Genomic DNA, 72089 nt, shown 5'->3' on the forward strand with positions numbered 1-72089 from the left:
AGTTGTTGATAGCTTGGATTTCATCCTTTGAGATTTACCTGTTCATATCCTTTATGTATTGAGGAATATCTTTTGTTCATACATATTTGAATCAACTCCTTATATATCTCGAATAAGAAACTTTTATTAAAGATATTAGCTGCAAAGATTTCCCCTCAGTTAACAGTTTCCCTTACTATTTTAGTTGCTTTGGTTTTGTTTCCAAAAATGTTTAAATGTTACATAATCAAAGTTGCCTATTCAATTTTTTGTAATCTTCTCTATCCCTTTTTTGGTCACTAACTCTTCCCCTATCCAGAGTTTTGGAAGATGATTTCCTTTCTTGTTCCTCTAATTTATTTGTGATGTGACTTTTTTGTACCTAAGTCATGTATCTCTTTGGAGCTTATTTAGTGGAGCTTATTTGTCTAAACCAGTGCTTTTTAAACTGTAGGTCACAATCCCATATGGGGCTGTGAAAAATTTGGCAACAGTAAAAGGTTTCTGAAAGCCCCACGACCAAAAATTAACTCGAAATCAAATGTATAATGAATCCAAGGTGTTTCTGGCAGCGCTTGCTGAAGTTGCCTTGCGCAACTTCGCTATAGTCTTGGTTTTGAACAGAAAGCATGAACACTTTGCACTGTGCATGCCCTCAGGCCACACAACTCCAACATGAGTCATGAGTGGAAAAAGTTTAAGAAGCTCTGATTTAAACCTAATTTCTGTCAGACTACTTTCCAGTTATTCCAACAGTTTTTGTTAAATAATAAGCCTCAGAAAGGCGAGTCTTTGAGTTTGTTGAGTGCTACTACGTTTATTTGCTTCTGCAGGTTGTGTACTTCATCTGATTTACTGATTAACTTCTATTTTTTTAACCACTACCACATCATTTTGATGATTACTGCTATGCAGTATAGTTTGAGACGTGATATTTCTAGGCCTGCTTCCTTTTCAGTTTTTCCAATCATTTCCCCTTGATATTCTTGGCCTTATGTTCCTTTGTATTATTTTTTAAAAAATTATTTCATTTTTTGACTGAACAGAATCTATTCCTCCCTTCTCCCATTTTTAAAAAAGGAAAACAAAATGGCATCATTTTTAATGCACAGTCAAGCAAAACAAATCTTTCCATTGGCCACATAAAAAAAATATGTATGTTTCATTCTGTACCCTGATGCCGTGATCTTTCTGGCAGGTGGTATGGCATGCTTTATCATCAGTCCTATGGTTCATTGTGTTGATCAGAGTGAAAGTGCTCACAGTTGTTTATCTTTACACAGTTGTTTATAGAAGTTGTTGTCCTGGTTCTGCTCATTTGATTCAGCATCAATTTATGCAAGTTTTCTCAAGTTTCTCTGAAATCATCTATCTCTGTTAATTTATTATAACGCAATAATATTCCATTATATTCACATGCTATAATTTGTTCAGCCTTTTCTCAATTGATAGGCATCACTTAGATTCATGTTCTTTGGCATCACAAAATGAGCTGCTATAAATATTTTTGTGCATTTCCCTCTTTCTTTATCCTCTTTGGGGAATATGCCTAGTATTAGTATCTCTGGGTTAAAGAGAATTCACAGTTTAGTAAATTTTGGCAATAGTTTCAAATTGCTTTCCAGAAAGACTAGGCCAATTCACAGTTCCACCAACAATACAGTATGGTACCTCTTTTCCTTCAGCCCATTTTCCTTTTCCTTTTTTTTTTTTAAATTTTGCCAGTTTGATGTGTATGAGATAGAATTTAAATTGTTTTAATTTGTACTTCTTTAACAGTGATTAGGAGCATTTAAGAAAATATGGCTATTGATAGCTTGTATTTCTTCCTTTGAAAACTGCCTGTTTGAATTCTTTGATCATTTATCAGTTGGAGGAATGGTTTTTATTCTTATTAGTTTGAATTAGTTCCTTATGCATCTGGGAGTTGAGATCTTTATTAGAGAACCTTACTGTGAAGATTTTTTCCCCCAAGCTACTTGTTTTCCTTTTAATTTTAGTTGGAGGGGTTTTGGTTGTACATAGCCTTTTGAATGTTATGTAATTAAAGTTGTTCATTTAATTTGCTGTGATTCTTTCTCTGTCTTGCATAGTCATAAACTATTCTACTAGCCATAGATATGAAAGGCAATATCTCCCTTGCTCTTCTATTATTTATGATTTCACCATCTGTGACCAAGTTATACATCCATTTGGAGTTCATTTTGTTGAGCTGTTAGTCCATACCTAATTTCTACCAGATTGCTTTTCAGTTTTCCTAGCAGTTTTTGCTAAATACTCTTTATCCCAGCAGTAATTTGTGTTTATGAAACACTAAGCTATCATATCCTTTTTCTTCTGCGTGTTATATAGATCATCTATTCCACTGAATTGCTTTTCTACTTCTCAGCTAGTACCAAATTATTTCAATGATAAATGCTTTGTAGTATAATTAGATATTTGGTGCTGCTAGACCCCCTTCCTTCCCACTTTTTTCAATTTTTCTTTGAAATTCTTGACCTTTATTCCTCTACATGAATTACTTTATTATTTTTTTCTAGCTCTATAACATAATTCTTTGGGAGCTTAAATTTTTTTTATTATTATTATGGTTTTTATTATGTTGGCTCAGCCAATCCATGATCAATGATCATTTTGCTAATTATTTAGTTCTGTCTTTACTTGTATAAAGAGTGTTTTAATTCTTATAATTTCAGTGAGTGTTTTGGTAGGTGGACTCTCGGTGTTTCATACATTTTATAGTTAATTTAAACAGAATTTCTCTCTTTCTGCTATGTTTTGTTGGTAATATAGAGAACTATGATGATTTATCTGAATTTATTTTAGATACTGCAAATTTGGTGATGTAATTGTTTTAATTTTTTAATAGACTCTCTAAGATTCTCTAGATAGGCTATCATGTCATATGCAAACAGTAAAAGTTTTATTTCCACTTTGTGTGTATTCCCTCAATTTCTTTTTTTTTTCTTTTTGTTATGGCTATCATTGTTAGAACTATATCAATAATAGTAGTGATAATGTAAGTCCATGTTTTACCTTTGATCTTAATGGCAAGGCCTTTGACCTTTCTTCATGATATATAATGTTGGGCTTTTGAGTTTAGATAGATGCTATTTACTATATTAAGGAAAGATGTATTTAGTCCTATACTTTTCAGTGATCTTAAAAGAATAAGGTATAAACTTTTTCTAAAAGCTTTTTTTCAGAATTAATTTATGTAACCATATGATTTTATTGTTTAGTTATCAACATGATCAATTATATTTATAATTTCCTTATATTAAACCAACTTTGCATTCCTGGTATAAATCCAACTTGGTCATAGTGTATTTTTTAATAAATTGTTATAATCTTTTTGCTAATATTTTATTCAATATTTTTGCATCTACATTAGGGATATTGATCTATATTTTTCTTTCTCTTTTTTTCTTCATTCCCTGGTTTAGGTATCAATGACCATATTCTTATTTTTATAAATAGTTTATATAATAATAGAATTAATTATTTTTGAATGTTTGATGCAATTCACTTGTAAATACTTTTGGTCCTTTCACTTCCCTCCTCCCTCTCTTTGGGAATTAATTTTATCTTGCTCAATTTCTTTTTCTTGATGGTGAGTTATTTAAACAGTCTATTTCTTCCTCCATTAATCTATGTATTTTAAAATTTTTACAAGTATCCATTCATGTAATCTATCATTTTTATTGGCCTAGTTAAGGATCTTGAGTTTTGTATTTGCTTTTGTTGTTTTTTTTTTTTTGGTAGTAAGTGCTACACTGTTATCTATCTCATTATGAGTAATATTATGCCCACAGTTTGCATAGTATTTTATACTTGTCTAGGCCACTCTATACATTATTTTATTTGATTTCAACAATAACTCTGAGAGTTTCCTGAAATAAGTATTATGGTGTTGTCCCCATTGGAAGATGAAGAAACTGAGGATTAATAAAGTTAAATAATTGGCCCAAGATTATTATTATTAACAATAACTAATAAAGTTAAATAATAAGATCATACAATGTGGTAAATGGGAGAGTGGGATCTAGAATTTATATCTTTTCTTTCCTAGTCAATTACTTGTTATATCAGTTTAAAGGCTATGATTTGGTTCTGCTTGAGGTGTTAGTTCTTGTTAATAATTCTCATATTTCTATATTTTCACAGCTTACAAATCCCTCTCCTCATAACTGCCCTAAAGCATACAATTCATGTGTTTTCATCCCCATTTTATAGATGGAGAAACTGAGGCTCAGGAAAGTTAAGTGACTTGCTCATGCTTAAACAGTTAGTATATGATGGAGCTAGGACTAGAATACAGGTCTCCTGATTTCAAGGCCTTTGTTCTTTCCACTGCATACTTGTTCAGTCATTTTTTTGTTGTGTCCAACTCTTTGTGACCCCATTTGGGGTTTTCTTGGCAAAGATACCAGAATGGTTTGTCATTTCCTTCTTCAGCTCATTTGTCAGAAGAGAAAACTGGGGCAAACAGGGTTAAGTGACTTGCCCAGGGTTACATAGCTAGTATGTGTCTGAGGCTAGATTTGAACTCAGGAATAAGAGTCTTCCTGACTCCAACCTGGGCCCTCTATCCACCACGCTAGCTTGCTGCCCTTATCCTACTGTCTTAATGATTTCTATAAATACACACATATTTAACTAATCAGGGCAGAGGGGAATAAGCATTTATTAAGTACCTAGTATGTATCACGCATTATGCCAAGCACTTCACAGATATTATCTCCTTTGAACTACTGACTGATAATAATTTGTGGCTGCTCTCTTGCTTGGGACACCCCCAACACAATTTTGTCAGGCTCATTACCATCCTTATGGATTCCCTGTCACAAATAACATCAGGACAGTTTTAAAGTTAGTGGAGGAATCTTCCATTGTGTTTTCCAGACTATGCCCTGCAATGGATATATAACTGCTGTAATATTGTAGTGGCCTCTTGGAATATTTCTGTCACCACTTCTATGAGTTACTATGGATTACAGATTTGTAACTCCTAAAAGCATGGAGAGGACCATATTTCACTGAAAAAAAAATCATTGGTCTTACAAATGCAGATGCAAACACCCACACACCCTAGAGAGGAAATGATTGTTCTGATTTATTGGGAAGTTGGGATGTTAGATCTGTCTCCCACAAGTGACCTGCAGACAGTTTCCAACCAGAAATCATTTTCTTTGAAAAGGTGCTAGATTCTTGCTAAGCAGAACTGGAACTTTAAATGCACCTTTTGTCTAAGATGTTCAGGAACTGATTTAAAATAAGAGACAAGGAGAAGGAATTTACCTTCTTTTTCCAGGAGAATAGGCCCTGTGATTGACTGTTTAGCATTAGGGATTTAGAGAAGGAGTAGATCTTCAAGGTCCTCTAATCCAGCTCCCTTATTTTACAGTTGAGCAAACTGAGGCCCAGAGAAATTAAGTGACCTCCCCAAAATCACACAGGAAGTGACAGAAGCAGGATCCAAACCACGGTCCTTTGACTCCAAATGCAGTGATCTTATCATGAAGCACAGTATCTCCCAAGTAGAATTGTTTTTGGAAAGACAAGTCAAAGAGGGGTGGCATTGCCCTCCATCTGGTTACATCCATTTAAAAAAAGTCTAATCAAGTCAAGAAACACATGTTCAGTATTAATGTGTGCCAGGCACTATGCTAAATGCTTTATAATATTATCTTATTTGATCCTCTCAACAAATTTGGGAGGTAGGTACTCTTTTTAATCCCCATTTTATCCTGGGAGATAGGTACTCATATTGTCCGCCTTTGACAGTTTAGGAAACTGAATTAGACAGAGGTTAAGTAACTTGCCCAGGATCACAAAACTATAACGTACCTGAAGCTGGATTTGAACTCAGGTCTTCCTGACTCCAAGTCTAGTACTCTATCTGATGTACCACCTGTTGTTGTTCAGTTATTTTAGTCCTATCTGAGTCTTCATGACCCCATTTGGAGTTTTCTTGGCAAAGATACTGGAATGGTTTGCCATTTCCTTCTCTAGCTCATTTGACAGATGAGGAACTGAGACAAACAAGGTAAAGTGACTTATCCAGGGTCACACAGCTAGTAAGTGTCTGAGGCTGGATTTGAACTCATGAACATGAGCTTTCCTAATTCTAAACCTAGTGTTCTATCCACTGCACCACCTAGCTGCCTCACTGTGCCATCTAGCTGACTCTAGTAGCTAGCATTTATGTAGCATTTTAAGGTTTGCAAAATGCTTTACAAGTGTTAACTCATTTGATTCTCATGATAATCCTGTGTGGTAGTTGCTATTAATGGCTCCATTTTAAAAATGGAGAAACTAAGGCTGAGAAAAGTGCCTTGCCTGTGGTCACACAGTTAGTGTCTTTGGCAAGATACCAATTTGGCTCTTTCTGACTCGAAGTCCTGTGCTTTTTCACTCAGTCCACTGAATCACCTACCTGGGAGAAAGGAGCATGTTATGGGCCTTAAGGAAGGAACAAGTGGATATGCAGTGATTGAAGTTTAGAGAAAGAGGGAGGACATGATAGTGGGAGCAATGCTCTGGCATTTAGACAATGCAGTAGAATCATTATTTCAGATGTAATGGAGTGGCCTGGGCTATAGTGGGGACTTGGGGGAGGGTGGTGGTGGCAGGGAGGAGACATGTTAAAAGCATGCTTAGGTGTCCCCTGTTTAGTTTCAGTCTTTTTGAAAACTTGAGGGGACTTATTTTTGGCCTTGTGTGCTAAAGGCCTGGCACTATATGAATATGGAATGTCTTAATTGGCTGTAGAGATGGAAGTGATGATATGGGAGTTGTTGTCTCTAAACTAACTGCATACACAAAAAAAGGATGAATCCTCCCTTTTTTGCTCTCTGTTTAGCATCTTCAACTAAGGAGAATGACTCTGAACTGTCCGGTTAGTCATGTGGAGGGGGAGGGTAGAGGATTCCCTTCCCCATTCCCAAGCTGCAAGCATGAGCACATAACTGCCTCTGTTTCTTTTCTAGTCCTTTTTAAATTTAATGCCTTTCTGCTGAGATTACCCCAAATTTATCTATTATATATCTTGTTTGTACATTTTTTTTGAATATTGTCTCTCACATTAGACTGTAAGCCCCTTGAGAGTAGGGATTATTATTATTATTTTGGCACATATTAGGTACTGTTAAGGACTAAGTCTGTTGAGGACAGACTCAGATAGACAGTCATTTGAAGAAAGAATTCTTATTGTGGAGACATATGTCGGCTGTAGACTCAACAGGTCATAATCCCTCAGGGCCCATCTGGGCTTCCCACCCAGCAGGGAGCTATACCAAAGGGAAACTTCATGAATACTCTATGACAGGAGGACATATCAAAACTTGTTTAACTATTCTCCAGTAGATGGGCACCTCCTTTACAACCAGTTCTTTGTGACAAAGTGATGCAGTAAATGTTTTAGTGTATATAGGGTCTTTCTTTTTATAATTAACTCCTTTGGGTATTGGCTTATCAGTAGAATCTCTGGGTCAAAAGGCAAGGTCCTTTTAATCACCTTGCATATAGAATTACAAATTGCTTTCCAGAATGGTTGGACTAGTTCATAGCTCCACCAAGAGTATGTTAATGTGCCTTTCTTCCTACAACCATTCCAGCATTGATGAGTCACATTTTGGGGTCAGTTTTTGCCAGTTTTGCAGGTATGAAGTGTCCTGTTTTGATTTATGTTTTATTTATTATTATCAATTTGTATCTGGACTCTCTACTTCTCTTAATTCAGCTTATGATCATGTTGTCTAGATTGGTTGCCACATCATTGTGTTGACTTATGTTGAGCTTGTGGACACTAAAATCTCCAGTTCACACAATTTTTGGATATCCTTCTCACCCTTATTCTATGCTTATGCAACTGATTAAAAAAACCAACCTCAACTGTAGGATTTTACATTCATTTTTGTTATATTTCACTTTTATTAGATTTAGCCTATTTAAAATTTTTAGATCCTGACTCTCATCTAATGTATTAACTCTTCCTTTTTACTTTGTGTTATCTACAAATTTGATGAATGTATCATGATGTACAATAATTATCATTTAAATTTATGTAGCATTTGGGGCTTTCACAAATAATATCTTATTTGATCTTCCCATATTATCAAACCATTGTCATTTGATAGATGAAAAAGCTAAGACCTAGAGAGGTTACTTGTCCAAGCTCTCACAGTGTTGCAACCCACTTCAGGAGATAAAAATTAATAACCAACAAAAGATCCTGTGGCTTAGTACGTTTTTAGATCAAAATGTGCTCACTTTGGGAGCTTAGAGAGCTTGGGTAGTGGGGCAGGGCTTAGGGTAGGGGAACAGGATGCCAGAAGTATGGGCACAGCTGTAGGACCAGTTCATGGTGCATAGACTGAGTCAAAGCCAGGCCAGAAGGTAGCTAGCAATGTAGTTGGGATTAAACAGAGAACCAGGATGAAGGCCAATATTCAGCAATTGGAGAATCAGTTGGGTGTGCATGAAACTCAGGAAGATACTGATAAAAGAAATAGGATGTCGCCAACAGTCGACCTAATGTTTAAAAAAATGGTTATTTGTGGCATTTAGGGCACACATTTTCCTTTGCTTTAAAGGAACCAGACAGATTTCTATTTAGTGGCAGAACTGAGTTTAGACAAGTCATTCATGCATTGATTTACCATTCTTTCCACTATATCCTGCTATGTCACAGTGTCTCAGAACATAAGTTGGTAAATTGTCCTTGAGCTGACAATTTTTTTTTCCTTCTTACCTCTATGGTCTATATATTTAACTTATGGTCTCTTAAGCCTATGAACAATTGAGATAATGTTTTTTAAATGTGGCTTAATGAAATTTGGGTTAACTGCTTTGTTCTCATGTCTGTTTTGAGGGGGCTGGAGTTTGAAAATCTGGTTTGATAAGCTAACAATCTTTAATGGGGAAAGATGCCAAATAAGTAAAAGGTGGTTGAGAAATATTAGTACAAATAAAAAATAATTGGGTAACAATAAACATAAATTATATTCTATCACAATAGTAAAGCTAATGAGAGAATAGTAGACAAAGAGGACAGACAAAACCCTGTACACCCCTCCCTCTTCCAACTCACAAGTTACAACATATGGAAGTAGACATGAGATTTCAGATGACAACTAGTTCCACTCTTTGCCTAAATAAAAGGTTTACATAGGTCATTCAAGACCACAAATTGTCATTCCTACTCTTAAAGTCACGAGGGAATAAGATTCCAAACATCCTTCAGTCAACTATTCTAATATTTAACAACTCTCAATGTCAGGAAATTGTTCCTGACACCTAACCTGAATCCTCCTTATTGTCTTCTTCCTCTTTGACAGAGCACAGCTGCTAACCATGCTTCATCTGATCACATTGAACTGCAGGTGAAAACTACCTCTTATCCTTTCTTCCACGTCCAGCAATCCAATCCTTATAACCTCTGTTTGTAGACGTTTTTGCCTTTTTTAAATTGAGAATTTAAAAATCACCAACAAAGCACACAGAGAGCAAAAAGAGGATTTTATATAAAACCGTGAATTTCTCTTATATGTAGTTTGTTTAAAAGTGTGTATTAAATTTATCAAGTTATTAACAATTGCACAATTTTATTCTTGCTCCCAAATGGCCTCTTCCTTCCTTCCTTCCTTCCTTCCTTCCTTCCTTCCTTCCTTCCTTCCTCCTTCCTTCCTTCCTTCCTTCCTTCCTTCCTTCCTTCTTCCTTCTTCCTTCCTTCTGCCATTTTCCAATAACTTTCATTCCACAGCCCCTAAGAGTCAATCTTTGTATAGTTATAAAAAAATCCCAAATCAACATATTGGCCATTTCTGAAAGTGTGTATTCCATTCTATACTTCTAGTTTTCTTTTGTAACTGCTCAGAATCTTTTCTACCCATATCACTTTTGAGTTGTAAGGGCTCAAATGGAATCCTACTATAGTGAGGGAATTATCTCCCAGTTTACATGCCATATGTAATAATATACTTATGCAGCATTTTCCATATATTATTTCTGATGACCTTCACATAGATACTGTGAGGTCAGTATTCTTATCCTCACTTTACAGATGAGGATATTGAGTCTCAGAATACATAAGTGACTTACTAAAAATTATACAGCTAGTAAACAGAAGATCTGGGATTTGAACCCAGGTGTTTTCAGGGTACCAAGGTATAGAAATGTTACTATTATTTACTTTAAATATAAATTTTAAATCTCTCCACAGTCAAGAAATTAAACATTTGTGTTTCAAGTATTTTAAGGTTCTTTTTTTTTTTTTTACTAGTGGGGCTACTCCCTCCATGGAAGTAGAATGAAATACCTCTACATCTTAGAAGATAGTTTTTAAGAGTTCCTGTGACCAAAAATGCTTTGTGGCCAATCTGGTAATAAGTTCCAATCATAAGGGAAAAAAAGAAAAAATAAATAAAAACAGAGTTGGAGCAGAAGAGAAAGCTCTGAAAGAGGAAATTAGTGGTGTTTCCTCACCATTTTATCCAAGGACTGGTGATGCCTTAATCTGTTTAATGAGAACCATTAGGGAAGCCAAAGCAAAGAAGAGAGTGATCAAGGGCAGAAGCTGATTCCTTTAATGCCTACTGAATTGTCAGCTCCTTCTGCTCAGTCATCAAGCATTTTCCATACAACACTCAGTGATGGTGACCATGGGGACCAATCAGGACCTTCTGGTTGAGAATTTACTTTAGCTTTAAGTATAACGAAAGAGGACAGGGGGCAGGCTTATCTCTTAAGGCTGGCCTCTACAAGACCTAGTCCAACAGATCAGGACTTCTTGGCAGCTATGATTCTTGGGAGCAACCCCTGCAGAGAAGGACCCAGTCATATAGACTTACTGCAGATCAAAAACCATTTTTAGGTAAGGCAAGCCAGTCTAAATGAAGCAACAAGGCACAATGAAGAGACAAGAGGAAGAGTATGCCTGACAAGTCAAATATCTTCTGCCACTTCTACTGCCATCTCCCCTCAGACACTGAGCTCATGATCAGCAGTGCCTTCCAGATAATTGGCCCTGTTTCCATATAGCCATTATCTAGGGCAGTAGTGACAGTTGAGTGGTTGGTGGGCCACATGCAGACTGTAATACTCCTGAGTTCAACCTAAACCAGTGTAAAATATAATTGGCAAATATTTAACAAAATACATAAAAATACAATAAAGCATAGAGAACACATTTAAAAACTGTCAATATGCAGTCAGTAGGGATCCTTGTGTGTGGATTAGTGGCCACTTTTCTATTTGAGTTTGTCATCACTGATCTAGAGAATCAATTCTTGTGGAAATACAAAACAGTACCTGCTTTTTGCAGCTACTATGTCTTGTATGCCCCCAGCAGCCACAGCTACTGAAGACCCAGAAAAGAAAGCTGTCACCACCAAAACCCTTGACACTGTCAAATGGTTCAATGGCAGAAATGGATATGTTTTCATCAATGGAAAAAATTTAAAGAAGATGCATTGTCATCTTTTTGTCACCTGTTGCCTAAGGATCATGGGGCCTTTCTCTCTGACATATATCTAAAACTTTCTATATGTGTTGTGTCACTTTATCAGAACATGAGATCCTTGAGATCACACTCTTGCTTTTCTAGTTGTGTCTTCTCAGTGCTTATTACATTGTTTTGAACATAGTGTTTAATAAATGTTTTTTCCATCCATCCATCCATCATCCATCCATCCATCCATCCATCCATCCATGTCTTTCCATAAATTCACCATGGGTAGTCTATCCAATGTGTTGGGAATCATTCTTGAGTTCTTTTCACATTTCAATGATAACAGTACGTATTGTTCCTCAACTTTGCTTTGTAACTTATTCCTATTCTTTCTTCCATGTGCTGTATAAAATAGCTATACTGGCTTCCATGTTGAACACAACAACCCATCTTCTGCCTCTATGACTTTTCATGTACTGTTTCCCATGTGGGAAGTTCTTGATTCTCACTTCTGCTTCTTAAAAATCCCTGGTTCTGTTTTCTTTCAAGTTTAGTTCAAATCTTACCTTCTGCTGAAAAGCCTTTCATGTTATCTTCCTCTTCTAGTGGCTTCCCCCCAAAAGGTTACCTTCCGTCTACTTCTTTGTATACCTCGTTATTTACACACTGTCTCCTCCATTAGAACGCAAGATTTTTAAGGGCAGGGACTGTTTTTGTCTTTATACCCCTAGTGCCTAAGTTTCTGGCACATGGTAAATGCTTAATTAATGCTTATTGATGCGTCTACTGCCTCATCAATCATTTTCTAATAACATATTTCTTGATTGATATTCTTTACATCATTTGCCCCATGAATTTATTTGCAACCTGCTGCAGCCTGCTTACTGTATATCCACCAAGAAGTCTCTCCATTATGTTTTATGTGATCCTTACTTTCCGTTCTTTAGTGACACATAGCCAGATACCATTGAAACATAATTGTGTTAAAAAGATAAGCCTTTGTTTCAGTGAGAAGTTTGGGATTTATTAAAGGAACTGTGTGATATCCCAAAGGTAATCCAATCTACTTCTCTTCCTAATCTACAACTCCAGGCTTGGATCGTAGTCCATTTGCAGTGTCCATCCTAGAGAGATGTCCTGGTGGACGAGCTCTGCAAGTTGTTGATCCAACTTCATTCCATAGTCTGGACAAAAGGCAGTCTTCATTTAAATGGTTTTTTTTTTTAATGTGGAGAGTTAAACCAAACTCCTGAATGACAATGGATCTCATTTAGCAGGCTCTAATGTGTTCTAGGACTTGATCAAATCAGCACAATGTCATCCATGGAGATCTTGTCTCTTTTTGACTTGGACCTCTGCTATAACAGTGATGAGCACCTTTGTAAAGCATGTATCTCTCTGTTTTATGCTTCACTTTATATTAATAATCATAGTGTCATTCAGCAAAGCTATTTCTGCTGCTCTTTCAAGATTTCTTGGATGATTTTGACATATTCATGGGAGGCACCTTGTTAAAAGAAAGCCTTTAAGGTAGCATTTTGCTCTACCAAATAAAATGTTTTTTTTAATTGTCACCAAAAACAAACCCTGTACAATGTTAAAGGTTCTGTACATTCCAATCAGTTGTGTTATTTTTAAGATATTGCTTCCAAAAGCCTACCTGTTGCTTTCTGATACCTTTATGAAGGATGACCTTGATATATGAACATAATATTTTCATAAAATTTTTGTATAGATGGAAAAGTATGTGTATGATTAGTATTTTCTTGGTTGGCTATTTTGGTAATTATAAGTTCTGAAATTTTATCATGATTTGACATCCTCTCTTTTTTAGACATACCTCTAGAAATAATTCTTCAATGCTCTTAAATATTGTATCAAGAACAGACCTCCTGAGAGTATATTTGTTCTAGTCCAGCTGCTTTGTTCATCTTTGTTTTCTTAAATATTGTTTTCACTTTCTCTAGCAGTACACACTGAAATTTTTATTAAGGAATTCTAAGAAATTACTAGCTGCTCTGCTTTGGAGAGAGAGAGAGAGAGAGAGAGAGAGAGAGACAGACAGACAGACAGACAGAGGGAGCTAAAGCAGATGTCAAGAAAATTGAAGTACCTCATTAGATAACTTACATTATCCATTACTACAATAGCACGCCTCTGTACTAGGTGGGTTGTCTTTCCCAAATTCTTTCTTACTCCTCTTTGTATCCAAGTGGTCTCATGATGTAGTCTTTATTTCTGTCTCCATTGACCTCTTAAAAGACCTTAATACATAGATGGAAGTGCCATATTGAAAACAGAAACTTTAAGGTAGTATTTTGCTCTACCAAGTCAAATACTTTTTCATAATTTTTTAAAAAAATAGTATTTTTTCAAATTACATGTAAAGACAAATTTTAATATTCATTTAAAAAGATTTTTGAATTCTAAATTTTCTCCTTCCTTTCCTTACCTCCTCCCTCCCCTAAGATGGTAAGCAATTTGATATAGATTATATATTGCAATCACGTAAAACATATTTCCTTATTTGTCATGTTGTGAAAGAAGAAACAGGCTAAAAGAAAGAAAACACATAAAAAATATGAAAATAGTATGCTTTGATTTGCATTCAGACTCCATCAGTTCTTTCTCTGGATGTGGATAGTGTTTTTCATCGTAAGTCCTTTGGGATTGTCTTGGATCATTGTATTGCTGAGAAGAGCTAAGTCATTCATAGTTGGTCATTGTACAATGTTACTGTTATTGTGTACAATGTTCTCTTGGTTCTGCTCACTTCTCTTTGTATCAGTTCATGTGAGGCTTTCCAGGTTTTTCTGAAATCATCCCACTTGTCATTTCTTATATGCCTTTTCATAATTAAAAAACCATAAGCACAGTAGGGACTCATATTCTTTACATGTCTCAGTTAATTGTCAGATAATAAAGATGTGGTCATTGTAGAATATTGCTTACAGATGTCTTCAATTGGTATGTAGATGAGTCATAGAAAGGTTTTGTATAGATGGGAAAGTAGGCTTATAGATTGGTAGTTTTTGCTGTTCTCCTGACCTCCTTTTTTAGTTATTAATAAGTTCTGAGATTTTTTTTTATACCTGTATTGTTTCCCCTTCTATTGGATACCTTGTGAACAAATCCTTCAATGCCCTTATAACTGTGTCATCTTTAGCAAGGATCTTCTCTATGTACACTTTGTTTCAATCCAGCTGCCTTTCCCATTTTTGTCCTTTTTAGTGACATTTCTATGTCCCTTACAAGCACATCCAGAACTTTGATGTTAGAGTCTAAATGAGGCTATTCTATTGCTCTTGAGGGTGAAAATAATTTTTACTAGAAGTCTTTGGAGATCTTTTCCATTTTCCTTTTGCTAGTTGTCCTTCCATTTTCATCCTCTAAATGTCCTTGGGATGATTACACTTAGTTAGCTAACTTGACAACCTTTCTTTAAACTGGTTTTCTCCTCCACTGGTGCTATGTGCTTTATGAGACTGTATTGCTTATTATCATCCTTCATCCTTCATAAGTTTTTTACAAATTCAGTTTACATTCTAAAACCAGTGTTTTTTCTCCATCATCCAGGCATGCGCTATAGCCAGTTTGAACCAGTTTGACAGCCAATTGTTAAATTTTTGCTGTGAGGATTTACACCTCAGAAATTGGCAAATGCTATAAATCAGGACTTGTTTTTATCATTTTGTCAACTTTGTCTAGACTTAAGAAAGTGAGGAAAAACTGCTAATAACACAGATTAAACTTGGAAGTGTATCTTGCATACTTTTTTTTGGGGGGGGGAGCTGGTTATATTGGTATACCTTTGACGACATCTCTTTCTCTATGCTTGACGACTAAGTAATGTTTGCTGACCAAGCTACTTTTTAGGCTCTTTTGGTATTATTATGACAATTTATTTATAATAGTTAAACTTCTGTATAAATTATCTTAATTGTTATTAATATTATTTTTGCTGCCCATTACTTATTTAAGTAGATTAGGACTGAGCCATGTCAATTGTATGCCCCAACATTGTCTCCTTATTCTTTCTTTTTGCTTTGTACTAATTCTGATCATGGCTCTGACAAGTTTATGGTTTGTCTCTTTTCTTTTCTATTAAGATATAATCAATCATCTTTGTCATATTATTTGGCATTTGCCATGTCCAGCATCTACTTATTTTTTTCTTGAAGAAAGTTTTCATCACATAAAGTCATGAGGCTTCTATGTAATCTACATATCTTTGACTTACTCATTCCTTCTTCCTGAGTTGTTCTTTTTACTATATTTCTCTCCATCCTTACCCATTCTCATCTTTGCTTTGAAATCAATGGGTATTAAGATATGTGTGGAGATTTAATTTTGAGGGTGTTATCAAATCATTCATAGACTTTTTGTATTGCCTCATCCTCTACATCTGATGTTTCAATTGTTTTCATGGTGGTCTTTATAAAAAAAATATGTGTCATAAATGCTGCAAGATGAGATGAACAGGAATTAGACGTTCCACCTCCCATTTCTGTGCTTTTCCCACAGGCGGTTTCACCCATATCTGGAAAGAACTCCCTCCTCATCTCTGCCTCTTAGAATTCTTTTCTTCTTTCAAGGCTCTGCTTAGGTTCTGTTTCCTTTATGAAGCCTTCCCTGGTTCCTGGAGTTATTAGTACTCTCTCCTTCCTGAAATTATCATGCATTCACAGTGTCATCTCTGTAGATTTGGTCTTCATATTCCCAGTGCTTAGCATTGCACCTTGTACAAAGTAGATGTTTAATAAATGTTTGTTGAGTTGCCAAATTGAACTGAATTTTCTTTATAGGACTGCTCTTTCCCTATAAAATGAAAGGCTTGTCCTCTGATTAAGGAATTTTAGGCTTCAATGAGGATGGGGTTGATTTGTGGACTCTTGGAATCCTACTATGTAGGAGGAATACTATTCTGTCTACACATAAGGCCGAATCTACATGGAGTCTATTCTCTGATTCTGCTTGGTGGATGTGGTAGCCATTAGGGCTTTCCAACTACTTGACTGTTATGCCGTATGGCTCTATGTTGTGATTTTTCATTTATCTAGCAACAAAAGTATAAAAAAGTTTCTTTCCCTTTGACAGCTCCACAAAAGAGAATAAACCATGAAACATGCATGAGCACATGTATATACACACTCACACACAACAATAAGAGATGTTGTTTAACAGGCTTGTAGCACATTCCCATTAAGTTATAAACATATCTTTCGGTGGTTGCTTAAGATAAACAGAAATCTCAAATCACATATCTTTTGGTACAAGAAGCAACTTGTTTGGAAACTAAGGAAAGATTCCGAATGTGAGATGCACCTGAAAAAGATTAGGAGATCATATAAAAGTTATTAACATTTTGATTAGATTTAACATGCTATTCTTAGGATTGAGTATGTTTCAACAGAAAAGTGCCATTATTTGGAGTGTTTTCATCAACATAGACCCTCTAAAACATGAAAATCTCTTTTCCTCCACTCTCAGTTGTGCGCTGTCTGAGCAGCTGGGTTATGACACCAACAGTTTTCAATTACTTTGAATTACTGTCATATAGAGAGGGGTTAGGGCAGCTAGGTGGTGCAGTGGATTGAGTGCCCAGCCTGGAGTCAGTAAGATGTGTTTTCCTGAATTTGAATCTGACCAGATACTTACTAGATTGGGAAATGTTCCAGGTTTCAAAAAGGGAAAGAAAGTAGATTTTTCAAACTATAGGCTATTGACCTTGACTTCAATTTTTGGCAAGATTTTGGAATCCATTACTGGCTTGTGAGAACTTAGGGATAGGTTGATCACTGACAACCAACATAAGTTCATCTGAAATAATGTCAGGCTAATCTAATTTCTTTCTCTTTTTTTTTTTGACAGTTATTTAAATGGTAGATTAGGTGAAGCCACAGAAATAACAGACCTGGATTTGACAGTGTCTTTTCTACTAACCTTGGGGACAAGATAGAAAGATGTTAGCTAGATCATATTATCATTAGGTGGGTTTGAAATAGTCTAAAAATAAATAGATGCAAAGAACGGATATTAGTGGGTCAGTGTCAACCTGGAAGGGGGCCTGATATAGAATTCCCTGAAGCTCTGTCCGGGGCTCTAGTTTGTTTAACTTACAGTGACACGGTTAAGGGCTGAGTGACATGCTATCAGATTTTTGGATCACATGAAGCTGAGTATAGCTATTATAGTGAATGACAGAATATAAACCCCAAAAGACCTTTACAAGCTAGATTGAGGGTCTAAATCTAATAAGATAAAATTTAATAGTGTTAAGTTTAAGTTCCTACTTAGGTTCAAAAAACCAATGGCACAAGTATAGGGTGGAGAACACTTGGCTAGCTGACAATTTATGTAGAAAAGACCTGAGGGTTTTAATGAACCGTGAGTCAACAATGTTACACGTTAGCCCAAAATAGCTAATATAATTGTAGGCTATATAGAGAGGCATAGTGTCCAGAAAAAAGGAGGCAATAGTACAGTTATACTCTGCCTCAGTCAGACCAAATCTGCAGTATTGTGTTCAGTTCTGGGTACCATATTTTCTGAAGGAATTTGCAAGCTAGAATGTGCACAAAAAGGGGCATTGGGAATCAGCTGAGCAAAATAGAGACATCTCGTTTGGAAAAGATAAGACCTAAGGGAGACGCAGCAGCAATTTTCTGGTGTTTGATGAGATAGAATATATAAAACACTTTCCAAATCTTAAAAAGTTATATTAATTTTAGCTATTATTAATATTATTACTTCTCTTGAAAGAGGACTTAGGCTTGTCTTGCTTGGTATTAGAAGGCTAAACTAGGAAAAATAGAATGTAAGCTTTTGGAAGACAGGGACTATTTAAAAAAATTATCCCTAGCACTTAGAAAAGTACTTGGCATATAGTAGGGACCTAATAAGTATTTGTTGAATGAAGTTGCAAAGAATTATCTTTTACTTCAATATAAGGAAAAGCTTGCCAACAACTAGAGTTATAAAAAAGTGGCATGGGATGCCTTGAGAAATAGTGAGTTTCTTTCCATTTGGGGCTTCACTCAAAGGTTGGGTGGACATTTTTCTGCGATGTAATAAAAATTCCTCTTCAGGTACAGCTTAGACTAGACGATCCTTGAGGTCTTTTCAAAGTGAGATTTTATATGAGGGACAGGCTTGCAATTATCATTATGGCATTGAAGAAACTACTACTCACAATCTGGTCTTTAGTTGTAACTTTGTTGGTGACTGCACTCTGGTCATCACATCTTCAATTCTCTTCACAGTTGTTTGCAAGCAGACTGTGAGCTCTTTGGGGGCAACAGAGGGAGCTTGGTTGAGGACAGTAAAGATGAGTGAAGGGATTACTCAACTAAATTACCAACAATGAAACTGGTCATGAATTGCAATGAAATAATAATTCAATTCATCAAACAACTATTTACTGAATACCCACTGAGTGTCCAGTACTTTGCTATGAACTGAAAGGAATATGAAAACAATATAAGACACAGTCTCTGGCCTTGAACATTCCAAGTATTTGGTAAACTGACAGATAAGTATACACAGTTAATTAACAATAACAAGTGTTACATGTAAATTACAAATCAGTGGGACAGACAAGTGCTTGAAGAGGTAAAAGAAAGATTATTTGATACTAAGGTGGTCAGAAAAAGCTTCAAGCAGATTTAGGAAGTTGAATTGGGCCCTAAAGACTGGGTAGGATTTGAGAAGATGGAGAAGAAGTAGGGAAGAAGGAATTTCAGGGAACAAGAGCAGCGTAAACATTCAGAGGCAGGAAAATGCAAGGTGTATTGGGGGATGGTGAGTAGTCAAAGTCAAGTCAATAAGCAGTTATGAAGCACCTTCCATGTGTGAGGCACTGTGCTAAGCAGAGTGGGATACAAGGAAAGGTAAAAAAAAATTGGTCCCCACTCTCAAGAAGCTCATAGTTTAGTGGGGGAGACAATAGGCAAACAACTAGGAACAAACTCGATATATACAGGATAAATTGGGGGTGGTCTCAGAAGGAAGGCACTAAGATTAAGGAGGCCTCAGAGAACTTCTTACAGGAGGTCTCACTTTAGCAGAGACTTGAAGCGGGGGAAGCCAGGAGGTGGAGAGGAGGAGAACATTCCAGGCATAGGGAGGGGAGAAGCCAGTGAAAAAGCCCTGAGTTGGGAGATGAATATGCTTGTACAAGAAACAATAAAGAGGTAGGTTTTGCTGGATTGAAGAGTACATAGAGGAGAATAAAGTAGAAGAAAACTGGAAAGTTAGGAAGGGGCCAGGTTAGGAAGGGCTCTAAAAGCCAGACAGAGGATTTTATTTTTGATCTTGGAGGTAGCAGGGAGCCATTGGAGTTCATTGAATGGGGATTTTGTGTGTGTGTGTGTGTGTGTGTGTGTGTGTGTGTGTGTGTGTATGTGTGTGTGTGTGTGTGAGAGAGAGGGGGGGGAGAGAGAGAGATGGACAGACAGAGATGGTCAGACCTGTGCTTTAAAATTTGACAGCTGAGTGGAGAATGGATTGGAGTAGAGAGAGTCTTGAGGCAGAGAGACCAACTAGAAGTTTATTGCAATAATCCAGGATTGTATGATAACAGCTTGAATCAGAGTGGTGTTAGTGTCAGAGCAAAGAAGGGAATATATAGGATAAATATTATGAAGATAGAAATGACAGGACTTGATGATGGGTTGTATATGGGAGGATTGAGGTAGAGGGGGGAAGAGAGAGAGAGAGAGAGAGAGAGAGACAGAGAGAGAGAGAGAGAGAGAGAGAGAGAGAGAGAGAGAGAGAGAGAGAGAGAGAGAGAGAGGGAGAGAGAGAGAGAGAGAGAGAGAGAGAGAGAGAGAGAGAGAGAGAGAGAGACAGAGAGAGAGAGAGAGAGATGGGGGATCACATAGGTTTTGAGTCAGTTTGGTTGAAGTGGAGAATTTGCTAAAGAGAGTAGGGTGAGGTAAGGCTGGAAAGATTGGTTAGGATTTTATATTTGATCTTGGAGGAAATGGGGAACCTTTGGAGTTTGTGCTTTTGGAAAATCACTTTGACAGCTAAGTGGAGGATAGACTGGAATGAGTAGAGGTTTGAGACAGGCAGACCAGCAATCTATTGCAACAGTTCAGTTACGAGGTGATAAGGGAGAGACACATGTGTCAGGCTGATGAATTTGGACTTTATCTTGTATATATAGGACACATTGAAGAATGAGTATCCATGAAATGTTTTGAGCAAAGGAGTGATTTCTAAAAGGGACACCCTCATTGGGATAGATTCTACTGGTCACACAGATCAGAGGATTTAGAACTTGAAGACACTAAGGAGGTCTATCATTTTACAGATGTAGAAACTGAGTCCTAGGGAGATTAGGTGACTTGCCTAAAGTCAGCTAGGTAGCAAGTAGCAGAGAAGAGTTTGAACCCAGGTCCTCTGGCCTTAGACCCAGTACTCTTTGCACTGTACCATTTGCCTATTTTTCAGTTCATGACAAGGTTTTCCTGAATGCCATAATCTCATTTTCCATATTATTATTTTAAGTCTTCATGGGTAGACATGAATACCCATAGCAAAGTTATGCTCTTTGATAGATATTCTCCTTATGGTTAAATAATCATAGTTGAGGTTTTAATAATAATTCTCTCTTTTTGTATTTTTTTGTGTATTTTTTTCTTTTTTCCTTTTTAGGCAATTGGGGGTGTGACTTGCCCAGGGTCACACAGCTAGTAAGTGTCAAGTGTTTGCTCTGAGGCCGGATTTGAACTCAGGTCCTCCTGACTTAAGGGCTGGTGCTCTATCCACTGTGCCACCTAGCTACCCCTAATTCTCTCTTTTTGGACAAAAGTTAAAAAAAAAAGAATGTTCTCTTTTTTTTGGGGGGGGGGTGTTGGGGAAGAACTCCAGATCTGTGATTGGTGTAGCATGCTCACAAGTGAAGGGACTCCCTTTACCAAAGTAGATTGGCAATGTCTAGTCTTTTTTTTGTTTTGTTGTTGAGGCAATCGGGGTTAAGTGACTTGCCCAGGGTCACACAGCCAGTAAGTGTCATGTGTCTGAGGCCGAATTTGAACTCAGATCTTCCTGATTCCAAGGCCGGAGCTTATCCACTGTGCCACCTAGCTGCCCCAAGGCAATGTATAGTATTAAGCAATAATAATACCATTTATTGCTTTATATGTTATAAATAATACCATTTATGTGCTATAAGATTTGCTAAGTATTTCATATGTACCATCTTATTTGATCCTCACAGTAATGCTCAGAGGTAATGCTTTTTATATCCCCATTTTACAGATAAGGACACTGGGGTTAAGAGTTTAGGTAATTTGCCCAGGGTCACACAGATAGTAAATACATGAGGCAGGATTTGAACTCAGGCCTTTCAGATTCCAAATCCTGTGTTCAATCCATTACAACACCTAGCTGCCTTGGAGAATTGTCTGGGTGCCTGAGAGGTGAAGTGATTTGATATGTGTCACATTAGGTAGTATGTGAGAGGAAGGATTTGAACTTAGGTCTTCCTGACTCCAAGGCAGGTTCCGTATATGCTATGCCAAATGACCTGTATAGGAATGATTCATTACTTTTGAGCAAAATAGGGTCCCTATAATGACTCACAATGCTTGGTGTGGCTGCATTGCAGTGCCAAGAAAGACAGCTCTTTTAAGAGATTTTATCTAACACACCTTCATAACTGTACCTGAAAACTTGGCCTCACTGCTTCCTGGCAGCTTCCTACATGATCAGATTTATTACTGTACCAGCTGTTGGAATATTTGCTCTTCCACACACCCATTTTGTAGAACCATGGAATGGTATATAAGTTACATTTAATAGCTCCTATTTGTGTGGGGCTTGGAGGTTTATACAGTGCTTTCTTAATAATCCTGCGAAGCTGGTGCCGTTCAAGTATTATTACTCCAATAAACATGGGAAGAAATTGAGGCTCTAAGAGGGTTGGTGACTTGCCCAGGGTCACACAGCTCATAAATGTTAAAGCTGGCTTTCTAACTAAAGTCTTCTGGTTTGAGATCAGTGCTCTTTCCACTAGAGCCTCCTCTCTCTTTCCCATTGATCACTGAGAAAGGAAATCCCTTCATTTCCAGTTTGACTGACATCCACGCCTTTCATCTACAACATCCTTGCTTCACTTTACAGGCATGAAGGTCAAAGGGAGTGGAATGTGGATGTGAGGTTAGGGATTTTATCTTCAGAAGCCATTAAGTTGATGAAGCTGTTTGAGATTCGATTGGCTATTGTTAACACAGAGCGAAATGTAACAGCTACTAGAATTCTGAGACCACTAGCATTGATGCATCATTTTTCTTAGGGATCTCTTAGGTAATAATTTACCATCTCAGTTTTGATCCTTTGGAGATCATGGTGTTTCATGACTCATGTCTGTATAGCATCACCAAGAGAAGAGTGGTGTTGAAAAGATGGGGTGTTTGTGTATGGGAACAGTTTGGTATCATTGAGAGCACCACAGTTTCCCTACTAGAGTCCAGACAGCTTCCGTTCTCCAGTTCAGTTTATTGTGTATATGCAGTGCTTGTCCAAAATAATATGGACAAGGATGGACTAAGTCAATGGGTGGCCTATCCAGCTGCATGTCATCAACCAGGAAATGGGCATTCTTAGCCCACTTTTTTCCTCCCCTCTGTAGATTGCTAAGCATTTCTCATTTAAATAGCAATAGAATAACTTGTCAACATCAGTAAGTCCTTAAAGAGTCTGCAGGATTTGATGTCACCAGTATAATGTTATCTGCAACCTGGAGAATCAGGAGATCACCGTTTATAGCAGAGTTTCTGAAACTCAGGTCTTTAGACTCCTAGAGATTTGCAGATAGATTTCAGAAGGTCTGTGAAAAACTTTATTTTATTTCAGTACAATTAGTTGGTTTCATAGATCTGTATTTATTTATATTGTACATTGAAGACATTATTCTGAGAAGAGGTCCACAGACTTTATTAGATTGTCAAAGAGGTCCATGAGGAAAGAAAAAGATTATGAACCTGTGATCTATAGAAGCATACATTTCGAGCAGGAATGGCACTCAGATATCAACTAATTCAATCTAATAATTTCATCAATGAGGAAACAGAGACTCAAGGAATTGAAGTAACATACTCAGGGTCACACTTCCATTTGGACTTTGCACAGAACATTCTTCATGCTATTGTTTTATGCAAAATTATGTGTGAGCCAACACGCAATGGAGAGATGTAAGAGAAGGCTATATCATTGCACCAAATAATAGTTTGCTTAAAAGGAATGGCCTAAAAGACAACACGGTCATACATAATTGGAAAGGAGATGGCCTGAACGTTGTACTTGTAGCCAAAAAAAATTAAAAGACCTTGAGAGAGGCTTGGTACAGTGCATGGCATATATTAGATGCTTAATAAATATTTACTGAATTGAATTTAGGACATTGGATAGATGCTCTATAGAGGATTTTGGAAGACGAAAACTAACTGTATGAAATGAGTTGCGCAGAGAGGTTGTGATGTACACCAGTGCAGAGGACAAGGTGTTGACTATAGTAATATAATTAAGATCGCCTTGCCTTATATGTATATAGCATTTTTAACTTTTTAAGGCACATTTACATTTATTCCCTTAGTAGGCATTCAGTAAATATTTGTCTGATTGATGAATTGAATGATCATTCTCTTACAGTTCAAGGCCAGTTTCAATGTTGGTAAATTGTTGTGTGTTTTTTTTTCTGTGCCCATTCTTTACTGTTTTCAAGCCAACCCCACCTGCTATTACCAGAGAACTCACATTCTGCTTGTAAAACAACTATGAAAAGAATTGAAGATGTGAAGACCAGGGCACAGTTCATCAACAAAGTTAGAACCAAAGGCAAGTCATGGATGGTAATTCCTTTGATGCCATGGTGATGACAGCAGGCCTATCCCTTTCATAAAATCTCATTTGGAAGGGACCTCAGAGATCATCTAGTCCCAGAAAAATGTTCACTCAGCTTTTGCGTGGAGTTTCTGGATGAAGGAGATCCACTATTTCTCAAGGCATTCCATATCACTTTTGTACAAATCTAGTCATGGGGAAGTTTTTCTTTATAGTGAGCTAATGTTTTTCTGCAACTTCTGAAGTAGGCACTGAACAAATTCATATTTAGAATTTGCTAAGGTCCTACTGTGTACAGGGCACTACACTAGGTGTGAATACAAAGATGAAAAGCAGCACATTTCTTGCTCTCATGGAACTCATCTAGGGAGACTTTTTTTAAGTACAACTACAGGTATGATACTAGGTAGAATGGGATATCAGCAAAGAGATATCCTTTGTTCCCCAATTGATAAATGGTCAAAGGATATGAACAGACAGTTCTCAGATGAAGAAATTAAAGCCATCTATAGTCATATGAAAAAATGTTCAAAATCACTATTGATTAGAGAAATGCAAATCAAGACAACTCTGAGGTACCACATCACACCTATCAGATTGGCCAACATGACAAAACAGGGCAATGATAAATGTTGGAGAAGATGTGGGAAAATTGGAACACTAATACATTGTTGGTGGAGCTGTGAAATGATCCAACCATTTTGGAGAGCAATTTGGAACTATGCCCAAAGGACTATAAAATGTGCATACCCTTTGACCTAGCAATACCATTTCTAGAGCTATATCTCAAAGAGATCATACAAATGGGAAAAGGACTCACATGTACAAAAATATTTATAGCAGCTCTTTCTGTGTTGGCAAATAATTCAAAATTGAGTGGATGCCCATCAATTGGGGAATGGATGAACAAGTTGTGGTATATGAATGTAATGAAATACTATTGTGCTATAAGAAATGATGAGCAGACAGACTTGAGAAAAACGTGGAAAGACTTGTTTGGATTGATGCTGAGTGAAGTAAGCAGAACCAGAAGAACATTGTACACAGTAACAGCCATGTTGTGCAATGACTAACATTGATAGACTTAGCCCTTCTCAGCAATGCAAAGATCTAAGATATCTCCAAAGGTCTCATGATGGAAAATGCTATGCAGTTTGAATGCATATGGAAGCACAATATTTGCTATTTTTTTCTTCCATTTTGTTTTGTTTTCTCTTTCTTGTGGTTCCTCTTACTAGTTCTAATTCTTCCTTACACCATCACTAATGTGAAAATATGTGTAATAAGAATGCATATGTATAGCTTACATCAGATTGCATGCCGTCTTTGGGAAGGAGTTGGAGAAAAATTTGAAACTCAAAAGCTTATGGAAGTGATTGTTGATAAAATAAATTAATAAAAAAAGAGAAAACCAAAAAAAAATGAGATATCTTTTGTGCTATGAGGAAGTTTGCAAATGGAAAGGTCACTTTTATCTGTGTAGGTCAGGGAAGACTTCATGGAAGTGATGGCACTTAAGTGGGCCTTGAGAGAAGACAACGATTTAAGAGATGGAGATGTGGAAGGAATGTGTCCCAGGCACGGGAAGAGTCTCAAACAGAGATTGTGTGAAGGGAAGTAGGATGAAATAAAGCAGGAAAAGTAGACTGGGTCCAGATTGTGGAAGGTCTTAGAGTCCAGGCTAAGGAATTTGTATTTTATCCCATTGGCAACAGAGAACCACTGAATACTCTTAAGTAGGACAACATCATGGTTAGACCCATGAATTAAGAAAGCTACTTCCACTTCAGCACAAAGAGGAAGCAGCATGGTGCAATAATTTTGGAATCAGAGGAACTGAGTTTGAATTCTTATTTTGTTCCATTCTATCTAGAAGACCTTGGATTTAACCTTTGTAAGCCTCAGTTTCCTTATCTGTAAAATGAAGGGGTTGGTCTCACTGAGCTTTAGGGCTCTTCTAGTTTAAAATCTATGGTTTTATGAAGGATAACCTTATAGAGGGGAAAGACTGGTGGCTGGGAGACGAGTTAAAAAGCTATTATGATAGAGGAAGGGAGAGGTGATTAATACCTGAATGAAAATGATGGCTCTGTGAGTGAAGAAAAAGGGAAAATATATGAAAGCTATTATAGAGAAAATATGAATAGGATTTGACAAATGGTTGCTATGGGAAGTGAAGGATCAGAAGATATCAGTTTGCAGCTGAGAGATACAAACTGAAGTACATAATGTGTTGCCTAAGATAAGACAGCAACTTCCCTATTTCTGTTGGGGGTATTCCCATCTTCCCAGTAACCCAATTTCATAAACCCAGAGTTTTCATGGGCACCCTGATACCCCTAAACACTTGTAGCTAATTAATTACCAATACTGTTGATTCTACTTTTACGGTATTGACTTTATTCCCTTCTCTCAATCCATATGGTCACTACTCCAATTCAGGCTCTAAGCACACCTTACACCTAAACTATTTAAGCAGCCTCCTAATTAGCTCCATACCCCAGGCCTCTAGCCTCTCTTGTTCTTCCATCCATCTTCCTCAGAGCTGCAAAAATAATTTTCCCAAGGGAAAAGTCTCATTGTACCATTCTCCTGTTCAAAAATCTTCATTGGATCCCCATCGACTATGATAATAATAATAAGTAAATAAAAACTTGGTCTGGCATTGAAGGCTATCCCGTTCATTTTCTTGCTCTCATCTCTCTTTCTGGCTTTATTTCACGTTATCCAAACCCCTTCCCCTTCCCCCTCCACACACTCACTATATTCGTGTTTTGGTGTACCTCCTAATGAGACATTCATACAAGCTGAACTCTATGCCTGAAAGATTCTTTCTTCTATTTCTACATCTTAGAATTTTTGTCTTCCTCCAAGGCCTAGCTCAGGTTCATTATCCTCCATAAGTTTTCCCTAATCCTCCTCTTCATAGTATTCTCTCTCTCCTTAAATTACCTTGTATTTATTCATCTGTGTTAGGTTGCATCTTTCTAGCAAAATATAAACTCTTTGAGGACATGGAATGCACCTGTATTATTTATTTTTGTATCCCCAGCATCTAGCAGAATGTAAGTGCTTAAAATTTGTTGGAAAGAATTGGATTAGTGGCCAGGCTAGGGAATAAAGCTCAAACCTCTTAGATCTAAAATCTTTTCATTTTTCATGGCACTATGATGCTTCCCCAGTATTTTGTAAGGCCTAAGCCAGTGGTTTTCAATCCTTTAAAGGGTCTGGATACCTTTATGATAATAAAATATTTCTTGGACACCTGTCTGTAGACTGAGAAAATACATGAGGACAAAAAGCTGCTATGAATTCAATAGTGCTTCTAAGAGGATATGTGGGTTTTTTTTTTCACAAGGCAATCAGGGTTAAGTGACTTGCCCAGAGTTATACAGCTAGTGAGTATTATGTGTCTGAAGCTGGATTTGAACTCAGGTTCTCCTGAGTCTAGGGTTGGTGCTCTATCCACTGTGCCACAACAGCATCTCTCTATGTATGTATGTGTATATATTTACATACATATTAAAACAGTAATACATGTATCTAGGTTAAGTTTGCTGGGTTTTTTTTGTTTGTTTGCTTGTTTGTTTTTGGTTAGGCAATGGGGTTAAGTGACTTGCCCAGGGTCACACAGCTAGTAAGTGTTATGTGTCTGAGGCTGGATTTGAACTCAGGTCCTCCTGAATCCATGGCCAGTACTATATCCACTGCGCCACCTAGCTGCCCCTAAGAATCAAGTCAGGGTTCTTTTATTGTTTTTTGTTTTTTGGCTAGGCCATGGGTTAAGTGACTTGCCCAGGTCATGTAGCTAGTAAGTGTCAAGTGTCTGAGGTTGGATTTGAACTCAGGTCCTCCTGACTCCAGGGCCAGGGCTGTATCCACTGCACCACCTAGCTGCCCTAGGTCAAGTATTATGGACTCATAACCTGTCAATAACTCTAAGGGCTTGCACCACTAGGGCCCAGGGCCCATGGTCTACCCATTAAGAGCTATTGGTCTAAGGCATAGGAGTAGAGTTTTAGAAACACATTTAATCAAAAATCAATCCTTTTCAAAAATGAGGGAGCTTTCATGTATGAATGCTAAACGCTTAGTACAGATTAGTAAAGAGCTGGAGCTCAAGTCAAAGGATCTGGGTTCAAATGTCTACTCTATTATTAACTACCTTTGGGAGCTTGAACAAATCATTTCATGTTTGTATGCCTTAGTTTCCTAAGTGAAGAGGTTGAACTAGATGACTTCTAAGGGTCTAAATCTATGATCCCCAAAGTAAGAAATCAGTTTATTTGGAAAGTCAGTTATTTACCTAGTTCCTGTGAAATGAGACACCTTGAACAGTGTTTTAGATAACTGAGGAGTTCCTACCTAAATGCAAGCCCTTGAATTCATGAATCATTCAATCTAACCTGTTATGGGTCTAGAATGATATGAAGAGCTAGGTGAGGCAGTGAGGAATGGAAGCTTCATCCGTATTGATTGTGTCTTTTTGGGTAAACTAGAGTTTTGTTTCTCTCCTCACTGAGGACTCAAAGGCTGCATCTCGGCAATGCCAAGCATCTGGGTGAAAATTGAAGCATGTCGTGCAATCATCCAGATGTTTTCCAAATATTCCAGATGACCAACTACATGTTTCACTTCCCATCTGGATGTTTGGGTTTCAAATAGATAATGAATGTTTCTTTGTCAATCAAATTTATAAAAACACATAAACTAAAATACTGCTGGGTGGACGATGAGTCCAGATGAATGCTTGAGGAGTAGCCAGTGCCTAGGTGTAAATGGGCTAAAACAACAGCAATAAACAACAAAACAAAACATACAAACCCAATCCTCAGTTACTGAGATGTCTTCAAATTGGAAACAATCCTTATAATGTGGAAGACAGGATTTTTTTAAAAGTTTCATCCACATGTTTGGGGTAGTGTAGCTCACCATCTGAGTCTACACTGGCAGAGAGAAGAGAAGACCTGAGTGGTTATGTAATGAACTGGAACAGCAGCCTATCTGTAAGCAGTCAGTCTGGACTGCCTGAGCAGGAAAAAAAGGGAAAACTTCTTGTTAGTCGCAGGCATTTTGACTTGAAATATCTGAATGGCCCACTCCGTGCCACAGGGCCATAGCGACCTGGAAGTCAAAAGGCCTAATTCATGGAAAATGATGGCTTCTGATTTTCTCTCAGACACTGGTTTGAGCTCAGGGTTGATCTTTTCTCATCATTCTTCTTAATCACTGTTTTTGGCATACAGTGACAGGCCAAGCAAGATCAAGTGAGGGTTACCATGAAGGAAGAACAAGGACAGAGAAGAGTTGGAGGGCATTTTTTTTTCTGGCAAATTTGAATGCTTGGAGAGGGGCACAAGAAGAAAAAGTTAATGTTAAAGAATACTTGATAATTTGATTTGCGTGGTGGGGGTGAAAAAGGGGTGCTGAGGAGAATATCCCTCATGGACAAAAATGGGTCATTTAAAAATCTTCAAATTCTGAATAAAAAGCCCCTTCACGTGTTATTGTTTCAAATAATAGAGGAGCTTGAGTATCTGTTGTCAGAAAAGTAGAGGAAGAAAATGATTAATTAAAACTAAAAAAAAGATATGTGGGCATGTGGAGACTGAACTGCACACAGATAAATACTGCTGGGTTTCCAGAATGTTTGTTTTCATCCAGAGACATTCAGGCAGAGGAAAATAATTCTTAATTAAGTTTCTATCAACCTACTAAACCTTCCTGATTGGAATGTTTTACACAAAACATGAATGCCTTGCCCCTGTTAGAGCAGCCCAGTCTACTAGAGTGGCAAAGTGGCTTGCAGCACTCTTCCTTTAACACGGGGAGGAGAAAAAAAAAAGAAACAGAGAGAGAGAAAAAGAGAGAGAGAGAGAGAGAGAGAGAGAGAGAGAGAGAGAGAGAGAGAGAGAGAGAGAGAGAGAGAGATCAACTTTTTTCTCCCCACCTATTCATTTTTCAGTTTTGTGATTTCTTTATATCGTCTTTCAGGGCCACTTACCACTTCGACTACTATAGCGAAATGTCAAGCAAAGGGCACTTTGCAGCTTGCAACATCTGCATCAGGTTGTGAAATCCTAACAATGCAACAAGAGAGAGCTATGTAAAAATGCCTGCCGCGGATGCTGTTGCATAATTTGTTATGATAAATAGCTTGGACAAATGCTAATCAAAATTTCATTTTGGTTCTACCTTATTTGGCAAGATGAATGCATGACACGGCCGGAGGAGCTGGGTTTTGTTAATTTGCAGATGTCTTTTCTCTCTCCTCTCTGCCCATGTTTGTAGCAGCCCATGAGTTTTCCCTTCAGCCCGATTCTTTCACCTGCATCGACATCTCTATAGTCCCACCCACATACAGGAGGCATGTCTATGGGGGGAGCAGGGCTATGGACTACACACATGCGATAAATTTACATTCCAGAAACCAAAAGTGATTTAAAAGATTTGAAGACAGCCACGATGACAGTGTCTATTACTGTTCTCTTCGCAAGCCCCTCTCTTGAGACAGACTGGTGAAAGTATGCAGTTTATTAGGTTGGGAAACAACAGGGAATCCTTATTTATTTGGCATTTAGACTATGCATTGGGTTAAGAAGGGGTGCTGATGGTGGTGATAATGGTATTGAGTTGGAGGGGGAGCAGAGTGGAGGCAGGAAACTGACTGGAAATGGAGTTTGAAGAATCATTATCTATACCATTCTTTGATTGGTGAATTTCCTAAATAGATCTGCTAGGATGATGTCACCCCATTTTATTCACTGACCTTACTGTGTTGGAGCGAAAAGATGAATATTTTCACCCATGTGAATCGGGGAGCCAGTGAATAAGGATTTACAAGCCAAGACCACCACATAAAGGCTCAGGGCCTGCCTACTGTTTTCCTTCCTCCATCAGAAGAGAGCTACTGACACCACTCGAAGGCCCTAAATGAAAGGCCTCATTTACTTACACCTTCCCCAATCGGGCAGAGGCATTTTTAAGTGTCCCTGACACAGATCACTATGCATGGAAAGTATTAAAGTTGGAGGTGTTGCCTGGACACAAGATTTCTGCGGTCGGAATGGCCTGTTCTGCCTCCCAGGTCTTAACCTTTCATAGTTAGACAGACAACCAGGGAAGTAGGAAATCGAAACAAGCTATGTTTAGCTAAATTTTACATACCATAATCTCTTTACCATGGTCAAGCAAGGCAGGAATTCTCAAGATGATCTGTTCTGGTACAAATCCATTCCAGAACAGAGTGATTTACAACTTAGCACCATTCTCTCCTTTTCCCTGAGAGTGAAGTTAAATGACCCACGAATAATATTGCTATGGTCTAGGACTAGCTAGAAGGGTGAGCTAAAGGGTGGTCTCAGGCATTGGCTTTCAACCGAGGAAACTCAAGCTCAGACACTGCTCCCAAACCATAGTAAGGGTCAAGTACTATTCCTATTTTAAGAGGTTGACAATGCATTGAGTTATGAGGTCTGAGAGGGAAGCACTGAGTCTGCCCTGTCGTGTCTCAGGTTGGCCTTCCCTTATCTCTTCCCAACTTTTATGTTTTGACTCTTAAATAAAACCAGGTCAGTGACGTGTCTTTTGTTCTGCTGGCCCCACTTTTCTTGCCTGCTCCTTTTGCAGCAATAGACCCGATTACCAGGATGGCTGGTCCAAGTTACTGTTTTCTTCTTGTCTCTTATTTGATCTAAAAAGATATCAAGTTTTTAGTGGTCGGGGGTGGGTGGGGAAGGTTGTGAGAAGAAAGGAGAAGAGTAAGAAACCCTGAAGGCACCCCCCCATCCCAGTCCACCTTGAAGTTAATACAAGCTCCCTAATATATTTCAACAGTACCCAAAAACATCTGACAGAGCTATAAATAGAAAAAAGTAAGATGTTGAAATTATTTTAAGACAGATGCCTTTTTAAACTGTATTAAGAACACCTATCAAGGCTCCTAGTTGCACAGTTCCTCAAACAGGAGGTATTTTATCTTCACAACATCTGGAGCTGTCAAAGAGGTAATGCTGTAGACCTTGCCAGATGCAGGCACTCCATACATAAAAGTGCACTAACAAATCATGCCCTTAATAGCACTACAACACAAGTGTTTCTTATACATCCATGAAGAAAACTAGGGCTCTGGCACAAGGAAGACTCACTGTCCTCTTTTCAAATTCCTTCCCCAAATCACCTTCCTTGCAATTGCAATTTTTGAAGAAGCTAACTGCAAGCAAGTTTATTTTCTTGGCTTATTAGAGGTGATTGACAAGAAAGCCTTTTTTCTCTTCAGGGTGAAAAAAAAACCCCCAAAACTCCTGCCCTGTAAATTGGTGTGCTTGACATATCTGGGTAAATTTGTAACTTTGCTCAAAGGGATCACTGCTTAGTCTCTTTGGATTTTCTACCTGCCCTATTGTGGAAATATTGTGGAGTAAGGTGAGGCATAGGGAGGGGAGCCATTTGTTTTTTGAAGGTGGCTTATGTGCATTATTTTATATTGCTGAAGGTTTTATAAAACTGCAGTATGACCATTGTCAAGCCCGTAGCAATTGGTAAAAAAAAAAAAAAAGAAAGAAAACTCAGACTGGTTCTGAACAGGTGTTACATGTGCTGGATCTGCATGATTAAAAAAAATGCTTCAATTTAAACAAAAGTTGAACATTATTTTTAAATCTTTTCAGGGAAAATAACCAAACATTCTCATAAAAAAGAGTTTGGTCCAGATGATCAACTGGATTTTTATCTTCATATGAAGGTGCTACAGGAGAAATAATAATTTTAGAATACTAGCATGAAAGAGCTTAGAACTTTAAACAACTTTCTTATGTCTAACAACAACACTACCACATTTCCTTGCACTAAATTATTTTAGAATACAATAGTAAGGGTTTGTAGCAGTGGAGACAGAAAGAAAATATCTGTTTATATCCTTAGGAACTGATAGTCACCCTATCTTCTGTCAGCATAATAAGGAAGAGAAAACCTGCCTGGGGTGAGGAAAAAGCTGGTGCTGGAATAAAATTTCATTTGTTGTGTGGTTTTTGCATTGGAAAATTGGGGCATATTTCTGTGCTTAGGTCCCCTACAATATACTCTTCCTGATTTAATTTTCCTATAGATTGTAAGGCCATTCCCTGAAACCTCAACAATGTGCCGTGCCTCGCCTATATTTCCACTGAGCAAACAGTGGCTGGGCACGGCTGGCAAGGGATTAGCCCAGGGGTCAAATGTTTAAACATCTGGCTTTTCCATGAACCCAGATCTCACTTTGGACACCTCTGTTTCAGAAGGAAGCCGAGGCCGCTGATGTGGTTTACAGGACATTCTTGCTGGAGTTTTCTCCTTTATCCCCTCTGGTTCTCAGGGAAGTACACACGAGTGGAAACAAGGAGCTGCGACTTCTACCACCCTGTGGTAACTTTATGCCATGACATATGCTCACTGGAATGGGGTCTTCTTGGCCACTCTCTGGAGTCAGATCCTGGAAGGTGGCTTTGTTTTCAAGGCCTTCAGAATCATCTTTATTGATTCTGGTCCCATTGCTGGTGCTGGGCATCCCCAGGGGCAGGAAATTGTCACTTGGGAGGAGCCCTGATATATTTTTAAAAACAACCAAAAATTGTTATGGCATTTCTGATCCCTAAAGGGAAGACAAGGTTGTCTTTTTTTTTTTCTGGGGGGGGAGAGTTCAGAGAACACTGACTGAGAGTGTCTTCAATGAAATGGGTTTCTAAGGCGCCTCTTAAATAATAGGAAAAAGAAGTGCGGGGGGGCATTCTATCAAAACAGAAATACTGGGGTGTGTACCACACTGAAGGCCCACAAACAAGACCGTTAGGCCCAATTTAAAATGGAAGGTGGTCTGTGCTGATGGAGTCCCAGAAAACATCCTTGCTATTTGCATTTTTCCTAGCCTGCACATTTTCCCAAATGTTCTCCTGTAACCTCCAATTTTATACATAGCAGATGGCCTTCAAACAAATCAAGGAGCAGAAGCTACAAAAGAAAAAAAAAGGACAGAGAAACTCATATATTTCTTCAAACGATAAGATGAACTGCAGATGTTTGCTGAAGGGAGATGCTGATGCCGACAGCTTAAGAAACGGCTTAAAGAAGAGTCCACTTGTGTTGAACGTTGGACAACCACAGTAGCTGTCCAGGTGTGATTTATGGGGGTTGTTTTCAAGATTTTATGTCACTAGAGGAATTGCAATTAAATTACTCTCCCTTTTCTTCCCCACAACAAATATAATTATTAATTTATGCCCTGAAAAGCCAAGCAAACCCCTTACTACCTTTCAGTCAAGTTCCATTTTTTGAGGGTGAACAAAGATATTCAGGCACCATTCCACAGGTCGATCAATCTTCCCTCATTTCTGACCAACAAACCTTCTTCCTTCTGGACTTTGCTGCACGTGGTTCTCAGGCTTTGCGGTTCTTATCTGACACCTGCAGCCAAATTAATCTCAAGTTAAGCTTGACAAAGTTCCTAAAAGAGAAACAGTTGTCTGTTTCAGAACCCAAATGTATATAGAAAACAGCTGCTTGAAAGGTAGTTTGAAAGAGATGAAGAAGAAAATAATCATTACAAAGCATTTTAAAATGAACTTCAAGGCTATATTGTTGAGGGCCAACTGAGACCTGTAATTAACAGGATGGTACCCTAGTCAGTTTCAGTGCTTCTACTAAGACCTCCATTTCCAGGGCTTGTTGTGACTTGGACATAAATATTTATTACAAACTGAAACTGGGAATGCAAGACCTTCCTCAGGGATTGCATTCTCTTCTTTCCTGCCCCTTCTTCCCCAAGGCTGAGTGTAAAGCCAAGGAATGGGATCTATTCCAGACACACAGACACACAGACACACACACACACCCACCCCCCCACACACACATGTACACATACACACGTACACTCGTACAAACAAGCATGTGCACACAAGGCCTATCCCAAGCTGGGGGTATGTGGGGTGGGCACCAGACAACAGCAGACCGTGGAGTTATCTGGCGAAGCAGCAGGATGAAATCCAAGTTATCTGGCTCCTAGAACAGAAATGTGCGAAGCCTTTGAAGTAACCACATCTCAGGTGGAAGCCCCTTAGAGCTGCTTGGGGAGGAAGCCATCCGTTTTCCAAACGTAAGGGGTCTCTCTTGGCTCCTGAAGAAGGGCTTGGAGGGAAAATTCCTCAGAAGCATTGTGTTTGCATTCAAACTGAAGGCTCTGAAAAGTGATTACCCAAAGTCTGGGAGAGCAGCTGTTCTCCATATCTTCTGAGGTCAAAGAGGGCATGTACTCAGCAACAGCATGAGGGATTTAGGTGAGACATATGTAGGAGGTTTTGGGATGTTTGATCTTGGGCATTTTTTTTAAGGTTTCATTTTCCTTATCTGTAAAATGGGGATAATAATATGTGTTTAACCACCAGGTGGCATTGATAGCTATTTGTCTAATCATGTTTAACAAAAGGGAACTGGGTGCTAGTGAGTCCCCTGCTCACCCTAGTGGTATGCACTTGCTTGCCTAGTAGAAATGTAAGTTTTGTTAAGTAAGTGCTGTTTGTGGTTTCTCAGAGGATAATCACCTTTCCATCTTTAAGTTCCCCCTGTCCCCAAAGGGTAGCCTTGAATGTTATCAAGGGGTATGTAGAATCATAGATTTACCTAATCAGAAGTTAGCTCTTGAGCCCCTACCCTCCAGAAAACCCCACTTACTTCTTTAAACTTGCTGTAACTCAATAAGCCCTACTCACATGACCTTGGAATAATGATGTTTGTTTGCTCTATATAGAAGCAAATACATATGTTTGAACACTACATAATGGCAATTCTTACACTTATGGAATTTATACAAACATATAAACAGTACATAATAGCTAGCATGAATAAAATTTTAAAAGAAATCTACCAAGTTGTTCTCCTAAACCTGGAAGTCCTTCAAACATAGTATATCTGGAGTCTGGAGCCCTGGAAGATACATAGTCTAAAGATGTTTGGTTTCCCATGACTGCGCTCCCTTTCACCAGGCAGAAGAGTACAAACAAGAGTTTCCACGGCAGGTGGAGCTCATAATTTTAGAAGGCCAGGCTAAAGCTAAACACATATACATTTTGGAGAAACTCTGGACCTAGATTTCACAACATAGGGAATAGACTTGGGATCCGGAACTTGGGAGAAGAGCAAAGCTTCCATTTCAGGGAATATTCTTGGTCTTGGTTTCTTGTTCTGGCAGGAACCTCTATTTTTGTCCAGCCACAGGTAGCCTCTCATTGAACAGGCTGAGTGGACTCACTGGCTTCTCTCTCTGACCTAAGTGGTACCCCATGGTGCCAGTTGCATTTCTCTTTTCACTTCATGTGAGTAATCCCCGCTTCCCTCACGGTGCAGCCAGCTCATATTGACTTAGGAGAGCTGATTGTTAAAATTTCAATGTGAGCATTTACCCTCGAAAATCAGCAAATGCTGCAAACAAGGACTTGATTTATTGTTTGTATAGACAATAAGAGAGTGATGGGAACATGTTAATGATGCAGATTAAATTTAAAAGATGTTGTGTATGCATTCCCCCCCCCCCAAGAGTTGGTTGTTAAAATTTACCATCACTGCCCTGGTTGTTGGGTACTCTGTACACCGTAAAGCCTATATGAATGTCAGGTAAGTGCTGAATAAATGCTAGCCATTATTACTGTTGATGAGTCAAATGACTATGTAGTTAACTTTTGCTAATTATTTGCAGATATATAGGTGGGTAAGTAAATTTGTGAGAAATCCAAAATAAAAATTTACCAGTTTACAAAGAACCTTAAGACTTACAAATGAGATATATTATATTATTTGAAATAAAATGATGAGTTACTTTGAGAACCCTCTATTTGACTTTGGGAAGTGATTTATGATTATAATTGTTTTTGGAAGTATAAATTCATGTAAAAAATCATGTAAAAAAGTAACAAAGCCATATTGCAAAGATTTGACTCAAGAGCGGTTGAGAAATTTTCCGTGTTCTTCATCCTCTTTTTTCACTTCTCCTCCCCTTTGTCTTTCTCTGTTCAACTGATCCTTTCAATTCCCTAGCTGGGAACAGAGCATCACCTCTCAGATTAATGCATGGTTTTCCCTCTTTGTACCCTTCTTTGAAGCTTGGGAGATTAAATGTTTAACTTTCTCTGCCTTCAGAGTAAAGAAAGGGATGTTAAATATATTTATAAAAAAGAAAATAATTAGAATAGGTGCTTAGTGCTAATAAAGTTTAAAGTCAAAACTTCCACACAGTTCACCTAGAAGTCTCAAGCGAATGCTAAGGGGAGGGCACTTTGAAGGCTTAGGGGGCAGCACTTTCTACAAATTAGCTCCATAGGGAGTCATGTAATGCTAATGAAACTAAGGTTAGGAGCTCCATACCCAAACGCTATCCTTTGGCCATGTTTTGCTCTTAGCCTAGGCAGCAAGCAGGTAAACATGTTAGGTTAGTTATAAGAGAGAGGATGTATGCGGCTTGGTGAAAAGTTCATAACTGGACAAGGAACACTGTGGTCCTCAAGATGAAAGATGATGCATTACTCTCACTGGAAGGACAATCTAACTGTCCAATAAGATAGATTGAGTGAATGGAGGTGAAGTTAAGTTTCAGCTTAAATATAGACAAATAAATATAACACCTATCCACTCTGGAGTATTTCTGCCAATGAATGACTGCATCCATCCACGATAAAGATAATGAATCAGACAGTCAAGTCAGATTGTTCAGTACCACCACCACTCCACTCCAATACGGCAAATTTGGCTTACTTGATTTGCAATCATCTATGAAGAATCAGAAGCTATTTCTAGACACCTAGGGGAAAGCCATAGCAAACAAATAAGTAAAAGACATGGACTTTAGAGTGACCATTGGTTAGAACTAGAAGGTATATTAGAGAGGGTAAATATTTGTGGATAGATAGATCAATAGATAATAAGTAGCTATACAGGTGAGTAGATAAATGATAGATATGTAGGTGCCTGGCACATAGTAGGTACTTAATAAATGTTTATTGACTGAAAGATAGATGGATAGATAGGTGCATAGGTAGGTAGATAGATAAATAGATAAGCAGGTAATTGATAGATGAACAGATAAAAGATAAATAGGTAGATCAAAAGGTAGTTAGAAAGATAGGTGATAGGTAGTAGATAGGCCAATAGATAGGGAAAGAGAGAGAGGGGGACAGAGAGGAGGGGGAGAGAGATAAGTAGACAGGTAGGTAAGTAAATAGTTGATAGATATATAGGTAAATAGGTTCCTGCCACATAGTAGGTGCTTAATAAATGTTTATTGATTGAAAGACAAGTAGATTAGTAGATAGATAAATAGATAGATAGATAGATAGATAGATAGATAGATAGATAGATAGATAGATAGGTAGATAGATAGATAGATAGATATTACAAATATCTTGGTCTGCAGATGAAGAACTGATGCCCAGACCAAAGAGAGGAAATGATAGGCCCAAAGGTATCCAACTATTTAGCACAGAGGTAGAAATAGAACATGAGTGTCCTGATTCCCTGTCCATAACTCTTTCCATTTGGGATTACTGTAGACTGTAATGAGTAAGGAGTGACAAGGTCAGTGTGCTAGCAAGACCCTTGTCCTTTAACAGCTCTCTCATCAGCTCTCATTTATCCACGATGTGAATTTTCCATAATAAAAGTATAATCATATAACTATTTCTTTTCTCCCCTTCCTTCTCCCCAGCATGCATTTTTAGGTTACCACTCACCATATGTCAATACATGCTCAGGGAATACCAATTTCTTAACATAAGTTTGAGAAAAAATAATTAAGAAGATAAATATCTGAGAGAAAAACAACAAAAAAGTAATGATTTTCAAGTATAAATAGAAATTATTTTGGATGAACCAAGACTGTTTTCTTCCATTAGCAAGAAGCTAGGTGGTATAGTAGATAAGAGCCCTAGATTTGGAGTCAGAAAGACCTGAGTTCAAAACTGGTCTCAAATATTCTTACCTGTGTGACCCTGGGCAAGTCACAACCTCTGTCTGTCTCAGTTTCCTCAACTGTAAAATAAGGAAAATAATAGTACCTACTTTCCAGTATTGTAAAGATAAAAATGAAATCATATTTATAAAGTACTTAGAACAGAGCACAGTGCCTGACACACAGTAAGCACTTAATAGATGCTTGTTAATTTTTTTTTTAAACCAGCATAGATAAATTGAGTTGGTTGCATGCATTTTTATTGTTTAGTCATGTCCTACTATTCATGACTTCATTGGGTTTTCTTGGCAAAGATACAGGCGTGGTTTGCCATTTCCTTCTCCCAGATGAGGAAACTGAGGCACACAGGGTTAAGTGACTTGCCTATGGTCACACAGCTGGTTAAGTGTCTCGAGGTCAGATTTGAACTCATGAAGATGAATCTTCTTGACTTCAAGCCTGGCACTCTATCCATTGCACCACCTAGCTGCCCCATAGTTGCATGCATACTATTATACATATATAATATATGCCTACCATGTTTATATATATATATATATATATATATATATGTATGTATATATATATATGTATGTATATATATATATATATATATATATGTATGTATGTATGTATATATCAAACCTCCTCCCAACTTATATTTTATTTTGAAGCCAGATGATGACTAACATTTTTTAACTATATAACTCAGTTTAATTATGATTCTTTTTCCTTTTCTCTACCAAATTCCTACCCTCAGTGGCATGGTGTGACCTTTTAAAAGAGTTCTTGTTATTCTAAGTTCTATAGACACTAACGAGCATGAACATTTCTATATACAAAGAACAAGAACAGAGGGATCTCATATGAAACTGCTGATCTCTATTATGTACAACTAATTTAAAATACAACATACGCATGCATATATACACATGTATGTATGCAAGCATATGTGTATATATGTACATATATGCACCTATATGTATACATGTATGTGTTACATTCAACATGTTGGCTCCAGATCTGTCCTGCTTGTCTGTCTCCCACTGAATTTCTTTCTGTTTTCTTCTGTATATTAAAAAAATTAATAGTCTCTCTCTTTTTCTGTTTGAATCACTGTCCCCAATGATACTCTCCTCTTCCCCCTTCCTCCAAATCCCTCTCTTATAACAAGTAATCATAGATTAAAAAAACCAAAACTTTGCATTGGTCATGTCCAAAAAATATGTACCTTTTTCTGTGCCTCTAATCTATCACCTCTTTGTCAGTAAATGGAAGCATGTGTCACCTTCTGGAATCATCACTGGTTATCATATTGATCAGAGTTCTTAAGTCTTGAGAAGTTGTTTTCTTCACAATAATATAATTGCTATATGACTTGTTCTCCCAGTTTCCTCACTTCCCTCTGCAATATTTCATATAAGTTTTCTAATGTTTTTCTGAAATTGTGGGGTTTTTTTGCTAAGATATTCTTCTTACTTTGCCATGATATTCCATGACATTCATGTATCTAAATTTACTCCTTCCCAAATGATGATCAATTTGTTTATAGTTCTTTTCTATAACAAAAGGGGCTGCTATAATGTTTTGGGGCACACGGGTTCTTTCTCACTTTAGGGTATACGTCCTAATAGCGGTATTGCTGGGTCAAAGGGTATTCACACTTTAGAAACTTTTGGATATGGTTTAAATTGCTTTGAAGAATGGCTATATCAATTCACTGCTCTTTTTTAAAATTAAAATTTATTTTTAGTTTTCAACATTCACTTCATAAGATTTTGAGTTTTAATTTTCCTTCCCCGCCCACTTCTCTCCCCCTGCCCCAGAAGGTGTACAAAGCTATATTTTCTCATTAGTCATGATGTAAAATACAATTAGAACTAATGAGAGGGACCATGAGAATGAAGCAATAAAACAAAACAACAAAGGAAAAGGAGAGCAAATAGTAGGCTTCCATCTGCATTCAGACTCTGTATTTCTTTCTCTGGGTGTAGATAGCAATTTCCATCATGTATCTTTTGGAGCTATTTTAGAATCTTGTGTTGTTGTGAAGAGTCAAGTCTATCAAAGTCAGTCATCCCATAATGTGGCTATTATTGTGTACAATGTTTTCCTGGTTCTGTTTATTTCACTCTGCATCAATTCATGTAAATCTTTCCAAGATTTTTTGAAGTCTGCCTGCTCATCATTTCTTATAGCACAATAGTATCCCATTACATTCATATGCCACAACTTGTTCAGCCATTCCCCAATTGATGGATGTCTTCTAAATTTCCAATTCTTTGTCACCACAAAAAGAGCTGCTATAAATATTTTCGTATATGTGGATCCTTTTCCTGTTTTTATGATCTCTTTGGGATACAGACCTAGAAGTGGTATTGCTGGGTCAAAGAGTATGCACAATTTTATAGCTCTCTGGGCATAGTTCCAAATTGCTCTCCAAAATGGTTGGATCATTTCACAACTCCACCAATAATGTATTAGTGTTCCAATTTTCCCCACATATTCTCCAACATTTATCACTGTCCTGTTTTGTCACATTACCCAATCTGAGAGGTGTGATGTGGTATCTCAGAGTCATTTTGATTTGCATTTCTCTAATCAATAGTGATTTAGAACACTTTTTCATATGACTACATATAGTTTTAGTTTCTTCCTCTGAGAACTGCCTGTTCATATCCTTTGACTACCAATAAATTTGACTCAGTTCTCTATAGATTTTAGAAATGAGGCCTTTATCAGAGACACTGGTTGTAAAAATTCTTTCCCAGTTTTCTGGTTCCCTGCTAATCTTGGATGCATTGGATTTATTTGTACCAAAACTTTTCAATTTAATGTAGTCAAAATTGTCCATTTTTGCATTTCTTAATGGTCTCTATCTCTTGTTTGGTCATAAATTCTTCCCTTCTCCATAGATCTGAAAGGTAAATTATTCCTTGCTCTTCTAGTTTGCTTATAGTGTCAATATTTATATCTAAATCATGTATCCATTTTGACTTTATCCTGGTATAGACTTCAAAGACTCCAGCTTTGGATTTATCAAATAGTAGGTTAGTAGAGTCATTGACTGTTGTGCCTTGCATACCTAACCTATTCCACTGATCCACCACTCTATTTTTCAGCCAGTACCAAGTAGTTTTGATGATTGCTGCTTTATAATACAAGTTAAGATCAGGTACAGATAGGCCACCTTTGTTTGCATTTCTTTTCATTAGTTCCTTTGATATTCTGGAACTTTTTTTCTTCCAGATGAATTTTGTTATTGATTTTCTAGCTTTATAAAATAATTTTTGGTAGTTTGATTGGCATAGCACTAAAAAAGTAAATTAGTTTAGATAGAATTGTCATTTTTATTATATTAGCTCAGCCTACCCATGAGCAATTGATATTTTTCCAATTATTTAGATCTGACTTTATTTGTGTGAAAAGTGTTTTGCTATTGTGTTCATATGATTCCTGGGTTTGTTTTGGCAGGTAGACTCCCAAACATTTTATAATGTCTACAGTAATTTTAAATGGAATTTCTCTTTCTATCTCTTGCTGTTGGGCTTTGTTAGTAATATAAAGAACTGCTGATGATTTTTGTGGGTTTATTTTATATCCTGCAACTTTGCTAAATTTGTTTATTATTTCAAATAAGTTTTTACTTGATTCTCTAGAATTCTCTAGACATACCATCATATCACCTGCAGAGTGATAGCTTTGTTTCTTCTTTGCCTGTTCTAAATCCTTCAATTTCTTTTTCTTCTCTAATTGCTACAGCTAACATTTCTAGCACAATATTGAATAACAGCGATGATAATGGACATTCTTGTTTCACCTCTGATCTTAATGGAAATGCTTCTAGTTTATCCCTATTGCATATAATGTTTGCTGATGGTTTTTGATAGATGCTATCATCTATCATTTTAAGGAAGACTCCATTTATTCCTATGTTCTCTAGTGTTTTTAATTAGAATGAGTATTGTATTTTGTCAAGTGCTTTTTCTGCATCTGTTGAGATAATCGTATGATTTCTGTTAGTTTTGTTGTTGGTATGGACAACTATGCTGATAGTTTTCCTAACATTGAACCAGCCCTGCATTCCTGGTATAAATCCTTTGTTTCTTCTTCTTCTATAATATAAGTCCTTCATCTTTGTCCAGCCCATTCTAGTCAGTTAAATGTATTTGCCTTCCCAGGTTTCTTTTGTCTCCTGTGTTTTGATTTTAAAGTTTCTACTCAGTTGTAGTCCTTTCATTAAGAATGCATAAAAGCCATCTATTCTATCAAAAGCCTGTTTTTTCCTGTATAAGATTATAGTTAGTTTTGCAAGCCAAGTTTCTCCTGGTTCCGTCTTTTCTTCTGCCTTTTGGAATAGCTTATTACAAAATTTCCTCTCCTTTATAGTAGTTGTTGTTAAGTGCTATGTCATAATGTACCTGCACTCTTTCTAGAAACTTGTGGCATTTTTTTCTTTGACCTGGAAGCTCTGGGTTTTGGCTATGATTGTGCTTTGAAGTTTTCATTTGGAGTTTTCTGTCAAGAGGTGACCAGTGGCTTCTTTTTATTTTTGCTTTGCTCTCTGCTTCAAACAAGTCTGGTAATTTCAGTTGTGATTTCTTGAAATCTGTTATTCAGGAATTTTTTTTGGGTGGGAATAGTCATAATTTTCAGGGAATGAGATGATCCTTAAATTACCTTTCAACCTATTTTGTAAGTCATTTTTTTTGTGGACATCTTATATTTTCTTCTATTTTTTCAATCTTTTGATTTTGTTCTAATATTTCTTATTTCATGGAGTTATTAAATTCTGTTTACATAGTTTTAACTTTTAAAGAGTTCCTTAGTTAAGTAAGATTTTCCACCTACTGATCCATGCTATTTCTTCTCCTTCCAATTCTTTCCCAGTGCCTGTAGGCTTCTTTGGAAGCAGTTAGAAGGTGCAGTGGATAGAGTGCCAGGCCTGGAGAAGATTCATCTTCCTGAGTTAAAAAAATCTGGCCTCAGACACTTACCTAGCTGTGTGACCCTGGGCAAGTCACTTAACTTTGCCTCAATTTCCTCACCTGTAAAATGAGCTGGAGAAGGAAATGGCTAACCACTTCAGCAACTTTGCCAAGAAAACCCTCAATGGGGTCAGCGAGCTTCAGACATGACTGAAAATGACTCAACAGCAACAACAGTAGGCTTCTGACTATTTTTTGCATAGTGCTGGTCTGGATGATAGAGTTTATTGTTTCTCTTTGGATCTTTCAATTATTATTCAATATTGGGCTGTTTTTATATCTTTGCTGGAGTGTATGTAGGGGAACTAGGATCCTCTTTGACCCTTCACACCACCATCTTAAACAGAAAAATGATCAGAAATTCTCAAAAGCTATTCCAGTGGAATACAAGCTTTGGCAAATCTTACCAAGTCAGAAAGGCACTGACTATGGGCCTGGCAATAGATATTGCATTTTACCTGATGACTAGGCTGGCTAAGTCAGAGAAGCTAGTTTACCAGGTGGTTACTCACCATGTGACAAATTTTAAGAGGTACAGGATCTCTTGAAACTAATTGCAAAGGCAAGGAGGTAATGGCCCCACGATAAAAACATGGACCTTTGATGGTATGAAGTAAGTGTATTTTACTTATTAACTCTACCCCTTCACAGCTACTTACAGTTTATTTTTTTTAGCTTTTACAAAGGAACATTTATTGAGAAGATATGGCAAGAACAGAAGTGCAAAGCATTCTCCCTCCTCTACTGCCTCCAAATATTAGGGGCACACTTTCCCATAAATACACTCCTGGCCTCACAATTTAAATATTTGCTATAAATCATTCATCCCACCACATTTACTTCCTAATGCGGCATAGCTGCTGGACTTGTCACTCCCTTCCTTTAGGACATGTCATCATGGTGTGGCTAATTCACTGCTGATTTGGATCCCATCCCTCAGAGGTATGACAGAAAGCCTCATTTGGCACAGATGCTAGGGACATTTGGGATGGACCCTAGTTCCTGAACCTCTAGTGGCTTGCTCTTCTGACCTTTCAAAGTTTATAAGGCTGTAGCCATCTCCAATACTGTCCATCTAAGAGGAGGTAAGAAGAAACAAAGAGGCAAAGAACCGTTCTCATGGGCACCCCTCAGGCAGTGGGGAGAGAGTACATCATTCTCTCCCCATCTGGAGATTTCCAGCACTTATTGCTTCTGTCACTACCAGAAAAAAAGTTATAGCGTGTCTTTTTAAGCCAGGTGATATTTAGCTTCCTTTTTCCATTAAATTGGTCATAATTCAATAACACCAGTTTTGACTATTGCTTTTTTCCTTTTATTCAGAAATGGAACTGTGAAGTTGCTCCAGTCAGAATAGCTAGGTGATTATGCAAAAGATATTTTCTCAATGGGACCAATTTGTATCTGTGACCTATTCAGGAAAATGGAATCATTTCTATACCTCTGGCCCCCAAAATGACTGAAAGAAATAGCTTCTGTTTGTTCTATGTACAGCTTGATTTTCAACTAATGCAACTGTCCCTCATTTTAATTTGGTGAGCTGACTGTGAATTAATCTTCTGGGTGTGTTGATCAACTTCCTTCACTTGCAGCTGAATGAGATCATGGCTGGTTCCTATTTCAGATCAACATTGGTGTGCCCAGCCAGCCCAGAGGCTTCTAGTGGTGAGGCAGCTCCTGAGAATTCCTTGGGAGCTAGAGATTACAGAATCTTCAACCTTCTAACTTCGCCATCCTCCAAGAGACCTGCCACAAATAGATGTGGTAGCATTGGAGTCAGTTAGCAGATTTTAGCATGTGAAGACCACCTTAAGCCAGTAGTCCTCAAATGTTTTGGTTTCAGGTTACCTTGACACTGTTAAAAAATTATTGAGAATTCCCCAAAGAGCTTTTGTTTGTATGAGTTATGTCTATGAATATTTACCACATTGGACACTAAAGCTGATCTAGTTTTAAAATATTTATTTATTAATTCATTAAAATAATAACAAATGTATTACATGACAAAAATAACATGTTTTTGTGAAAATAACTATTTTTCCCTAAACAAAAAATAGTGAGAAGGGGGCATTATTTTACATATTTTCATAAATCTCTGTAATGTTAGACTTAATAGGAGTCAGCTGGATTCTCATATCTGCTTCTACATTTAATCTTCTATGATATATTATATTTTGATTGAAGTGTATGAAGAAAATTCAGCCTCACACTGAAATGTAGTTTGAAAAAGGAAGGAGTAAAGTAATTGGTAAAGAATTATTATGAAATAGTTTTTAGAATTACTATGAAAATAGTTCTGACCTCCAGGACCCCCTGAAAGGGTTTCAGGGATCCTTAGGGGTTACAGACCACTCTTAGAGAACCATTATCTTAAACTATAGCAATTAGACCATATTTTATTTAGAAATTACTACAAGATATAATTTGTATTAGTTGGAAATAACCTTTTGAAACTATGAGGCTAAAAAAAGCCTGCATCAGATTCCAGCTCTGACCATGGATTCTTAAAGTAGTAAATGCAATACATAGGAGCCCCTACCATGTTTGAGGACCAATTTAGCTAAGTTTGTAAAGGCTCATTAGCATTGTTTGCAGGATGAGAATTTCACAGACCTACGAAGTCATAGAAAGTGTACAATGGAGGGGGTACTCACAGTGATGAAACGACCAATAGTTAAGGATCCGTGATTTCTCCAATATAGTAACCACTTCCTTTCACTCCAATAATAACCAGGCATAGTTACCAATGACTAGGTGACATAGTGGATAGAATGCTGGATCTGGTGTCAGGAAGACTTGAATTCAAATTCAGATGCATACTAACTGTATGACCCTGGGCAAGGCACCTAAATTTTTCCTGCCTCAGTTTCCTCGTAAAATGAAGATAACAATAGTGCCTAACTCCCAGGGTTGTTGTATCAAATGATAACATATGTATACTTTTAAATTTTTATATTTAATTTTTTAAATTACACATAAAAACAATTTTTAACATTCATTTTTAAAAATTCTGGGTTCCAAATTCTCTCCCTTCCTCCCCCCTCTTTGAGAAAGAAAGCAATTTGATGTAAATTATACATGTGCAGTCATACAAAACATATTTCCATATTATCCATGTTGTGAAAGAAAACACAGGCCATAAAGAAAAATAAAGGTTTTTTTTTTAAAGTGTGCTTTAATCTGTAGTTCTTTCTTTAGAGATGGATAGCATTTTTCATTATAAGACCTTGGGAATTTTCTTGGATCATTGTATTGCTGAGAATAGCTAAGTCATTCATAGTTGATCGTCATACAATGCTGCTGTTACTATATTCTATTGGTGGTCTCCTGGTTCTGCTCACTTCATTTTGCATTAGTTCATGTAAGTAAATGATAATATGTTTTTAAAGCACTTAGCACAGTGTCTGGCACATAGTAAACATTTAATAAATGCTTGTTCCTTTCCCTTTCCCCTTCCCATCAGTATTTAACATGGTAAAGTCTTTGAAATATTAAAACACCAAAGATTTGTAAGTACAGAATATTGGAAAGGTTCTAAACCTATAGTTGTAGGGCTGAGGTCTGACTCATCCCTGCTACTCATTTCTTACTTATTTCATCTTGTGTAAGCCATCTGGTCAGCTCTCAGGGCTTCAGTTACCTCATCTGGGAAATGTGGGTTCATAGGCCTCTATATTTAGGTGACTTACAGTCAATGGGAACCTCAGAGATCATCTAGTGCAACATTCTCATCCTACAAATGGGGAAAGGAAGGCCCCAAAAGATCAAGCAATCTGCCTAAGGTCACACAGGGAATTCCATCTCTAAATCACGTGAGTTTATGACATGTTCTGATTTTACATCACTCCTCTTCATGAACTCTCTTTTCCAGCAAGGCCAGGTCACTTGTCTTTCCTCCCTATATGACATTACATCCCCTTCCCCTATATCCTCACACAGGCTTTTCCCCTATACCTGGTATGTAATTCCTTCTCACCTTTGCTTCTTATAATTCTAAACTTCCCTCCACCTCCTACATGAGGCCTTTCTTGATTTTTCCCCCCCATCCTACCCCTGTTGTTAGTGCCCTTTTCCCAAAATTGCTTAATATTTAGTTGGTATATATTTTTCATTGAGTTATCCATGTCCCAGTTATTTCCCTCCAATTAAATGTAAAATCTTTTCCAGCTAGGATTAGCTATTTTTTTTTTCCACCCTCATAACCCCAGGATTACCACAGCCCCTTGTAAGTAGGAGGCACTTAAATAAATGCTTGTTGAATAAATAAATGACCTCATATACCTAGGGCAGCTAGGTGGTGCAGTAGACAGAGTGCTGATACAGAGTCAGGAAGACATGAGTTCAAATACAGCCTCAGACACTTACTAGCTGTGTGACCTTGGACAAGTCACTTAACCCTGTTTGCTTCAGTTCCCTCATCTGTAAAATGAGTTGGAGAAGTAAAATAGCAAACCACTCCAGTATCTTTGCCAAGAAAATCCCATAAAAGGGTCATGAAGAGTTGGTCACTACTGAAAGGTTCAGTATACAACAAACATGTACCTAATGTGTCTGTGCATTGCAACTACATGCATATAATTTGGTTTCTAAAAACCCTGAGGAAGAAGGGACTACATGGCTCCAGGCCCTCACATCATCCTCCAGGTTGTTTTTTTCTTTCTGTAAGTATACTTGTTAAATCTGGCTTCTTGGTGTGGAATATATGATTTGTGAAATATAAGTCCACTTCTCAAATGTAAATACATGCTTTCATTTGCTAATGATTTATAATTTAATTTAAAAGGTTTTACCTTAATTACAGGCCATTGCAATCTTACTAAATGAACTTCCATATTTCATAACTGCACTTGCATTTCCTATTTCTGCAGATCAAGTTGAAGTAAACTTTTCACATAGATGACACATGATGTAGATATAAAGCACAAAAAACAGCTAACATCTAACCTTTATAACAAAAGAATAAATAGAATAGGAATGTTGGAAACTAACTAGAGCCTGACTTTGATAAAATAAAAAACAAAATTGTATTTGTGTTTAGGCTTCTTTTGCCAAAGTCAATTATTTGTTAAAATAAGGCCTTCGGCTTTGATTATAAACCACTTGCCAATGAAGTTGTGTAGTCACGTTTGAGAAGCTTACACTTCCCAAATTTTGTATTTCACACAGAAAGCCGGATTCAGCAAATACATTTTTGGAACTTGGCATTTTGGTCAGCCTGAGAGCCCTGTCTGGCAGATGGGACACACGTGTGTTAGGGAAACAAAATGGAGTACAGGACATGGCTCAAGGTTAGCAGGCTATCATAGGACTTAGAACTGGAAAATTCCTTAAAGTAGTGAACACATGGCCACCTTGGCTAAAGGGTGGAGATGACAACAGGCCAAGAGTCGCACATGATGAAGGCATTCTTGATCATGACAATGATCGCACCTGCAGCTGTCTCCTCATCTTAAGTCTGAACATAGGTTCATCTTGCAATGTAATATTTATTTGAAATGAAAACAGATGGATATTAGTGACCTTCCTAATTGTTCTCTGCTAGGGAAACTCAAAGACAAGGGCTTCCTTTTTAGACCTACCTATTAGGCTGAAATTTCTCAGCCAGTAAGCTGGTTTTTAAACTTTTAGTGATGTGAATTTGAAGGTCATCCCTATAAGAGTAGCACCCCCCTCTCTTAAGGGGTAGTAGGTGGTCTGCTTCATCAGGTTTCTTAGACTAAAAATCCCAAGCTCTGGTGGTATGAATCCTCCTCTGATTATGGAAAACTTTCTTCTGTAGTTAGCACTCAGGAACAATGTAATAAATAACTTCCAATTAAAGTTTTCCATAGGTAGCAAAAAATTGTAATGAATAAAATCAGTAAAGGCTGCATAATAGAAGCCTATTAGCTGAGTGAATATACTCTCTTAAGTGAAATTTCTGTACCTCTTTAGTATTATTTGCCATCAGAAGAGAACGTGCAATTACCAATTTTATCTTATCTTAGGCTTATTATTAAAGAGTAGTAAAGGAAACTTCATTCCAGTACCCATAATGTGATTTTTGATTAATAGGGAGATTTTTATGTGACAAGAATATTTCTCCCAGGCTAAATGTGCACATGGATCTCTGCCTGAAGTGACTTGCTGCTCTTTCTCTGGCAAAAAAAGGCACTCCTACAGCTATATGTACATGCCTACTTGGAAGGCAGATTTGAGACCTTCATCCTCTAAAAAATATTTGAAACCTAGAAAAGTTGGGCCTGAAAGGACTGATGGGGCTCTGCAGATAAAAAATTTTCCTTCTCTGCCCCTCCTCCTTCACCCAGCCCTCATGCATGCAATATCAAAGAAAAGATCAAGCAAGAAGCCTAGATGCTAAACAGGTTTGGTGACTACTGGAAACATTCAGCAGGTCTCTCTGCCTCTGCTTGCGTTTTTTACTATTACATTTTCTACATATGCCCATAGCTTCTAGCACAGTGTTTAGCATACTGTGGGGATTCGTGGGGCATTTGTTGTTCAGCACTCATTTTTAATCCCCCTCTCCCCACCACCCCTCCTTTATTCTAAGATCTTCTCCCCTTCCCAACTCAGCAGCCCATAATGCAGGTATGGATTTAGATTCCACACTCACAAGCCAATGCTCTGTCCCCTAATCACACCTTTCCTTATAGAGAGCAAATATACCAATTAGGTGAATCAAAGGATTGGTGATATGGAGTTGTAGACTGATTTAGCAAGAAAACAGGTGAGAAAGGGGTTCTACCTCCCTCCTCCTGGCAGCTGAGGCTATAAAAGACCTGTATATACAACCTATATCTCAGGGGCACAAGGATGAGCTTACCTTTTGTTCTACAGGCTTCCCTGCTGTGACTTCCTTTCCCTCTTTGAAGCTGCCTTTGTTAGTTCATTTTTATCTGAAGGAGGAGTGTGCTAGTAAATGTTTAATAACTGGCCCTTGCTCCAAAATGGACATCCTGTATACTTTTAAATTTAAAATGCATTATTAACATTTTCTTCATCATTTTCTTAAGTCTAGAGTCAACAAAACAATAAATCAAATCCTGATTTGTAGCATTTGCATATTTCTGAGGTGTAAATGTTCACACTGAAAATTTAACAATTGGTTCTTATGAGCTTGTTTGAGCTGACTCTAGCACACCCCAGATTAAAGTTACTTTGCAAGTAAATTGCTATAAGAGAAGTAGATAATTAATATATTGCAAGTAAATTACTCTAAGGAAACAGACATAATCCCACCAAACACTTCGAGTCCATCTAGCTATTTTCTTGGCTTGCTCTAAAATCTCCATAATGTTTTGTTTCTTCCCTCTAAGAACTAATAGAAATATCCCTGTGTGAGTCATGTGTGTGGTAATAGGCTGGAAACATCAGTTAATAGGGACCTAATCAAGGAAAGAGCCCTGCAGTCCTAGCTATAAGCTGAAAAGTCAATGGGTGGGCAAAGTTTCATTAGGTCACCAAATGAAATCCATCAGGAAGTGGAAAAAGGAATTCATAGCAGCCCTTCTGAAACTGTTATAACATGACTTATTTGGGAAAGTACTTTAAACTCTCTGGGCCTCAGTTTCTTTGTCTATAACATAAAGTCATTGGACTAGGCAATCTATAGAAGTCTCTTCTAATTATAAAGTCTGTAATCCTAAAAGCATTGTCAACACATTGTAGAGGTATTTCATAAATCCACAAAAGTGGGGGGAAGTGGAGTGTTGTTGAATAATAGCTGGACCTATGAACCCAACCCTTTAAAGCTGGCTTTCTTCTTATGACTTATCCTATCCTCTTTCCCTGCTTCCTAAAAACTGATGTCCCAGAATAGTTGGGCCACACAGGCATAAGTAAAATAGAAGACCACTTATTTCAAGGATACCAATACTTCTCTCCCTTTGGCTCACTTACTTGCTGACTGATGATTAGGCTTCATCCTTTTAGCTTTGGTACCTATGACAATGTAGATCCCTCTGAGAAGAGGTAGTACTTTCAGCTATTCTCACTCCTTTATTCCTCAGCATGAATAAAGGGTCTCAGAACACATTTTAATTGGGGTTTGAGGAGATAGCAGAAAGGCACTGAGGTTGGGGTAAAATGAGGAAGGAGGTACCACTGAAGATGGAAAAGGATAAAGAGGTGGGAGGTGGAGGAAACTAAAGATAAATTTTACAGGCATTACAATTTTGGCAAGGTTCATCCTACAAATTCCTACCTACAATTCCATTCATACAAAAAAAAAGTCTTGAGGTATAGAGAAGGAGAGGATTGATTTTACTTATTATGTGACCAGGCAGCTTACTTCTTGCTTTGGCTAAGCCTTTCCATTTGGCAGTGTCCAGACTTCCTGCAAATGAATACTTGAGAGGAAGTATAAATACAGCTGTGGTCTCTGAAGGGGTAAAGGTATAATTGCCTTTTTCCTTAATAGCATTTTTTAAAGGCCAAGCAATCTATAACTTTAAAACCAAAAACCCTAGCATTGAATGTTCAATCCAGCAAAGCAGGGGCATTTTAAATTCTGATCTAAGAATAGGGGTAGGTCATAGAATGTGTTGTTAACATACTCAAGCTTGGTTTCATCTGGATTGGACTTTCCAAAATATTGGTTTGTACATGATCCACCATACAGCTTCCCAGTGATAACCCTCCAAGGAGTCAGAATTGCCTATAAGATAAATACCAACCTCCTTAGTCTAGCATTCAAGGTTCTTCATAGTCTAGACCCTACAGTCACCAGCCTAAGCTCCTTGACATGGACGCTCAGCTGTTACTAAACTCATTGTGCCCAAAACATGTGCATTCTTGCTTCTGTTCCTTTGTTTGTGCTCTTTTATGGAATGACTTCTCTTACCCTCTTCTTGCCCCTCCCTTATCTCTGTTCATGTAAGTTCTAATCATTCCTCAAGGCTCAGCTCAAGTTCCATCTTCTCCATAAAAATTTTCCCAACTGCTCCTGCCCACACTGGCTTTTCCCTTGTTCTTTTTCTGAATTTTGGGGAGTTTAAAATAATCTCTGTTGTTATCTATTTTAGGGACTCATACAATGTTGACATGCATGGGAGACACTGTATTGGAGGAGAGACTTTAAGATGGAATTTCATCAAATAAAAAAAAAAATTATTGTTAAGAAACAATAAACCTCATGAGATTTTTTATCCTTTACACCTTTAAGGCAATTTTGTAGCTACACAAGATGTGATCTGATATAGAATATCACTTGGAAAAGCTTGTTTTTTCTTTTCTCAAACTGTCATAGATCCAAGATTATTTTCATAAATATTTTATAGAGATGTGAAAGCAGGCATATTGGTCAGTAGTTTTTTTGTTTGTTTGTTTTTTGTATTTTCCTGGCACATTTTTCTTGTATGGGGTAATAATATGATTTGTGATTTTTAAAAGTGTCTGATTTCTTTGCCTCTTTCAGATAGCTTAAGAATTGATCTTTCAATGACTTCAAAATTATGTTTTAACACAATTCAGTGTGGACTTCTATGTATACTTGGTCCAGTCTAGGTGCTTGCTCTTTTTGCCATTTTCCCCCCTACCATTTCATTTCTACTTCTTCATGCAGCCCTTTGGGATTGTGATAATAGAATACAAATGTAGTGGCTCCAATTTGTTACAGAGATTTTAGTAGATCTTTTTTCATTTCTTCTATGATTGTTATACTCCAACCATTTTCATCCTTAAATCTCCTTGGAATGATTTGTTTCAGCTTGGTTTCTTGCCAAACCTTTTGCAGACATGTCCTAGACAAGACCTCCCACTCAGCTTCTTTCTATCCTATGGAGTAAATTGTACTCACAATCTTCTCCCATCCTTTTCTATGAGATTTATATTCCAAATTGATGCTACCCTTGACTGTCTCACCTCTCTGTTTGACAGAAAACTCAAGTATTGGCTGAAGGAAATTATTGTTATGCTCTTTTGGTCTCGTAGTGGTAATTGATTTATATTTATTAATCTTCCTTAGGAAAGGAAATGATAAGCTATGTTGATATTTGTTCTTTTATCCGTTTCCTATTTTTCAATGTCAACTGCTTCTTTAAATAGGTCATATTAGAGTTGCCTCAATTGTGCATTGAAACTTTTCATTTTTATTCTTTCTTCTAATTTGATGTCACTTTTGATCTTTGCCCAAGAAGTCAATTTTGTGTTGCATATAATTGATTAAGAAGTGATTCCCATATCAGTAACCGGTCATTTCCCATCTACTAAAAATGATAAATTTAATTTTTTGTAAAGTGATTTGGTTCTAGTAAAATACAGAACCTCTTAATTCTCTTCTTGAAGAAAGTGACATAGAAGCATATGACTGTGTAAATAGTTAATAACCCTTTGACCTCTCTCATTTTTCAATGTATTTTTCTTTTCACTGTTCTTCCCTATACTCACCTCTGTATTGTAATCACTGGACATTGAGTAGATATTGATTTAGTTTAGGAGGTCATATCTAGATCTTCATAGATTTTTGCTTTTTCATCCAATGCAACAGATATTGGTGCATAAACTGCAATTATTTTCATGGTGGTCTTTTTGCAAATGCTTGCCATGAGTACTGAAATATGAGCTGAATAACAATGAAAGAAATTATATTTATTGTTGCCTTGCGATGTATAATAAAACCAGCATTACCAACTCTCTTATTTTTCTTTCCAAAGAGAATCCATGAGCCATCTTTTTATGTGTATTAAACTTCCTTAGATCTTCTGTTTTCACTTATAGTGAGAATTTCAAGATTGTTAGGATTCAGCTTTTCTAAAAGCAGTTCTACTTGTTCCTTGGATAAAATTCTCACATTTAGAATATTGATAGCTAAGTTAATGTTTATAGATGGTCTAATATTGTGTGATTCTTAGCACCTTCTATGTCTTTTTCTGCTACTATAGTGTAGTCATTTCAGAAGCATAAGGAGACTGCCTAGGACTTGGGGCCATTATATATACATACCCACATACATACATATATGTAATATACATACATGCATGGGTGTATACATATATATGTATGTGTGTGTGTGTGTGTGTGTGTGTGTGTGTGTGTGTGTTTCATGGGTGACTATGGCCAAAGAATTCATCACCAAGGGTCCAGTGTGTTGGTGGTGAGACTTTTTATATTTAAATAAACTGATCTTCAGAAAGTTGCTCAGTCTATTCCAAGGGCATGCTTTAAGCTTTTCTTGTATTATAGAACCTACTGAAATTTGAGTTACATTGACATCATTTTTGAGAACCCAAGATCACCTCCAAAATATGATGAGTGATCAGAGTAGGACTTTGTTGGGTAGAACTTCCATGCCTAACTCTCCCTCATTATGATCATCACCTTTACTCTATTTCTATCATCTACTGTATATTTCGTTTTTACAAAATTCTTTTGACTTTGTTAAAAATCTTAAGTCATAGTAACAAGATTATTTAGTTTGAATGACTCCAAAAATATAAATCCCAAAACATCTTTTCAATGATGCCTTAAAAAAGTCAGAGTTTTCAAGATGAGAGGAATATAGGAGTCAGTCAATAAACATTTATTAAGTGCCAATTATGTACCAGCAGACATTGTGCTAAGTACTTGAGACACAAATACAAAAAAAAGATAGTCTCTGCCCTCAAGGAGATTATAATCTATCCAATGGAGGAAAACAACACATAGAATAAAGCTGAAAGAGAGAGGGGTAGAGTAGGGTGAGGAAAGAGAAGGTACTCAGTATGTGGGCATGATGGAGAAATTTGAAAGAGTATGACTAGGAGGGTAATGAAGAGATGGCTACTGTGGGAACCTTTTTCAAATGGAAATTTTAGGAGGAGCTCTCCACTCTATTCTCTATTTAGAAGAGTTCCAGGGGTAGAGGGTACTGATAAGGTGTGAGTACAAGACTGAAATGATCTTAAAGAAAGATGAGGTTCCCTGGTGCATACTGGATAGGTCCAAATGAGTGCATCCTGCTGGGAAATAAATTAGGACTAGAAAACAATTAATCCTTCCTTCACAAAAGTAGAGAGACAAGGTCTTTCAAGCAATAGCATGCACTTTGGTCACATTTCCCTTTTTCCTTTTTCATTCTTCAAGTCTCCCAGTAGGGTCTAAGTCAAGGGTTGTCAACTTAAAATGGAATACCAAAGTACTCCCATTTTCTCAGTTGTCCTGAAAGAGGATGAGATAGTATAGTCGTACTTTTAATGGTGACTATGTGTATATTTTTGAATACATCAAATCTCAAAAATGGTACATGAATAGTGTTAACGAGCAGGCAGGTTTTAAGATAGGACACACCTGAAAATGGAGAAAGGGGAGAGGAGAAGAGTGGGCAGCAGAAACTGGTCCCAAGGCCATCTTTGACATTTGTAACTTAGGTTGATAATCATGGACTTAAGCTTCCTTTTCCTTTTAGCAGCAGGCCTTTGGAAACTTACAGTGGGCTTAGATGATATTACCAGCATAACCTGTCATTCCCAATAGGCAGTGATTGGACAACTGTTCTATGTATAGAGCACCTACTTTGTGTAAGAGTCATTGGGGTGAAGGAGAAGGGGAGAGAAAGATACAAAAGAAATAGAGAACTGGATTCCTGTTCTGGAGGAACTCACAATGTGGGCTAGGAGGCACAGGGATACATTCATAGAACAAAAGCATGAGAACAAGTTCAAGTCCAAAGCAGCATGCCAGGTATAACATGCTGCCATTCAAATAGGAAACATAGTTGTAGAAGGGAAGTTTAAAGAATTGATAAGAATGGGGTATAGTTAATCAGGTCAGGCTTCTTGAAGGAGGTGATGAGCTGAGTCTTGAAGAAGATGAATTGGGTGATATTAGTAGTGAGGGTCAGGGAGAGATTCAAAGTATTGTGGGATCAGCTTAAAGAGACCTTAGAGGCCATCAAGTCCAATCCCCTCATTTTACAGTTAAAAAAACTGAGGCTGAGAGAGGTTAAATGATTTGCCCAGGGTTACAATGGCTAGTCAAGGTCTAAGGAAGGATTCAAACTCAGATCTTCCTGAGTCCAAATCCAATGCTCTCCATGCGGTACAAAGAAACATGCTAGTTATTAAATAAGCTTCTTCAAATCTGAATAAAATATATTTAATAAAAGAATAATCTGCCATCCTAGACATATTAAAAATGTTAGGAGAAAAAAAAGAAAGGGAAGAGAGGGAGAGAGAGAAAATAAGAGGAGAAAGACTGACATAGAGAGGGAAAGGGAAGGGGAGAGAGAGAGAGAGAGAGAGAGAGAGAGAGAGAGAGAGAGAAGAGAGAGAGAGAGAGAGAGAGAGAGGGGGAGGGGAAGGGAGGAAGGGAGAAGGAGGAAAGGAAGGGGGAGAGAGATTCTGGGAGAGAGGGAGAGAGATAGAGAGATAGAGGGGTATAGAGAAAGCAGTTTGGGAAACAAATAGAAGGGGAAAATGGATGTTAATTGGGAGAGAGGGAAAGAGGAAAATAATGAATTGGGGGGAGATAGGAAGTGAAAGTGAAAAGGAAAAGCAAACACTTGCTGGGGTCTTACAAAGAAAATCCTTAAGTACAGAAGACACCTTTCTTGGTCTTTTCAGGTAAGTATCATGGTTGCATTGGTTCCTCTTCTCTGAGGATTCCACAGGAAAAGCATTGCCACGATTAAGATCTTTTAATTAAGAAAGCTGTTTGTGCAGGATGCAACAAGAGTACTGATGGAGAGTTTGCCCCAAATAGGATTCTTCTTAAGAGGAAAAAAAAGGAAACCTATCACTGTGTGAGTGACAGGGACTGGTGTATTCCTTTGCCTTGAAAGGCTCCAGCAAGTGCTACCATGAATTCATTAAATCATTCATTCATTCAACTGATATTTATTGATTAATCTATTATATTATGTGAATAGATTGAATTCAATAGATTGAATCCTTTACCCTTTTAGGGGGAGGAGAAAAGGATGAATAATATTTCATAATAATAAATGAATGATAATAATAATAGCTAGTATGAATAAAGTGCTTTAAAGCTTGCAAGTTCCTTTACATATTTTGTGAATATGTAATTTTTGGTCCATATTTTGATCTTCACAACAACACTGTGAAGCTTTGCCATAAAATGGTGCTGGGAAAAAGCAGACCAATGAAAATAGGAGACGTCAATGGAAGAAGAGATGTATTGAGCATTCCTAGGCTCTTTTCTAGGGATTGTAGAGTTCTCCAAAAACACATGGCCATTCTTCTGTGCCCTATAGTAATTGCCACTTTGAAAAGGAAGGGATGGAGAAAAAGGCGGAAGAGGAGGTGATTAGTAGCATTAATACTGCTTATGACATAGCAAGCCATGCCCCTCTCTGGCCCACCCCTCTCTACTTTACAGGTGGAGGATCAAATAAGATGCTGTATGTGAAAGCTTTACTTTATAGTAAAACACAATGTGTTGTATACTTCTGAAGGATTATTAGTTAATTAATTCATTAGTACTTTAATGCCATGCTGTCTGCATGTTCTTTAAGGCTTCACTTTTAGATGATAAGCCTTTGAGGGCAGGGATTCTGCCTCTGAACTTGCTGTGGTTAGCAGATAGGCAGCTTTTTTCTATCCCATGCACTTTTCCCCTCCTATCACTTCTCTACCCCCACCTCCTTTGGCTAATTTTTTCCTTAAGAGACAGTGAAACTGTCCTTGAAATTGGATCAGCTCAGGGGAATAAGATTCAGGCAATTGGCATAGCTTCCTGGTCACTTCAGTACAAACAGCCAGGACACACATCCCCAGTTCTTCACTTCCTTTTCTGATGACTTCAGACCATAGACTAGTAGCATAAACAAGCCTGGGAAGCTGTTCTCAACTGAGTCAATGCTTTATCCTGGATGAACATCCTTCACTGATCTGAATATCTTTTCCCTGCTATGACTAAGTAAAACTTCTTTTGTCAACTGTGAGATGGATTACAAGTGTCTCAAGTCATTCCAAATTCAGCTCTTAACTACTAGAGGATTAGCCTGAGTCAGGCCCAGATAATTATACTCTAACATGATCCTAGAAATATGGTTCTCTACCGTAGGAGCAAAATAAGCCCAGACAAAGAAACTTCTTGGAGGACAATATCAAATCATGAGTGTTCTAAATTTTATTTACTCTGGGGCAGATTAATTCTGTAAATCCTTCCTCAATGCCATACCAAACTATTATGTTCTGTTGGCTCCCCAATTCTAGTCATTCAGTCTTATCACCTTAGCTATAAGTTAAACTTATATCCTATCTTCTCCCCAATACTTAACCTATTTCAAAGCAACTCTCCTCCCTGGTTCTATTTCATCCGAGGTCGTTTTATGGCAGCCTTTCTCTTCTCTTGACAAACTTGACTATATCCTTGAAATTTTCACCTTGCTGTCAATTTACAGTTTGTTTTTACAAATATCTCAGCAACTTAGTTCATGATCTTCCTCTTTACTCCATCCCCTGCCATCATGATTGAGGCTTCATTAATTTTGTTGATAATCTTTTTTGAAACTTGATCACACAATTCTGTAATTTCCTCAACTTTACCTCCTCAAACCTACTGGAGAAACATTATGATTATACCTTTTGACCTTATTATCTCTTATAATTGCACCACCTCTAAGATGTAAAATTTTTAAGACTCTATTCCCTAAGTACAATTCTTACCCTTCTACCTAAATTGACCCATTACCCTTATCCTGACCTCTACCACTATTATTGTTGCTGTTCAGTAATTTTTCAGTGGTGTTTCACAACCACTCCTTGAGGTAAGTTGTACTCAAATGCATCTGTGATCTCATCTACTTTTTCTTTTCAGTCTTTCAGGGATTACAGGTCTCTTTCTGGAGGCTCTTTAGTATCTTGAACCTGATACAATCATCTTAATGTAATGCACAAATGAGCATATGGAGAACCCAACCATCCATAGAGAATCTCTTTTTGACCAGACTCTGTGCTTCACTACAGTGGTCAGTACCTTTGCTGAGAATACATTTCCCTGTTTTATGCTTTGTCTGGTATTTATTAGGAGAAGGTTGTTGGACAGAGCTATTTCTGTTCAACAGAAATATTCAAAGGAATCTTGAGTGATTTTAAGATAAGAACAGGAAAAAGCTTGTTGTCAGGGAGACTGTTTTACCAACTCAAATTTTTTTTTTCATAAGCAAGAAACAATAAGCCCAATGGAACCCAATTTATTATAATGATTTTTTGGTAAATATTTTCTATTTTGATTCTTTTTGTAGTCCACCTAGGTGGGTTCTATGAATATTATTGTCCTCATTTTTAAGACGAGGAAATAGGCTTAGAGATATTAAACAACTTGCCAGTGGATATATAGTTAGTAAATTCCAGACCCATATCCAAAACTAAGGTTTTCTGACCACAAATATAGTGTTCTTTTTAAAAAAAACAATAGCATGGTATCCCTCAAGAATTGCCATTTATAGTAATAAACTCTGCCAACATGATAGAGGGACACACCTTTGACTGTTTTCCTCCCCAACAGACCACTGGTTATCTCTGTTATCTATCTAGTCTAACCTCATCTCCTATTTTCACAGAAAAAAATAAATTTGGCTCAGAGATATTTAGCATTCTATCCAAGGTCATGCAGGAATTAAATGGCCACATAGTGTCACTAAGTGGCAGAGCAGACTTTGTGAATTTCCACAAGTTTGTTTCTATCTATATCGCTTTGCATTTGAAATTATGGAAACTAACTCCCTTCCTCCTCTCCCTGCCTTTCTTATTCCTTTCATCATCATCAAAATACAAAATTAGCTCTTACCACTATCAATGATTGGGGAGAAAAAAATCATTTTAATATTATGGCAAAAAAGAATTAGGGGTGGAGATCAGCCACCATTATTCATTTATAACTTTAGCAATAGTGAACATATACATATCAAATTTTCTTTATAATGTTACATACTCATATAGAGAATTATAGAAGTCAAATATAATAATTTTGGGGACTTTCTTTGTATTATGCATACAACTTATTGCCTTCTAGCAAGGGATATAGTCTTATGTTTTTGCCCTTGGAGCTTAGCACAATGCTTGGTATGTATGTATACACATTCAAACATGTATACTTGGATAGATTTGTGGTTTCATCACTGCAGGTACTCATTCACTAGGCAGATCAGAACTGCTTCACATTTTCTTATCCTTTATTATTCTTGTCCATGTTTTTCCATAAGTCTGCCATAAATAATCCACCCAGCATGGAAGTAACCTTTTTCTATTTTTTTAACCATCTTGGAGATTTTAATGACCTGCTTGTGCTGTTCATTTATTGTCACTCATTTCTGACCTACCCCATTTTCTGATTACATATGATGATATCTTTTATGCCTTTTCTTCCATATGAAACTTAATTACCCCATACTATTTTTTTTTAATTGCCCTTTGAGCTATTTGTAATTTTGGTTCTTTTAGATCCTGGTGCTTTATGATTCACAATTATATAATATCATTATAGGCAAGAGAGATATTGACATTAATAGGATAAGCTTTTGTGGCAGTGAACAGTTTGGGGTTTCCAAATGTTCTCTCATTCATTTTTCTGCTCTTGCTTAATTTTTTGTTTCCCCTCATTGTCCAAGAGTAGCACCTGTCCAGGAGTCATATGTTAGTGAACTAACTTGACAGGCTGGTCATCCAGGTCATAGGAGAATATATTTGGAACTGGAAGGGACCTTAGAGACCATCTAGTCCAACATTCATTTTATAGTTCAAGAAACTGAGACAAAAAGAATTTAATTGACTTGTCCAAGGTCATATAGGTAGATATATCTCGTATCTTTACAATATGAATTTTTCATCCCCTTGCATTATCAAGACATGTTATTTATAATGTTATTTTGTTTGTTACTGAAATCTCATTGCAAGTGCTATAATTCATACTCTTCAACCCATTTCTTTGGTAATCTTCTGTAATCCTTACTTATTACTAGCATTACAGACCAGAAATGATAGCCAGTTGAATTAAGGATATATTGGAGCTATTCATTTGTGGCCAAGAAGGTTTGTACCAATCTTGACATATGTTTATCAACTCAGTATAAGCCACAACCCCTTATCAAACACCTTGATAAGCTCCAGATGGATACATGACATAGATATAAATGGTGACATCATAAATGAATTAAAGGAACAAGGAAGAAATTATCTTTTAGATATGTAAAGGAAAGAAATTCCTGACAAAAGGAGGGATAATAAAGACCATAAAAGATAAAATGGATTGTTTCCATTGCATAAAATTTTAAAAAAGTTTTTATATAAACAAAATTAATATATCCACAATTAAAAGGGAAACAGGTATTTGGGGAAAATAATTGCAGAAAGTTTCTATGATAAAGGCCTCTTTTCCAAGATATATAAGGAATTGATTTAAATTTAGAAGAATAAGCTTAATTTTCTATTTGATAAATGGGTAAAGCATATGAAGAGGCAGTTTTCAACAGAAGAAATAAGTTATCGATAGCCACATGAAAAAGTACTCTAAATCAGTATTAGAGAAATGCAAATTAAAGCAACTCTAGGTTCCATCTCACACTCATCTGATTGGTAAAGTTGAAACAAATCTTGGAAGGCCTATGCAAAAACAAGAATATTGGCACATTATTGGTGGAGCTGTGGATTGGCCAAGTCTTTCTGGAAAGAAATTTGGAACTATACCCCAGTAGTTACCAAACTACGTCTACTCTTTGACCCAATAAAACCACTACAAGGCTTATATTATAAAGATAGTTTTTTTTTAAAAGTTAAGGAACCATATATTAAAAATATTTATAGCAGATATTTTTGTAATGGCAAAAAACTAGAAAAAGGGGTGGTTTTAACTTGGGGAATGGCTGAAAAAATATGACATGTGAATGTAATGGAATATTATTGCACCGTAAGAAATTACATTAGTGATGGTTCCAGAGAAATTTGGGAAGACTTGAATGAAGTGATGCAGAGTGAAGTGAGCAGTACCAAGAGAACAATTTATACAATAACAACATTGTAAAGAAGAACAGCTTTGAAGGACTTAGGAACTCTGATTTTCCCAATGACTAATCATGATTCCAGAGGATTGATGATGAAGCATGCTATGCATCTTCTGACTGAGAGGTAATAGGCTCAAAATGCAAAATGAGATGGATGTTTTTGAAAAGGCTAATGGAGGAAGTTGTTTTGCCAGGCTATGCACATTTGTTGTGGGGGTTTGTTTTTCTTTTTAATCATTCCAATATAGGATGTGGGAGTGGGAGAGAGAGAAACAATACATTTTTGTTGACTAAAAATAATTTGATTTAAAAAAGAAAGATAAGAGTTGTCACATGTACAGTACACTAAGTAAAATAATTGCCAAATATCAGAGAAGATCCATACTAGGAAAAAAACTGAGTCTAGGGAAGAATAAAAAAAATGCACTGTCCTTACGATCTATTTATAATAATAAATAATAGGATCCATGTCTATTTATAATCATAGAATGCTAGAGTTGGAAGGATCATGTATTTCTGTGGTAGAAAGCCTGAAGCCGTTAGGATTTGTATGCCTTTTGCTACCTTTAGTTGACCCTTTCATCTAAAGAAAACTTTCATCAGCACAATAAATACGAGCTTACAATTGAATAAGATGACTTTGACTGGAGGAGGGGAAGAGGAAGGAAGATTTTATGTTGTTACTTCCTTTTTCCCCCCTTTACAACTATAGACAAACTTAGGCAATTTATTGTGCTCTTTAAATATGCACTTCATTTTGCACCTCAAAATCCAATCATTTTGGAGAGCAATTTGGAATTACTTCCAAAGAGTTATTAAACTGCCTATAGCCTTTGACCCAGTACTAGGTCTATTTCCAAAGATGACTTGGGAAAAAGGAAAAGTACCTAGATGTTCTAAAATATTTATAGCAGCTGTCTTTGTGGTGGCAAAGAAGTGGAAATTATGGGGATGTGCAGCAATTGGGAAATGGCTAAACAAGTTGTGGTATATGATCATGATGGAGTACCACTTTGCTATAAGAAATGATGAGCTCATTGATTTTAGAAAAACATGGATTGACTTGCATGAAATAATGAAGAGTGAAACAAACAGAACCAAGAGAACATTGTATGCAATAACAGCAGTATTGTTTTAAGAATAACTTTAAGCAACTAAGTCACATTGACTATTATAAATACCCAAATTAACTACAAAGGACATATGAAGGAAGATATCTGTATCCAGAGAAATAAGAGATAAATAGTATGTATAGAATGATTTTGCGCACACACACACACACACACACACACACATACACACACACACACACATATGCATACATACATACACACATACTTGTGCCTAGTAGTAGCCATCTCTAAGGAGGTGGGAGAGAAAAAAAAAAGAAGAAAAGAGTTACACAATAACTTTATTATATATTAAAAGGAATAGCAAGTTGTACACAATAGATTTGCAATTTCATATGCAATTATCTTTTTTTTTTACTCTAGTATGTTATGGAAATGCTTGTTTTATTTCATAAATTAAAACATAAGAAAAATAAAAATGCACCTCATGTATTACAAGAGTGTTGTGATGTACCAACATGTTTATATATGATTCAAGTCAAAATATACCTGTGATTAATAAGGGCAGACATTCACTTGTCAGACCAATTGAAAATAAAGATGGCAATGCTGGAACTGACCATCAAGGCATTGATTCCTCCACAGCAGATACACGATAGTCATTCAATTGTGCTTGTAGGTTCTCTTTTTCAAACACAGAATGGCAAATGTGGACATTTTATGAAAGAAGTACCTCTGCTGAAGTCCTAATGTGATGCCTGATGGTGACATGGATGAGATTGTAGGTTCTTGAAGGCTGTTGTACTGGAATGTGACCTCTGGCAGGTTGCAGGGTTCTATCAAGCTGGGAAGGCTTCAAGTATAGGTCTGGCCATGGACAGATACCTATCATCTGGGCCTGCTCCTGAGGACCACACTTAGTTGATTTAGGAGGTTGGGAGAGCTTGGTACCAGCAAGGTTGGCCATTGGTTTTCGAATTTTTGACCTACCTCAATTTATGAAACATAGAGGGGTACAGCCAGCAACAACTGAGGAAACAAGCATTCTAATGAAATCAGACACCAAAATGTAAAGTAATGCAACGTTTTTCTCGGAAGTTTTAAATCATAGTTCTGCATTTATAATTATTTTTAAATGTTGGTAAATGTAAAGAGCTATAGTTTTTTTGTTAATATACACTTCTGCATTATAGAGTAAATAGAATCACTTTTCTTATAGTGCACATGTCACTTCTGTTGTCCAGGATAGTACTTAGCCTGATAGGGACTCCTTGGAACAATCATTGACTGATTTTTGAATAATGGAAAATTACCCACCTCTTATTCAGTTTTACCACCTTGTTCTGATAGATTAAAGTTCAGAGGTAAAATGGTTTGCCCAAGATCACAGAGCTTATTGAAGGGCTGAGATCCAGGTCTCTGGATTCATATGTTAGTGGGTTTTTTTTTTCCGCTATATTCTGCTGCTTCAAATAAGATCTTTTGCTTTCTTTCTTTCTTTTTTTTTAATTCATGGAGGATTTATTGAGCAAGTACACATGCAAGATCATGTATTGGACCTGCAAGAGAAGAAAAGCTTAAACTTTCTCCTAAAGTGTTCTATAAATGTGAATTATCACCATCTTCTTCTTCATCATCTTCATCATCTCATCTTCATCATCATCTTGTCCACCATCATTTCGTGTTCATTTTCATCATCATCATCTACACCATGTAATAGTTTGAGCAGAATTGCTTTCTTTTTTTTTTTTTAACAGCTATTACCACATTAAAGGTTTACTGAATCTGCCCTCATATGAGATAGAAGATCTGTGAATTTGAAACGTGTTTGCAAGATGCAAATTCAAGGTCATTTGAAATCAGAAATCACTTTAATAAATAATTAGCCTTGGAGGGAAAAGTGCAAATAGAAACAAGAAAAGAGCCTTGTTCGCCTTTGACTTAATTCAGATTTAGCTGAAGCTTAAGAGAACTGACTGCCCATCCTAGAATTTTAAAAATTCAAGCACACAGACAAAAGATTACACTTTTCCTCCACCCCTTCTGCATGTCCAGTTTAAGGCTTTATTGCAGATCTACTTCAGGTCGTATTCTAAATTACTTGTGACTTTTTTTTACACCTGGGCTGCCTTTCAAAATTTTTTTTATAGTCAATGGGCTGTCAGGGAAAGAGCAAAGGTTGTTTTGTTTCTATATGTTTTATGTTATACCGTTGGGTTGAAGTTGGAATTATTGAAATGAACTACCCCTCTTTCTTCTCTCCTCCCTTGCTCTCTAGCTCCACCACCACCATTATTATCATTATCATCACCATCATCATATAACATCTTACAAATCAATTTCACTTACTATACCTGTTTTATAAATGAGGAAACTGAAGCTCAGAATGAAGAAATGACTTGCCCAAATCCATGCAACTGATGGATGTAAATCCAGTGTTTGAACAAGAATTTTCTGACTCTAACTTCAGTGTTCTTTTCATATGGAAAATATTTAATTCCAACAATGTTTATTAAGTATGCAGTAAGTACAGGGCAAAGTACTAATATTACTGATACTACTAATAGTTTGCATTTATACAGGGTATCCCAAAAGACAGTGCACTTTTAAGCTCTACTAACATCAGAAATATACATTCTGTAACTGAAAACTTTCAAATTTTTTGAAAGATTATTTACATTTAAAAATATTGATGTTTCTTATTAAAATTTAAGATCACCACTGGCTTCTGTTATATATTGCTCCAGTCAATTTTCAAACTTTGTAAAGATTTTCATCAGCTGCTGCTTAGTAACTGAATGGATTGCACTCAGTCTTTTAAAAAAATTATTTATATTTAAAATTTATCATATTTTATTTATATTTATATAATACATTTATATTTATATATTAAAATTTCAGTTCCAAATTCTCTTCCTCTCTCCAGCCCCTTCTCCATCCACTTAGAAGGTGGGAAATGTGATACCTATTATACATATGAAGTCATGAAAAAACACATTTCCGCATTAGCTGTATTCTGGGATGGGGAAAGAAGAAAAATAAGGAAAGGAAAAAAACATACTTCAATCTTCACTCTGAATCCATCAGTTTTCTATCTGGAGGTGGATAACATGTTACATCATATATCCTTTGGAGTTGTGGTGAATCATTGTATTGATCAGCGTTACCAGGCCTTTCACAAATGATCATCTTTACAAATTTTCTTTACAATCTAGATTGTTCTTTTGGTTCTGCTCACTTCACTTCGCATCAGTTCATGTAAGTCTTCCCAGGTTTTTTTGAAAGCATCCTCTTCATCATTTCTTACTGTATAATAGTATTTCTTCACAATCATACGCCATAACTTGTTCAGTCATTCCCCAATTGATGGACATCCCCTCAATTTCTTATTTCTTGGCACCATAAAAAGAGCTGCTAGAAATATTTTTGTACGGATTCCTTTTTATTTTATACCATTGGGATAGAGAGCTAATAGTGATATTGTTGGGTCAAATGGCATGCACAATTTACAGCCCTTTGGGCATAGTTCCAAACTGTTCTCCAGAACGGTTGGATTAGACCATAGGTCCACCAACAGTGCCTTTGTTGTTCAGTCATTTCAGTCATGTCTGACTCTCTGTGACTCCATTTTGATGTTTTTTTTGGCAAAGATACTAGGATGGTTTACCATTTTTTTTCCTCCACCTCATTTTACAGTTGAGGAACTGAGGCAAACAAGGTTAAGTGACTTGCTCAGGGTCACACAGCTAGCAAGTGTCTGAGGCTAGATTTGAACTCATGAAGATGAGTCTTCCTGATTCCAAGCCCAGTGATTATCCACTGCTCCACCTAGCTGTCCCATAGTGCCTTAGTGTACCTATTTTTTCCCATATCCTCTCCAGCATTTTCCTTTTCTGTCATCTTAGCCATTCTGATGGTTATGAGGTGATACCCCAGAGTTATTTCAATTTGCATTCCTTTAGTTGTTAGCAATTTAGAGTATTTTTATATGACATCATAACTTTGATTTCTAAGAACTGCACATGAAATCCTAGCCTTAAGGTCATGAGGTTTTGGTGCGTACATGACAGTTTAGATATGGAAATAGTCTAATAGAGATAGATCAGGTGACCCAGGTGGCCAAGCAAGAGGACCTCCTGTATTCACCTCAGATTCACCAGTCTGAGCAAATGTAATCCAGAAACTGTTACACCTGCATGCATAATGACAAAGTGCCTTATCTTGCCAAAATTAAAATTAAATATTTCTTCTTCAAAAATTAACAGAACTAAATAAGTAGAAAAGAAATTTGATAATTAAACTTTCAGTTTTGGGGGAGGGGTAAGTTTGTAACACATTTCTGAAATTATTAAAGCTTAAAATGCATTAAGAGCTTTGGGACACCTTGTATAGGACTTTTAAGGTTTATAAAATGATTTAAAGCTGTTATCTCATTTGATCCTCACAAAAACCCTGTAAAATAGGTCTTATTATTATTCCTTATCTTATGGATGGAGAAATTGAGGCACAGAGACTTTGAACTTTTGTCTTCCCGACTCTTAAGTCCTACTAGGGACACCTAGCTCCTTATGTTAGATACTGAGTAGGTCACTGTGAGGGGGTAGTGGGGATTAATTGGTGCAAAGTTTAGATAAGGATACACAGATAACAACCACACCCGATGGTCTTCAGAGTCTGGGGGAATCAAGACAGCATCAAAGAGGAGCTGCCATCTGTTTTAGGCTTTCATGAATAAGTAAGAATTTCAACAAGTGGGGTGAGGTGATAGCAAAGTGCCTGGCACAGTACTTATCTGGTGATTCACAGATTGTGTAGGGTCTATATAACACATTATACATTATTCAATTCAGTTTAGTTCAGTCCAATTCAATAAGTAATAACTAACCTTTACGTAGCATTTTAAAGTACTTTTAATACCTTCTCATTTAATCTTCTCAACAATTCTGTGAGGTAAGTGCTATTAATGCCACCTTTACAGATGAGGAAATTGAGTCTCAGAGAAGTTGAGTGACTTGTTCTGGATTGCATAGCTAATAAGTGTCTGAGGCAGAGTTTGAACTCAACACTTTTTAGCTCTACCACCCAGTGCTCTGTCCACTGTGCCTTTTCATTGCCATGATAATGTGAATGAACCTCTATTAAAGAGCTTGGTCCATGTAAGGCATGGTCCTATGTACAGGGCATTCAGTATGAAAGAGACACATTCCTGACTTCAAGGAGCTCACTCATTATTTGATGGAATGGATGAGACATGTACAGAGACACAAGTTTAAAAAACAAAATCAAAAGCCCTCAGCTTCCCTGACATTTCTGCAAGATTTAATACTGTTGGCCATTCTCTTCTTCTGGATACTTCTTGTCCTTTGGCTTTGGTGACATAACACTCTCCTCTTCTCCTCTTTACTATCTGCTTCCTCTTTGTCTTCTTCCCTGACTACCCTCCAACCTCTCCCATTGCCATCCTGTGTGGGCATTTTTCTCTCTATACTCTCCTTGGGTGATTTCATCTTGTGCCATGCTTTCATTATCACCAATCATTCAACAAGCAGGTATTAAGTGCCTACTCTGCACTTAGGCATGAGGATACAGATGATTCTTAAATCTCTATCTCCAGGCCAGATCTCTCCCTTAGCTTCTACCCAGCATTCTTAGGTTTAGGAGGATGTGGATGTCTCATTGGCTCCTTAAATTCAATATATTTTAATACCTGCCCTACTTTTAGTTTCCTTTTTTTGATTGATGGCATCACCAGTCTCTCAGTCACTCAGACTTGGAATCAGAGTTTTTTTTTTTTACTTCTCTTATTGATTAGTCATTTCAGTCTTGTCTGACGCTTCTTTGGGGTTTTCTTGGCAAAGATGCTGTAGTGGTTTGCTATTTCCTTCTCCAGCTCATTTTACAAATGAGGAAACTGAGGCAAAGAGGATTAAGTGACTTGTGCAGGGTCACACTAAGTTTCTGAGGCTATATTTGAACTCAGGAAGAGGAGTTTTTCTGACTCCAGGCCTGGCCTTTTATCCACTGTGCCATCTAGCTGCCCTGCCCCACATATCCAATTCATTGTCAAATCCTGTTGATTATGCATCTTTTTTATTTATCTATTACTCTGGACTCACACTACCATGATTCTAGTTTGAGATTTCCTTACATCTCACCTAGACTGTTGTCATAGCCTCCAACCTCCAGGCCTTTCCCTTCTGTAAAAACAATCTTCTTAATCCTCAGCTATTTATATGTCACTCCCCTATTGGCAAACCTTCAATGATTCCCTGCTGCCGACATATTATACAAACTCCTTAGCCTTATACCTAAGGACCTTTGTAATCTGGACCCTATCTACCTTTGCAGTCTTGTTTTGCATGACCTCTCTTTATTCACTTTGCATTAGCTAAACTGGTTTGCTAGTTATTCTATGGACTCATCCTCCGCTCTCATGTCTCCATAAATTTTCACAGTGTCTCTCCCATTCCTGGAACCGATACCCTCTTCAGCTCTACCTAAAGAAATTTTCCTATTCCTCAAGATCCACCTTGGGTACTTCCTTCTCCATGAAACTTTTCCTATCCCTCAACTAAGTGGATATCTGCCAGTTAAATTCCCTAAGAGCCTTCATTTGGAATTTTTTTCTGCCCAATCAACCAATCGATTAATCAAAAGCATTTATTAAGCAACTATCATTTGTAAAACCCTATGCTGGTGCTGGCAATACAAAGACACATACACACACACACACAAGAAGAAAAGAAACCATCCCTGCACACAAGGAGCTTACACTCTACCATCATATGTATAAAGTATCTTGTGAACACTTTTTTGTATACATGTTATGTCATCTTAATTAGACTGTAAATTCCTAAAAAGCAGGAATGTCTGATCTTTCATCTTTATATCATAAGCACCTATTGCAACTTCACACTATTATTAATAAGTTAATATGATTATCAAAGTCTTTGAAGTGTGTAGGTAAGATCAAACCTGATTGCTAGAAGGAGGGTGATAGTGATGAAGATAATGACAATGAATGTAGACTTTTTGGCGACATCCTCAAGAATGTCTTTGCCTTTTCCAAATAAAATGATAGGGAATTGGGGTGGGGAGGTTATGAACTAAGAGGGATAAAAATAGGGTTAAGGATGGAGGTAAGAAATGCAGATATGGTTGGTATATGAACAGAGAGCTTGGTGGAGATTGAAGGAGAGAATGTGGGGTCATAAGGTAATGTCTGTGTAGAGAGAACGTTACAGCAGTCGAGGGAGGAAATGTGTGTGATGGCAGAAACTGCCTGACTAGGAACTATTTACTTCTTACCACTTTTACTAGATCAAGGTCAGAGATGAGGGAGGGGAGATGAGCAGGGAGGAGTTTTTCAGGCTTTGATCAGGACAGACTGTAGAGTGAGCTGGCAACCCAGATGCTCCCCCCAGAGCTGGAATGTTGGAGTTGCCACATGGAGAGGATAGAATCCAAATGAAAAGAGAGACTTTTCGGAAGTCAGGAGGAAAGTACCACCTCAGCACTTTTGAGAGGGAGGGAGAGGATAGAGAAAAGAGATAAAGAGAGAGAAGAAAAAAGGAAGAGAAGAGAAGAAGAAAGAAGGGAAGAGAAAAGAGGAGAGGAGAAAAGAAGAGAGGAGTGTAGAAAAGAGAAGATGAGAAGAGGAAGAAGAGAGGAGAGGAGAGGAGAGGAAAATGAAGAGAAAGATGACAAAAGGGAGGAGAGAAGCAAAGGGGAAGAGAGACCTACCAGTTGGAGCTAATTTAAAATTCTCTTGTTTAGAGTGCAAGAATCTTGAAAATACACAATCATGGCTGGGGGAACCCTGGTGAGTTGGGGGGGGGTTGTCTAA

The sequence above is a fragment of the Phascolarctos cinereus genome, unplaced genomic scaffold (assembly GCF_003287225.1).
Source record: "Phascolarctos cinereus isolate Bilbo 61053 unplaced genomic scaffold, phaCin_HiC Scaffold_726;HRSCAF=1367, whole genome shotgun sequence".
NCBI lineage: Eukaryota > Metazoa > Chordata > Mammalia > Diprotodontia > Phascolarctidae > Phascolarctos > Phascolarctos cinereus.